This window comes from Quercus lobata, chromosome 5, assembly GCF_001633185.2.
Source record: "Quercus lobata isolate SW786 chromosome 5, ValleyOak3.0 Primary Assembly, whole genome shotgun sequence".
NCBI lineage: Eukaryota > Viridiplantae > Streptophyta > Magnoliopsida > Fagales > Fagaceae > Quercus > Quercus lobata.
This window is the reverse complement of record NC_044908.1, coordinates 12,563,383-12,635,471: the sequence shown is the minus strand read 5'-3', so window position 1 is coordinate 12,635,471 and position 72,089 is coordinate 12,563,383. Positions and strand designations below refer to the sequence as shown.

Genomic DNA, 72,089 nt, shown 5'->3' with positions numbered 1-72,089 from the left:
CATCTTGAAATTAAATCCATTAGTAAGATCCACGTCTCTTTCAAATATGCAAAAATATACACTGAATTATAATCTTTGAAAGAAAATAAACATATAATGAAGCAAATTTAAATCTATTATAGATAATAATCAGAATACAAAGTAGAATAATGGCATTGCACAATTAACATGTAGAGATACACAAAGATCATAAGGAGAATGGAAAGAAAAAAAAAGAGAAAATCATATTGTTGATAGCAAATATATATCTTTGTCTTTTCTTTGGTTTCTAGTGTGTTTTACAATGGATGTATGCATATGTATATATAGAGGGAAGGGGGAAGGGGCTTAGCAGCTAAAAGCTTATCACTTATGGGACAAAATCCTTTAAATCTAAAGCAAAGGATCCCTTAGGATATTGCTTTTAGATTTTTGTCTCCTAGTGCAGTGAGTGGATGGCCGACAAGCCATCTGCATGAACAATGAATAGGTTTCTAGGTATGTTAGAATAATTCTTGATATTTTTTGAATCATAGGGTCTTCCTCGACTAATTAATTAATGAGATCATATGTTAAATGTAAATTGAACTTTATTAATTTAAATACAAACATAATTTACATAGGATAATGTGATGATATAATGAGAGGAAATATTTAATTTGTGTGATCATTTTGATCATCGATAAGATTCTCAACCTTGCAATTTATATTCTCAAAGAAGTCAGAAGCTTTAAGATGAGTTACATTTACTCCATTTCTTTCAAATGAAGCTCCATTCACTTTAGGGAATGGTGTGGAGTTAGTCAGGCATGACTGGTGATTTCTCAATAGAAACTCATTAATGTTTACTCAACAAATTAAATTAGTTCAGAATACTTCTTGAACTTAAATTCTCGATATTGACATTGCAGGAACATATTTGAGGCATGATATGTGTATCTTTTATCACATAATTTTAATTGTGAGTTGATTATTGCAACTTCAGGTGCAATTTCAAATTGTTGCAACTTTATGTGCACTTTCAATGATTGTAACTTCATGTACGCATCATATTGTGTTTTTAAAATGATCAAGTTCTTTTGGAACTTGTCTCAATCTATTGTTTGAAAAGCTTTATTTTATGATTCAATATGGGGTCTGTCAATTGTTTAACAATTCTTTCATATGTTATTTCTGTTTTAAAAAATAATAAATGCTTGTTTTTCTCATATTGTGTTTTTAAAATGATCAAGTTCTTTTGGAACTTGTCTCAATCTATTGTTTGAAAAGCTTTATTTTATGATTCAATATGGGGTCTGTCAATTGTTTAACAATTCTTTCATATATTATTTCTGTTTTAAAAAATAATAAATGCTTGTTTTTCCTGTCAATTCTTTCCTTATCAATCTTTTTTATTATGGAAGTATTATTGAGTGAAAAAATCTCTTTCGGGATAGGTGGTAAAATGAATCTAAAAAAATATGTCTTTTCCTAACACATTAGTTTTAATTCCTTCGTCTATTGTTAAAAAGGGGTAAAGTAAGGCCATAAAGGGATTTCCTAAAATGACTTCGGAAAAAAGGTTTTTTATTAGAACAAAAATAGTTTCAAAACATATTCCGTCATTACAAATGTGAACATTAGGTAATTTATAATTAATTATCAACTTTTCTCCATTGGCCTGAGTTAATCTTTCAGATTATTTTTTCATAATATTTTAGAGGTATTAATCCTTCTTGTATACAATTCATGTCAACTCCAGAATCTATCAAAGCAACTTCTGTCAAAGAGAATTCTTTATTAATTACTAGAGTGACTTCTGTATGCCATTTTTGAAAAATAGCTCTGTCAATTAAACTCAGAATGTTATGTTTATTATGATCAATTTCTTTATCATGTGAAATTTCTTTTTCTAAAGGGGAGCGACCATTAGGTTAAAAGCCCAATGCTCTACCAACTGAGCTATACACCCAAAAAAAGATATAGTCTCTGTCATTATTATGTCTGTTATAGGAAAGCCTGTCAAGTTAACTATTTCAGCAATATTTTGTTCATTTACATGTGTGTGAAATAATCCTCTTTAATTTCTGTGGGGCCCAAATGATTTATGGGCCGGGCCCGTCTACCTGGGAAAAATCTGAAGGCCCAAGCCGAGGAGGGCTATGGCCCAAGCCCGACAAAATAGCCTGTGGATATCGCCGAGGACGGCTCAGTCCTCGGCAGACCCAAAGTTCCCCTCCCTGAAGGAAGGGTAAAAACGGTATAGGACCGAAATCAGGACGAAAGATCTAAAATATCCAGGGAAAGCTGCTCTCACTGCCATTCTATGCTCTGAACCTGACAGAGCCGCAGTCTTTGGCTTTTACAACCACCCTCAACGACTTTGAATATGGGCTGATGGGACAAGTATCAATTTTGGAAAGGTTGACCCTATACGTGGACGACGGACAATGAACGTAGGCGAATATAAAAAGGAAAAAGAAGTAACCTAAAGGGGGGTTGGGAAAAATGGCCAGAAACCAGAGCTTCCCAGCCCACCTCCAGGAGAAAGACTCCAGAGGTGTAGGAAAACTTAAACTTGTACGGACACCGCGAAAAACCCACCTCCTATCGATCAAGGCCTAGCCCTCCAAACCCACGCTCTACAAATGATATTGTTGGGGGCCTTTTCACGTGCGAACCCGACACTGTTACGGTTCGCCAAGAATCGCGTCCTTACAATAATAAAATTCGATATTATTAATGTTAAGTTTTATTTAAAAGACCAGGTAAAACTCGATTATGAGAATACGAAATTTTACACAAAACTCAATTTTGTTACGATAATTAATTAAAATAGGGACATTTTATTAAATAATTTGAAAAAAAAAAAAGACAGATTGCTAAATTATTTTCTAAACATTTTGGCCCTGAACGTATCTCTCTCTCAGTCGAATCTTTCTTCTTTCTATTGGTCTCTTGGCTATTTGCCACTATATACCTGGTTGTCAACTTACTCTCTTCTGCATGATTTGTGCTAGTGACGGTGGAGGCCAAGCTAATGAAGTTCTCAAATAAACAAATTTCATGACTAAAAAAAATACTTTATTTTACAAATTAATTTTTATATCAATGCATTAAACAAACCACCTAAGGTTAGAACTTAGAACATAACAACTTTAAATACAATTTTTATAGCATTATTTTTCGTTCTCTCTCTCTCTTCTTTTCCCCTCTGTTTCCTTTGTTGATGTTCTTCTTCTTCTTTGTTTGCACAGTAGCTTGGTAAACTCAGCAAGCTAGCTCCGATCCCTTGAGATCTGTTAGTTTTTCTCCATCATTTCGCGAAACCGACGCTGCAAATCTCTTCTTTGGATCTCCATCTTCGGAGACACCACGCGCCGTCACAGAGATCAAGTCGGCTTGTGGTTCACGAAGCCAACGCCACGGATCTCTTCGTCGGCCTCCGATGTGTAAAACCCATGAAGCCGGCGTCCGTCTTTAGCCTCACGTGCCTCCACGCGCGTCCTGAAGTTTCCCGTCGACCCACGCGCCGTCGAAGACCGCCGCTGACTGCGTTGCTCCGATTCCGAAGAATCCATGGCTTCTTCCTGCACTTTTATCTCAAAAAAGGTTTGCTTTTGCTTCTATTTTTGAAAACACAAATGGCTAATTTCCTAACCGTTGGATCATTGTTTTTACACGTCACTCATCTTTTAAAAAAAAAAAAAAAAAAATCACTCCTCTATTTTAAAATGGGAGGAAACTGGAGGTGAACCTTTCCCCTATATATTAACTATGCGATTTTTTCAGAGTTTAATTTTGTTTTGAGATTTAGAAAAGATTTGGGTTCTTATTTGTTCTAATATTACAAATTGTTAACACTATTTTTTTTTTTTTTTTTTAATGGAGTTTTTGGGTTGTTTTCTGAATGAACTTTAAGATTTGAGAACCGTAACATGTCTATATTTTTTGCCAAAATCCTAGGGTGCCAGTAAGTAAGTTGTTCTTAACTTTTGTGATTTTTTTTTTGGTTAGTTATTAATACTCTTAAGTCTTAAGGGAATTTTTGAAAAGCCATGCCAATCTCAATGACCCACATTCTAATATCTTTGGGTTTTTATCCTATCTCATTAGGATTGCTCTTTGATGTTGTGGGTTTTCTTTTGGGGGTTGTTTTATTGTGTTTGTTTTTAATTTAATGAGGTGAAATGGAAGTATTGTTTGGCAATCATGTGAGTTGGGTTTCTTCATAAATAATATGGGTCTTTGCTATAGGATGGTCTAGTTAGGCTCTAGGGCCCTGATCTCATCTTAGAGATCTTTTCAATTTATCAAGACAGTGTGACGGTAAACTTTGCGATGCGTCTTGTTATTGATAGACTTGATCCTTGTGTTTTTAGGATCCGGGATTCGTAGTGATGGATGACTGGATTGGATAATTTTTTGGTGTCCGGTTGAGGTTACATTGGTTGGCCTTTTGAGGTAAGTGGCTTCTTTAACATTGAGAAAGGGGGGGGGGGGGGGGGTGGCAAGTTTAGTGTAAAGCTCATAGAATTTTATTGTGTTCATTAACATCGTAATCTAATATTTGTTTGAAGATTTCTAGATATTAGGATATCAACACTAGAGGTTGTGAACAAATTAGTTTATTATTTTAATTTTTTTTCTTTTATAGAAATCAAACGTTGTAGTTGAATATTCCATGATCTACTAAACAAATAAAAGTCATTTTAATTATGGTTATTTTATGTTCCAACTTACTACTTACAACAACATAACAATTCAAATAATTTCTTGACTTATCCTATATAAAAATTAATTTTTCTTTCCATTAATTTTTATTGAGTTTTCATTCCATTATTTATTTCTTTTAAATTTAAGATACTTCATTATTTCTCCATCTTACAAATCTATTGTACCAAAAATTGGTCCCAAAAACTTCAGGTTAATAATTCATTACAAAACAGAAGTGTTACTCACCAGCTGGTAGGCAGGATCAGTAAACATACAATACCAATTTCAATTTTGGTATGTTCCCACTTTCCAATTACCCCCACTATGCAATATTCCATCCTTTGTAAGATCATTTACATCAGCTTGGGTAAAATTTTCTGTTTATTTTATTATAAGAACATACTTTTTCTATTTTACATACTTTTTAAAGCACCTCACATCAAATTATCTACCTTACACTACATTTTATTAAATATAATTTTTCTTGATTTTTAAAATTGTTTATCTTTCATTATATACAACAACCATTATTCACTTTTTTTATTTATCATTGGGATACATAAAAAAAAAAAAAAGAATAAAAAACTAAATGCAAAATGAATAGTATTAGTGTAAAATTTACATGGTTACGGTAGTAAATTTATAAATTTATATAATTATACACTGACTGATGTGAATTATTTTAAAGCAAAATTGTGTAAATTTTATACATTTTTCTATTATACACCCCTTGATAGAGTCCTCTAACCATAACAGATAACCACATGTTTACCTGACCTTTATCTGGTAGCACTACTGTACCAATATTTATCTTTGTCACAATTAACATTAGTATCATTTAGCCAAGAAGCATTTTTATCATAGATTCACAATTCAAGAGAGGGGCGAGAGATTAGGGAGTGCCAAGATCTGGCTTTCATAAATTTAGAAGAGAGAGAGAGAGAGGGGCCTCACTCAACACATTGCAAAGAGAGAGAGAGAGAGAGGGGATTGAGGAGAAATATTCTGAATTGAGAAGGGAGATCTATGAACATGTCAATTTGACTTGTGTGTGGGTGAATAGGAGATCTATGTAATAAGCATGTATTTTTACACAACTTTGCATGGTCTAATGTGGATTAATTTTGGGCGTGCATGATTGGCTAAAATATGGTATTTTTATTATTATTAAACAAGCACTAATGCAAGTGCTCTTTATGATGAAATCAATGTAAAATTGTTGGAGAGGGGGCCAAAACTTTTGGAAAAGGGAGCCAAATATAAAATTGTAGAGAATATATTTACTTATTTTTTGTTAGATATATATTAGTCCATTAACATAGGTCCAAGTCTAATTTTATTTTGTGTGCAAACCAAGTCTCCTACTTGTATTAGAAGTATATTAGTTTAGAGTTAAGTTTGTTATATATTTCCATGTTATGGTTCATTGTAACACAGGTTTTGTTTTACACTCTTATATAATAAAAATGTAGCCCTTATGGGTTTCTTCCTATTTTATACTTGTGTTCTTGTGTTTTTATTTTATACTTTCCTTTTCCATATCTATTCAAGCATGTTCAACATGTAATATATCATAATTAATATTTAAAAATTCTTAAGGCCAGGTTGGCACCTTTTGCTTATGTAATAAAATTTTGGATAGAGTTTCATTACTACTCTCACTAAAACAATTGACATAAGTACATATCTTAAAAATCTAAATTGTTGGATTGCATGATCTTTTATGTTCTTAACATCAATGTCAAATTTCGTTCCAATAAGATTTTTTTTACTATTTAATTCATAAACTTATTTTTTATGCATAATTTTAGACTACAAAAATTTAAAATTTAAACATTTGTTCGATGACAACCACATTTGAAAATTGTCCTGGATATCAAAGAGAAGCCCAAAAAAAAAAGAAAAATCAGCCATACTATTTATTATACAAGTTTCCTGTCTAACTTTTTATGTTATTTTATACTCTACGGATCATGGTAGTCCAAAAGAGAGTACGTCCTTCTTAATGACTGAAGTGCATCATTAGGCGGATAAAAGAAAACTAAAGTAGTTACGCACTGCTTGTATCCTTTCTTCAGCTACTTTACACACTGCATGCTTGAAATAAAAAATTCACATCAAATCATTTTTACTCATAATTTTTACTAACAGTTATAATTGAGTGTACTTTTTTTTTTTTTTTTAAATAATAAATTGATGTTCGAAGATTTACCAGGAGAGATTCAATGGCTTCCTCAAGAACCTCATCATCATCGCCATCTTCCTCATTTACACCTCAATGGACATATGATGTATTCATTAGTTTTAGAGGCCGGGACACCCGCAATGGTTTTACTGACCATTTATATACTGCTTTGAAACATAAAGGAATTTTCACTTTTAGAGATGATGAAAAAATTGAGAGAGGAAAATTAATTTCACCAGAAATATCGAAAGCAATTGAAGAATCGAGGTTTGCAATTGTCATTCTCTCAAAAAATTATGCATCTTCTACTTGGTGCCTAAATGAACTTGCAAAAATCATTAAATGTATAAAAGAGACGGGAATAACAGTTCTACCTGTTTTTTATTATGTGGATCCATCTGAGGTACGAAAACAAACAGGAACTTTTGCACAAGCTTTTGTCAAATACAAAAAAGATTTAAAGGAGCCTATAGAGAAGGTACAAACATGGAAAGATGCTCTAAGAGAAGTGGCCAATCTTTCGGGGTGGCATTTGCAAGATAGGTACTTTAATTTGATATACTATCTTTTTAAAATGTTTCAAAAAATTCTTCCTATATATGGCATGAACTATAACGGGAACAATAAAATAGAATTTTGACTGAATATATATATATATATATATATATATATATATATATATAACCAAAATATGATTTGATGGTTTCCTCTTTTGACTACCAAAAAAGTTATAAATAAAAATTTAAAAGTAAAATTACAAAATTTGAAGTATAGAATATGATGAGTTTAAATTTGTCAAAAGAAAAAAATATAGATTTTTTTTTAGAGAATTGATATAGGAAAATCTTAAATGTTGAACAGTGAGAAGAATAAAAAAGTTATATCCATAACATTTTCACAATACTGTACAATAAATCATCAGTAGTTTGTTGTTATTGGTTATAATTTAAATCTATCAATAAAATGATTTTTTTGCCTTACCAGTAACAACTCGTAACAACTTAGCACTTAGAATTTGTTGTAAAAGTATTGTAAAAATGTTGTGAACATAATATTTCTAAAAAAACAGAAGAGAAGGTGATTAACATATGGATATCTTTTAAAATTAAATTATCCTTAGCCCATACATATAAATTATAAAGTAGTGAAGTAGTTAATGATAATTATATAAATGAATTGAGAAAAATAAAATTTTATTGAAAAAAGAGCTTCAATTTAATTTGTTTACTAGCTTGTAAAGACACATTTAAGGATAAACTTAGATGCGTTTTAAATATCTCTACCTAATTTTAATAATACTATTGATGTTCATTCTAGAACTTTTGTCAATTCTTGAAAAAATCTTGTAAGGATCACATTTTTGCTAGAATATGTAAGTACTCATTATTATTTACTCTATTATAGTTTAAAAGAAAGTTTGCTGAATTATTTATATACTTAATTATTATGTCACAACGTAATTTTTGTTATTGTCATGTAAGTAATTTATTCAAAGATTTATATATTTTAAAAAATTATTAAAATTGGGTTATTACAAAGATATATTGAAAAGGAATATCAAAATTTTTGAATATATTAAAAATTTTCATTGAATTTTATACTTGAATTAATAATATTTTATGATATAGATAAGATAGGTTTTTTTTTTTAAAATTTTTTTTAATTAAAAAAAAAAAACTTGTAATAGTTAAAATGAATTAGAAGGTATAATTTTCAGTGTGCTTCAAGTAGAATGTGTAGAAGTGGTTTTGATTAGGCTTGATGTAGTTCTAAACAGACTAGAGTAGTTTTAATTTTAGGAAAATTGCACATAATTAGAGCATATGAAATCTAATTAAAATGACATTTTACTCAAGTTTAGAACGATATTAGAATCTAATTTGAATTATTGTTGAACTTCCACTATAATATATTGTATACATAACTACATATATAGCGAGGATGGCCATAATGATAGTTGTAATACTTTGGCAAATGGCAAATATATATATATATATATATATATATATATATTGAAAATATACAGATTTTACATTAAATTAAGGTGTAATGTTGTTAAGGAATGGAACGCTGAGAGCACTTGCATTAGTCAATGTATAATAGCATAATGATTAAATTTAGTATGTCTATCTCCAAAAATCACCCATATCAATAAGTTAAAATTGTGTAAATTTACATTATTGCTATAGTAATAGTGCAATTACTGTTTACATGTAAATCTATTTTTTTAATAATTATTAATATATATATATATATATATATATTAATGAATTGTAATGTAAAGTAGATAATTTGATGTAGATGTTTTTGAGAGGTGATTATGTAAAATAGATAAAATAGGTTTTTATGTTAAAATAGATAGAAACTTTTGCATGAGCTGATACAAAGTATGTAAAACCCAGGAACCTTCAAACACAATTATCTGTGAAAATTAAGAAGTGGGCCAAGGAACAATCCATAATTGTATTGTTAAAATTAACTAAAACGCAACACTTATGAGGGTCAACACTTACGAGGGTAGTTCTTTAAATTTTAGCTTTAAGCATTCAATTACATATATGCGTCCCAGTTTCAGTTTTTACCAACTAAACTGAATTCCATATACCTACTAAATTATAATTTTGGATCCTGTCATGGCCGATTTAGAATCGCAGCTTATAATTGTTCTCTTTCTCTCTCCATTACAGGTCTGAGGCAGAATGTGTCCAAAACATTGTGAAAGTGATATTAAATAAAATGAAAACATTCTTATGGAAGTCATGTGGAGATATTATACCATCGAAGAAGGCTCTGTTAAGAATGAAAACAATGGAAAACCCCAGCTCTAAGCCCTGCTGCAATACCAGTACTGAGGATGTTGTGCACGCTTGGTGGCCTTGTTTACAAGCGCAAGGCAGGGAGGTTTGGGAAAAGAGTAATATGCGAGATTCTCTTCTGGGGCGTCGTTTTGCAGATGAACCAGACCTGGTGTGGACTGGGCTTGAACAGAATCAAGATGAGGCTGAGTTTTTTGCTCGTCTACTGTGGCTGGTTTGGCTGAGGAGAAATAAAAAAATGGTTGGTGCTGAAGTGAGGTCAATTGAAGTAGAGTTAGTATGGTTAAAGGACATGATATGGTTAATGGATATGTGGTTAAAGGCTCTGTTCAGGCGGAAAAAACTGGGAAGCCTCAGCTGTGAGCCCTGCAAATGCAAAACCACTCCACAACCACCAGGCAGGGAAGTTTGGCAAAAGAGTAATACGCTAGATTCTCTTTTGGGACGTCATTTTGGAGATGAACAAGAACTGGTGTGGATTGGACTTGAAAAGAATCAAGATGAGGCAGGGTTTTTTGCTAAGCTACTGTGGCTGGTTTGGCTGAGTAGAAGAAACAAGACAAGGGTGGGTACGGAAGTGGGGTCAATCAAAGCAGAGTTAGTGTGGTTAAATGATGGAAAACATGGACAACCTCAACCACCAGTAGCAAGATGGACACCTCCGGAAACTGATGTCTTTAAAGTAAATTTTGAAGGAGCTGTATTTCCAGAATCTCAGAAAATAGGCATTGGTATTGTTATTCGAGACAGTGAAGGGCAAATCATGGCGGCTTTGAGTGAGAAATTGAGAGGTCCTCGAATACAAAAACCGGAGGTTGTGGAGGCTATCGCAGCAAGAAGAGCTATAATTTTTGCCAGAGAACATTGCCGCCTGCATCAGGTGGTATTAGAAGGAGATTGTCAGATGTTAATGCAAGCTCTTCAGATGGGGGATTCTAATTCAGTATTAATAGGGCATCTAGTTGCTGATGTGAAGCACCATACAGTAAGTTTCAAGAGGTGTAATTTCACGTTTGTAAGTAAAAGTTGTAATCGGGTGGCACATGCATTAGCTCAATATGCATGGAATGTTAAATCATTCCAAGTATGGATGGAGGATCTTCCTCCACCTGCTATACCACTAGCCCTAAAAGACGCACTAGTCCCTCTAATTGAGTTCTGAAGAAGATTTGCACTCCAGAACGATGTTCACATTATTGGAGTTGGGGAATGGGCGGAATGGGCAGACAACTCTTATTAGAGTTGTTTAGAATATGATGATATGACTCACCATATGCATGACCTCAAACATTTTCCTAACCGCTTAAGATTTCTTTATTAAAGTCAGTACACTTCAAAATATTTTCCATCAAGTTTCCAACCAAATGAAATGAGCTTGTTAAACTCTTGGAAGGACTTGAATTGTCAAAAGTTGGTGACTTGACATTAGCCAACAAGCCATTAAATGTTTGCATGCCCATGTAAGAAAGTGTGGCTTGATATTCAACCAAGCCCAAGATTGGCAATCCAACAAATAGCATGCGTGAAGAAATATCAAAAGCTTGCATTAAATGTTGTAGATTTGTTGCATGGATTCTTGGCTGAAGTTGTCGACTTTCTTAGCAGTGGAAGTCTTGCCATTATTTTCACTAGCTTAATTCCCGTGCTATGCACGGGGTACCATTCTATTCGAAGAAACCATCTCTATCTAGATGCTAAGATTTGAAATTTTTTTCCCAATACACTTAACATATTCCATAAAGTTTCAATTCCTATGAAAATCGAATGGCATTAAGGTTTATCAGTGTTGTTTTTTTTTTTTTTTTTTTTTTTTTTTTTTTTTTTTTTTTTTTTTTGAGATGAATGGTAGAAGGTTTATCAGTGTTAGACTGCTATAACATTAACACAATAACATCCATCTATCAGAAATGAATAATACCAAAAACTGGAACACATATATAGCACATTAAAACACACATACATAGTAGGAAAAAATAAAAAGGCTCATTTATTCAAAAACTGGATTTCAAAACCCTTGAAAATGTAAAATTCTCCAAAAGAAACATCACAAATTAATGCTTATATAAATTTTTGAATCATCCAAATGCACAATATTAGAAGCAATTTTTAGGCTTCTTCCTACTCTCAGTGGCCTCCAAACAATTTTTTTTTTCCCCTTATTCACAATCAACATGAATACATCTCATAAAGAACAAAGAACATATTTGTTAATAATCTGACTCTCAATCCAAAACAGTCCCAAGTTTACAACCAATATAGGCATCATAGCCATAACCGGAGACTGTAGCATCAAAAAATATAAAATCTATGCTTGTCTAAAATATGAAATTCCCCCAGAGAGAGAGAGAGAGAGATTATTGTATATTACTAAAAGTCCAATTCCGTACAAACAAAGGAAAGAAGACATATTGGACTTCAACCAAAATGTTCTCTCCATTTAGCATTGTAGTTAGCAGGGCTGCCATAATATAGAAAATAAAAGTTAAAAGGTGAACTTCAAGCAAGCTTTAGAGATGAAAACAATATTTTTGTTTTTGTTTTTGTTTTTTCCAAAAGTTTTAAAAATTCAATATAAAACAAACAATTAGAAAAAAGAGATTTCTTGAATTTTTTTTTTCTCTTATTATTGGCAAAAAAAAACATGACGCGAACAAAAGAATTAATAAATTATTATCGGCAAAAAAAAACATGACGTGAACAAAAGAATTAATAAATCATTTAGAGGAAAAAGAAAATCCAAAATGACATATAAAGACTAAAAGAAACTTCATCTAACTTTTGGCATGTAACAATAAAAAATTTATTCTAAAATTTTATGAAATCAGAAAATAATACATGATTATGATGTTTTTCAACCCACATGTTGATACTAATCGCATCAAGTTCACATGTAGAATGTTGGATGCTCCTTTCCTTCTTCCACCTTCAACCTTTGCATTATGGTCTCCATAGAAGCCCCAACATATAGTAGGGATAAGACAGTCAAAGGATTTTTAGAAAGTCAAAGGATTTTTAGAAAGTAAAAGCAAAAATACTAACATTGTATATTAATATTTGTAAAGTTGTGATTTACAACTATGTTTTATGTTGGCTTTATTCCATGACAAAAAATGTTATAATTGCAATAAATTATTTCCTTGTATTTTGTGGGATTTTATTGTATTGGGTTTAGTATTAAGTTAGTGAATAATCAAGTATGCAATGAAGATCAGTGCAGTTTCGCAACTAGCTTGCAAGAAGCTCGCATGTAAAGGTTCCCATGAAAAGGCCACATGAGAAGCACATGCTAGAAGTTGAAGAGTCAAGTGCAGGCTGTATTTCATGAGTACTTCGCCAAAAAGGCAATCTCACAAGGTACCTGTGAAACTCTTTGCCTGAAGGATTTTAAGTGTAACTTTCTTACCCTTCACCATACTATATATTCTCATTACCCACAAAAGTAAAAAGGAGGTTATTCAGAGAGAAAACCTTAGATAGGTTTCTATAACACAACACACCCACCTTTTAGAGAGTGAGCTACTCATCCTTTAGTGAGAAATCATTGTAGTCTCTTTTACTTCCCTTTCTCATTGTCATACCTTGAGAACAGATTTGTACCCAAACACAACCCACACCTATTCAGAGTGTAGAGAGTGTTTTGGAGCTTGGGAAGTTTTGGGGATTTGCCAAAAGGAGCCGGTGAGGTTTGGCGGATGCAATCAGGCGGTATTGCGGGATCTAGAAAGTTAGTGAAGACAAGACTTTGAGAAATTCGTTGGTAGCTGGAGCTTAGAGGGCTCGAATACATTGGGTAGAGTAGGCTTGGAGGGTCTTTTGTTATTCGTGTACTCCAACTTATTCACTAATGGATCGATTTCGACTTTGAGGGTCACAGAGAGGTTTTTCACTATATTCTTTAGTTTCTTCTTCGATAACACGTCTTGGTGTTATCTTGTGTTTGCATCTCTCTTTCCTTACTCTTTAAACTTTACATTTATTGTTGCTTGCTTGCTTATGGCTTAGAGAGTAGTGTTACCAGTTTATTGCGTTTTATTTACTCTTGTTCTACACTTAAATAAGTTAGAGTAAAAGCAATTAAGCCGTAATTTTAAAATTAAGGGTTTAAACAAACATTAGTGTTTCACACTAATTTGAGCTTTTAATTGGTACCGAAATATATCATTCCACTGGTTAAACCTGTACAACCTTTGGTACGAGATTGACTCCCTTATTATTTTCTGCTTTTTGACTTGGCTGTTTATTGTTGTTTCTTTCACTCCATTGCACCTAAAGAGCTAGTAATACTTTTCCACGTACAAAATGGGATTAAATAATATTCTTCTATTATCAAAGTGCGATCAAACTTGAATTACACTCTATTGAGGGTGGAGTATTCTCAAAAAGAAAAAAGAAAAAAAAAGAATTACACTCTAATTGGATATACAAATTAAATATCCAACATTGGCGTTATATTGTTAGCCCATGTAGAGTTAATCATTATAGGGTTCATTTCATCTATATATATATATATATATATATATATATAACCGAATCTTTTGAAGCTCCCACAAATTTCCACGTCAGCATAATATTAAAAAAAAATGTAATTATTTTTGAAAAAAACTTGACTCTACCTTTCCCTTTCACGAAGACTCTGCCTTTCCCTTTCACAATGCTATGGCAAAGCCCAAACCGACTCCCCAAATCCCCGATCTCCACCTTTGACTAACAAAATGCAGGCCCTTTCTCTTTCCTCCACCGTTTCCCTTCTCCTTCCTCATAATACACAAAAAACAAAATCCCAACTATTAGTGAACTGAAAACTTGCGTAAGAAACCTCCTTGTCTCCCATTCCGGTCTCTTATCTCCAATGATCCAAAAAACCCAATCATTGCTTTGAGGTATGCTTCTTTTCATCTTTTTTCATCTTCTTAATTGTTTCTCCTCAGCCTCAGGCCTTAAATCTCTCTCTCAATTGAAGTTTTCTATTTTCAACTTTTCCGGTCCCAACTCCACCAAACCCATTTCCCATTTTTCAACTTTCAAAGCATTTGATAGAAGAAGAAGAGAAGAAAGGCAGTGGATCTTATTGTCGGCAAAAGAAAATAAAAATAAAGAGAAGATGAAATAGATGATAGGGAGATATGGAGGGCACTGTGAGAGGAAAAAAAATTGATGGAGAATGTCAAAGAAGAGAAGGGAATGACGATAATGAAGAAAGGAAAACAAAAAAAGACCAGTACTATAAGAGAAGTTACAGTGAAGAATAGAAAGAGGAGAAAAAAGAAGTAGACAGAGATGAAAAAGAGTTACAGTGAGAGGAGATAATCATGTAGGGAGGGGTAGATTTTAGCAAAAGTGAAAAAGGAAGCTTCGTAGAAGGTGTGTGATATATAAACACCCTTCTATATTTACTGAATTATAAAAATACCAATTTGGTTTTTTTTTTATTTTATTTATTTATTTATTTTTTTATTCTTTAAAACTTCCAATTTACATCGCTTTTAAGATTTCCTTTTTACTGTGCATTAGATTAATAATAATAATAATCTAAAAATGATTTATTTTATTTTAGATAATTCCTCAAAATAATAATAATAAACCTTCTAAAGCGTCGTCTTCTTCTTCTGGTCATCATTCGTGAAAGAGCTTAGGATTTTTTATCTGGAAATTTCGATCAGCGACTTTTTTTTTTTTGGGTAGAGCTTAAGAACAAATTGTATTGATTAGCAGAATTAGACCCACAACCCCAATCAAAGGTGTATACAGTTAAACTTAAAATCTTTTGGGCCAACATTTCGGGTCATAACTGTGGGCCTGAGGTGCAGAGAAAACTGGCTCAAATCGTCCTTTAACTTGGAGTGGGGCCTTGATTTTTTTTTTTTTTTTTGAGAAGTGGGCTTGATAATATATATGATATTATCAAATAATATTTTACTTCAACGATATCATTGCATATTGCATGATAGTGGGCTTGATAGTATACCATTTTGGTTCTCATTAGATAAGTTTTCATACCATAATCTTTATTTTTTTTTTTTATTTTTTTTTATTATTATTTTTTTTTTCATATTGGGGAAGTTATCAATAGCTTTCCCGTGCATTGCACGGGTTAGCAACTAGTTGTAATTAATAAGTGTGCATGTAGTAAAAATATAGTCACTAGAGCTTTATCTCGAGGAAATAGTGTTGAGGTCTAAGAGGATCACAGTGAGAGAAGCCCAAAAGAGTGAGCCAAGCCCAAAAGAAAATAAGCCAAGTCCAAGGAAGCAGGTGCAAGGGGACCACAAAAGAAAAAGAAATGGCAGGCCCAGGAGGCTTGAAGCCCAAAAGAAGAAACATCAAGAAGGAAAAGAAACCCACAGCAAGAGATTAAAGAAAATAGCCAGGATCCTCAACAACCACCAAGAGGCGCGGATCCTTCCAGGCGCATAAGCACAGTCAAAGGAAGATTAAGACAGCTCGAAAGAAAAGGACAAGAAAAGAAAATAAGAAACAGAGTAGAAGCCACAAATGCCAAAAGACCTAGCAAAAAAAGAAGAAATAACTAGCGACCTCTCATGGCACAAGTGGGAAGCGTCTCGGGGAACCAGAATGGAGAAGTACGAAAAGAGGAATGGCAACAGGCGACTTTCAAGTCGGCATAATGGGATTCCGCCCAGATGGGAAAAAGGGAAAAAAGGAAGAACTGCCAAACGGTGAGATCGAGAAGGGCATATCTCAGCACATCCCGAAGTAGGTAACCAGCCATGGACTTTCAAAGGAATCAAAGCTGAAAGAAGGAAAGAATGAAAAAAACAGGAAATAGAACCTGCCGAGTGATGGGCACGGAACAGGCTCTGTTAACCATGAAACAGGGGAACCAATGGTTCCCCTGGGATGCCAGAATTTCACTATAAAAGGAGGGGTAGGTTACGAAGAAAAGGCAGAGATTTTGAGGGAGAAAAAAACTATCAGTAAAGTCTTGTAAAAGCTTGTAAAAGAAGGGAAAACTGAGAGAAAGTTAATAATATTGCCTCCCAATATCCTGTAAAAAGCCACTATTGCACATACTTGGATTCAAAGAGAATCAAACTTTGCAAGTTTTGAAGGCTGAAATAGTCATTCAAGACTGTAATTTTTGAGCTTGATTGAACCTTGTATCACGTCTTAGTGAGCATCCTGTAACCATAAGAAAGAACATATTAATGAAATATGTCCCACTGATTCAAAGATCCTTATAACATTATTTTGTGCTCCTTTGTTGATCCTGTTCTTTGCATTTACCTTGTTGTTTTGATATGTCTTTCAATATGAATATCCTTGCTTGTCATTTTACGTGTATTGTAGGAAGCATCCCTTGTGCATCACTTGATTCTTAAACAGCCTGTTAGCTGCGGTGAATCAAGGCCCAGTCCACCAAACCACTTATTAGGCCCGGGATCCTTAGGCCTGAGTGTCACAAAAAAAAGGCACTCTCACAAATAGTCTCTCTTGTTCTCTCACATTTCCGATTCTCTCTTCAACTTTCCTTTAATTTCAACAATATTTTCAATGGCATTGTTTTTGTATTAAGAATATCTGCGTATGATAACTTAATATCAATGTTAAAAATAGATCATAAAGCCATTTTGTTTTAGTCCTTAGATCCTTTCCACTGTATCCTCCAGTAACCAAGTAAAACATATAAGAATGACTTACTACAAACGCAATAGACATGGGTGTTAATTTTTAGGGGTTAGTCTCGAATTTACTTGAACACTTATAATTTCAATAGAGGATCCTCTATTTACAATTATATAGATGGAACACTAATTAAGTTCACAAAACCAAACCCATTTTTGATTTTCGTCAAAACATCAAACCAATGAAACTAAATAACAAACAGATGCAATTTCCTAAACCAATGAAACTAAATAACAAACAGATGCAATTTCCTAAACCAATGAAACTAAATAACAAACAGATGTAATTTCCTACACATATTCAATTCCCCACCCCAATTTTCTGGTTACTAACCCATGTAAAGCATGAGATGATATAGGGTAAACAATAATTAAATATATACTAGATTCATTACTAACGCTTTTGTGCATGCAATAATACTTTTTTTTTTTTTTTTGGTTTAGTATTATAATGTTTAAAAGTGATATATTGTATTTTTTTTTTTTAAAAAGAAAAGAAAAAGAAAGATAAGGTAACATAGAATAATGTTTAAAAATGAGATAGAAATAGTGTTCTAAATTTTAGGTAGAATGAAGAAGATAAAGCAAAAAACCTAAAACATAATTGAAGTATTTGAATTCAAAGTGATAACAAATATAGATAGGAATCAGACATTTGAATACAAAATAAAAATAAGTAGTTTTTCAGTGAGGTAGTGGGTTTGTTTTGGAAGAAGTAATTTTGTATTTTTTTATGATAAGCTTATTTGAATTCAAATAGATACAAATACAGATAGATATCAAACATTTGAATACAAATAAGAATAACTTTTTTTTTTTTTCCTTTTTGTACATGAGATAGTACATTTTTAACCTTTTTTGTTTTTTATAGGAAAAAAATAAATAAATTAAAGGGTATGTTATTTTAGAATTTGTACATGAGATAGTACTCTTTTAGCCCCCCCCCCCCCCCCTTTTTTTTTGGTAGAAAAAAAAAGGGAAAAAACTAAAGGGTATGTTATTTTAGAAGAATATTTTGGTATGTCAAAAATTGAAGACAAATAAGGAGAATCCTCTTATTAGTAGTATAGAAGATATATACAAGTCTTCATCGCATCTATAGATTAGTTCCTCTATTGGGTTGTGATAGTGGCGGAGCTAGGAATTTATATTTGGGGGGCCATATATAATTTTTTTTTTGTGTGCATATGAAATGTAAAATAGTAATGTACAATACTTCATAACCGAATATGTATAAACAAAAGTATATTTAATTAAAATTAAACAATCATTCAAATGTCAATATATAAAAAAATATAATAAATAACAACTAAACACATGTGTATATATTGTTTATAATATATTAATTATTATAATAATAAATAATATATTATAAGGAATTTAAAAAAGAAAGCAATGGAAAGAAAAATAAGAAAAATTAAAACAACGAAAATACAAATACCTGGAAAGTGTTAAAAACTTATGGGTCAGCTGGTCTTAAGGGCTTAGTGGAAGCTTCACAAATTAAGTCATAAATTGAGGGGCAAAACTTTTACTTTTAAAGAAACGGATCAAAAGCAAAGAACTAAAATCTAAAAAGATAAAAAAAGAAAGAAGAAGAAGGTAGAGGTAGTGGCGAGAAGAAGGCAAAGAGAAAGAATTGAAAGTCTGAAAGAAGAAAAAGAAGAAGAATGCAAAGGCCAAGTCCTCAACGGAGAGAGAGAGAGAGAGAGAGAGAGAGAGAGAGAGAGAGAGAGAGAGAGAGAGAGAGAGAGAGAGAGACCTGTGTGGGAAAGATTGTTTCCGCAAGACTGCAACTGTGTGGCCGTGTGGGAGAGATGAAGTTTCAAACTTTTCAATTTTTCTATTGTGTACAAGTAAGCTCTGGATTTGTTGGGATGAAAATTAGAAATTTTTACCTTTTATTTGTTGAGGTAATTGTTAAAATACCTATGTGTTTATTTTAAAGATGCTAAATGTGTAATTATTGTAATTTGTTGACATGTATTTGTGAATTGTATTTTATTTAAATAAAAATTGTTTTTATTTTTAGACTTTCTTAATTATATATATATATATATATATATATATATATATGTATGTATATTATTAGGTATGGGGGGCCAAAATGGTAAAGATATTTAAGAAATTTCAAATTATTTAGGATATTTCCAAATTTTTTAAAAAAAATTTTCAAAAATTTTGGGGGGACCACTCGATCCTCAAGTGGCTCCGCCACTAGATTGTGACAACTTTCATCTTGCTTACTCTATACATGAATTATATTTATGGGTTGCTCATCTATAGATCAATTTTTTGTAGTTTTTTGTTCCTCTTCTTCTAAGAAAAACTAACAAAACTATGCGTGTAATAGTTTCTCTGACCTAGGGTCTCTTGCAACCCTTGCCGTTTGTAGAATAAGTGCCTACTCCTTGAGTGAGGCTTTTATTTTTTCTGTTTCCTTGTCGCAAGCTTAAACAAGACCACGTCTTCGTCCATCGGAGTGATTTTGCTATGGAGAGTGTTAGGATTACTGTGATCATTGTACATGTACTTTCTATAATTACTTTGTGTACTCCAATAGTTGCTGCCATAGTGTGATAGTTGTTGCCATAGAATTTTGTTGGAGTTAGTTACATTGATAGGTGATAGGTGATAGGAGTTAGTTAAGTAGGTTAGTGACAGTTGGTGACAGCTATAAGTAGTTAGTTATAGAGGGCAGAATTGAGAGAGTGGTATATGAATAACAACAACTTGTACAAAGAATTCAATCAAACAGTTTGAGTAAAAAATTGTAGTCATGGTCTTCTGATAAATCTTTGGTGGCTTTGAAGCGAATTCGGAAACACACTAATGTGAAGGGAGTGGAATTTGATAAAGCGTGCTTCTAGGTTTAGGTCTATGACCTTCCGTTAGGCTGTTTGAACATGAGGGTGGCTAGTGATATTGCTTCGGCGGTAGGCGAAGTGATTAATAGTGGTGTGGGTAGTGATGATTATGAGGGCAACAATTTTATGTGGGTTAGGGTACAAGTTAATATTACAAAACCACTCACCGGGGGGAGGAAAATTGGTTTGAGTAATGGAGAGGAGAGTTGGGTTAGTTTTGAACACGAACGTTTGCCTAATTTGTGCTATTGGTGGGGCCGTATTACTCACCATGATAAAGATTGTTTTGTATGGCAGAAAAGGAAGGGGGCTTTGAATGAAGGTGATCAACAATTCAGGTCATGGCTACTGGCATCTACTCTGAATATCGTGAAGAAAACGCTGGTTCGTGTTGCTGGTTATGAGAAGGAAGTCATCAAGGAAACTGAGATGAACTCCAGTGGGGGAGGGGGGATGATGGTGTGGAGCGGATTGGGTTGAGCACTAAACTAGTGAGCGAGGGGAGAGAAGAGCAGCGAGCCCCAACTGTTAACGAACCATAGGAAGTTTAGGAAACTTTTCCAAAGGAGCAGGTAGGGGCTGGTATGAGTTCTGAGGTCTCTTGTTCTCCGAATGATGTGGAGTTTATGTAGCCTGCTATTTCCTCTTCTTAGGACTTTCAGGCACAATTGGATGATATTGATAACGAGTTGACTCGGTTTGATAATTTGGGGGAGGATCGAGAGGGTGAGTCTGCAGTTCAGCAAGGTGGGATAGGGTCTAGGGTTGTTGGTTGAGCCTTTTTTCTGAAAAGTCTGTTTACTTAGACAGAGCCATGCAAACAATCTCCATCAGTAACAAAGTTCACCAGGTTGTCGAGAACATCAAGTGTATCAAAAGAATTGAGGGAACCAATTTTATCTAAACATGAAAGGTAGGATTTTGCCGAGGAGATGGAGGAAGAAAGTGGTAGTAGGAATTAAGAAGCGGGTAGTTTCTTTTAATGATTTAACTGTGGAGGTTGATGATCAGCCCTGCTGACAGCCATGAAACTCTTATCTTGGAATTGCAGGGAGCTTGGGAATCGCTGCGCAGTGCAGGAGCTTGTCGATATAATACAAGCATAAGATCCCTTGATTGTGTTTTTGTTTGAAACATGGTCAAACAAGGAGCATATGAAGTGGGTTCATGATAGGATTATGTTTGATGGTTGTTTCACAGTACCATCTGAGGGTAAGGGAAAGGGTTTGGCCCTTCTTTGGAAAACAGGTCTTAATGTGTGGGTGGATAGTTTTTCAAAGTACCATATTGATGCTATTGTTCATGGTGGTTCAAAAAATGCATGGAGATTGACTTGGTTCTATGGTGAGCCCGATACAAGCCACCGAAGCAAGGGATGGAATATGTTAAGATTGTTGAGCTCAAAACCGAAACTCCCATGGTATTGTTTTGGTGATTTTAATGAGTTGCTTGAGGTGTAAGATAAGCAAGGAGGGGTTCCTAGGGCTTATAATTTAATGCAAGATTTTTGTGAGGTTCTAAATCATTGTGGTTTTGTGGGTTTAGGGTACTCAAGGCCAGATTATACTTGGTATGGTTGGTGAAAGGGGGAGTTGATTTGGGAGAGACTGGATAGGGGGTTGCAAACTATGAGTATAGGTAGGGTTAAACATTTGAATTGCTTCACCTGAGATCATCGACCAATTCTGTTGTCTCTGAATGGAAATGGGGAGCACCAAAAATGGCATCGAAAACCTGTTGACTAAGTTTCCTATAGGTAGGGTAAAACATTTGAATTGCTTCACCTAAGATCATCGACCAATTCTGTTGTCTCCGAATGGAAATGGGGAGCATCAAAAATGGCATTGAAAACCTTTTCTCTTTGAGGCATCGAAAACCTGATAGGTAGGGTAAAACATTTGAATTGCTTCACTTGAGATCATCGACCAATTCTGTTGTCTTTGAATGGAAATGGGGAGCACCAAAAATGGCATTGAAAACCTTTTCGCTTTGAGGCTATGTGGGTATCTGAATCTGGGTGCAGGGAGGCTATCACTAAAGCTTGGGATTGTTCTTTGGAGGAAACAGCAATGTTTGTTGCTACAAAGAAGTTGAATAAGTGTAAGTAAAGTTTGGAGGTTTAGAGCCGAGTAAATTTTGGTAACGTGAAAAAGAATATTAAGTATGTAAAGGATTGTTTATGGAAGGTAGAGGTGGCTTCAGTCAGTACTAGGTGATCATGATGAAATGGTTTGGCTGAAGAAGGACTTGAATGACCTTTTGGATAAAGAAGAAAAGATGTGGCAGCAACGGTCTCGTATTCAGTGGTTAAAGAGTGGGAATTAGAATATGAGATTTTTCCATGGAATGGAAACTCAAAGGAAGAGGAAGAATTTCATTAAGGGACTACGTGATGGGGATGGGGTGTGGCAGAAGGATGAAGATGTTTTTTCGGCCATGTTGACTGACTTCTATTCCCGACTTTTTACTTCTTCAAACCCTTATGATCTTAACCGTATCTTGAAGGGGGTTTTGATAATGGTCATTGTAGAGGTGAGAGCTGAACTTGGTAAACCCTATACTAGTGAGGAGGTAAATACAGTAATCAGGGAGATGGCCCCTCTCAAAGCTCCAGGTCCGGATGGTATGCCTCCCTTATTTTTTCAGACTTACTGGATTGATGTTATTATGGATATTACTCAGGCTGTTCTCTTTAGTTTAAATTCTAGTTCCATTTTGAAATCTATTAATCATACCTTCATTACTTTAATTCCTAAAGTTAATAATCCAGAAAAGGTATATGATTTTAGACCTATAGGCCTCTGTAATGTGATCTATAAGATTATTAGTAAGGTGATTGATAACCGCCTCAAGCCTATGCTTAATTCTATTATCTCAGAAACCCAAAGTGCTTTTACTGCAGATAAATTGATAACTGATAACATCTTAATTGCTTTTGAGTCTGTGCATCATATGAAGACTAGTTGCACAGGGAAGAAAGGGTTCATGGCTATGAAGTTGGATATGAGCAAAGCTTATGATAGAGTAGAATGGTGTTTTCTTGAAAGAATTCTTCTCAAATTAGACTTTTAGGATTCATGGGTGGATTTGATTATGGAGTGTATTACCATAGTGTCCTATTCTATCCTTGTTAATGGTGAACTGAAGGGTATGATCACACCTTCAAGAGGCCTAAGACAAGGGGATCCGCTCTCCCCTTATTTGTTCCTATTTTGTGCAGGATGGTTAAATGCTTTGCTATGCAATGCTGCTGCAGGAGGTGAACTATAGGGGTTTTCTTTATGTCGAAATGGACCTAAACTAACCCATTTATTTTTTGCGGATGATCATTTAATCCTGTGTAGATCTACTTTGGATGAGCGTAATAAAATCAAGGAGTTGCTTATTATGAAGTTGCTTCGGGTTAGATGATAAATAAGGAAAAAACAACTCTATTTTTTAGCAGAAATATAGATGAGGCTTCGTAGCAGTGGCGGAGCCACTTGATGACCAAGGGGGGCCTGGGCCCCCCCCAAAATTTTTGAAAAAGTTAATTAATTTTTTTGAAAATATCTTAAATAATTTGATAATTTTCAAATAACCTTATTATTTTGGCCCCCCATACCTAATAATATACATACATATTTAAGAAAGTCTAAAAGTAAATATAATTTTCATTTAAATAAAATACAATCTATAAATACATGTGTAAACAAATTACAATAATTAAACATTCATTATCTTTAAAATGAACATATAGGTATTTTAACAATTATCTCAACAAATAAAAGGGAAAAAATTGAGTTATGAAGTATTGTATATTACTATTTTACATTTCATACACACACACACACACACACACACACAAATTTATATATGGCCTCCCCAAAGATAAATTCTTGGCTTCGCCACTGCTTCGTAGGAAGCTATCAAAGTGACACTTAATGTTCCGGCCATTAGGCATTATGAGAAATATTTGGGGCTTCCTTTATTTGTTGGCAAAAATAAGACTACATGTTTTATTCAAGTTAAAGTGAGGATTTGGGCTAGGATGCAGGGGTGGAAGGAAAAGTTCTTATCTCAGGCGGGCAAAGGAAAAATTCTTATATCAGGCGGGCAAATAGGTTATGATTAAGGCAATGGTTCAATCTATCCCTATTTATTCTATGAGTGTTTTTAAGCTCCTGGTTGGTCTTTGTAAAGATATTGAGGCAATGATCCGAAAGTTTTGGTGGGGTAATGGTGATTCAAAGAAAATTCATTAGGTTAATTGGAGTTCTCTCTGTTCTTCTAAATCTATTGGGGGTATGGGTTTTAGGGATTTCCAAAAGTTCAATAATGCTATGTTGGCTAAATAGGTGTGGCGTCTTATTCATCACAAAGACACTTTACTTTATAGAGTGTTTAGTGCCAAGTTTTTTCCTAATGGTTGCATTTTGGAGGCTCCTGTTCATCCAAAGTGCTCTTATGCGTGGCGGAATATCTTGCTGGCTTGTGAAGTCATCCATAAAGGTGCAATTTGGAGGGTAGGGAATGGTGAAAAAATTGATGTTTGGCATCATCGTTGGCTGCCTGATCCCGCAAATAGTAGAGTTGTATCTCTGAAAATTGGTCCATCTGTTTCCCGAGTCAGTGATTTATTCTTCCCTAACTCTAGGATTTGGGATCCTAGAAAATTGGCTAGCTGATTTCTCCCTTGGGAAACCGAGATGATTGGAAGGATTTATGTGAGTGAGGGCTGGGTTGAAGGCATTTTGATATGGCCTTTAACTCCAGACGGTGTGTATAGTGTGAAGAGTGCCTATTGTATGCTAGTTGAAGTTGAAAACCTCTCTTTGCCGAGTTCTTCTTCACCAAGTAATGCGCAGATGGTGTGGAAGAAAATTTGGAAGCTTAGAGTCCCAAATAAAATTTGACATTTTTTGTGGTGTGCTGCGAAAGATTCTCTCCCTATCAAGTTGAATTTGAAAACTTGGCATATTCCTATCAATGATCTTTGTGATGGTTGCGGTGATTACCAGGAATCCTTCATGCATTGCCTTTGGCTTTGTGATCAAGCCCGTTCAGTTTGGCTATTTGACTCGGGGTTTCTGTTCTTGGTTAAGAAGGATTGCAGGTCATTCTTTGAGCTCTTGGAGGTTTTTTTTAGCGAAGGGTCTAGTTTTAGGTGTGCTCTGTTTGCTACGGTAGCATGGTGCTTATGGCAGAGGTGGAACAAACTAAGGGAGCAACAGCAAACCTGGCAGCTGCACGAGATTGGGGACAGAGCTAAGGTGCTTCTTCAGGAGTTCTGGGATGCTAATCATAGGGAGCAGCAGCTGCCTGCCCGTCGTCCTCCTCTTCACTGGTCCCCTCCACTTGAAGCTAGCTATAAAGCTAATTTTGACGCTACCATTTTTGACGGAACGAGCTCTGTTGGGATAGGTGTGGTGTTTAGGGATCATTCAGGTAGCATTATTGCTACCTTAAGTCAGAGGATTGAGTCCTTTCATTTGGTTGAGTTGGCTGAAGCTTTGACTGCGAGGCGAGCTGTGATGCTGGCTAGGGAGCTTAGTTTGTTTGATGTCATTTTTGAAGGTGACTGTCTCCGAGTGGTTCAAGCTCTAAGGTGTTTTGGTCATTGCAATACATTGTTTGGGCAGGTTATTGAGGAGTCTAATTAAGAGGCTTGGTTGTTCCTTACAACAGTGTCAATTTCAGCATGTTCGTCGGGAAGGGAATAAGTTGGCTCATGGTTTAGCTAGAAGAGCAGTTTCTACTATAGATACTATTGTATGGGTAGAAGAACTACCTTGTGATTTGGAGTCTGTCTTCCAATCTGATTTAGTTTAATCTTTTTAATAAAATTTCGCTTACTTTCTTCTCAAATAACAAAACTATGCGTCTTGCCTGTGATATCTATTAATGATTGAATGTAAAGCCAAAACAAGTATATATCTAAGTTTACAAAATCACCATAAGACTAAATTACGAAATAATTGATTATTAATATAACAAATACGAAACAGTAACCTTTAGTAAACAAGTATATATCTAATTTTTTCAAAGACATTGCTTTTGTACTAAGAATATCTGCCTATGATAACTTAATAACCGATGTTAAAAATAGATTATAAAGCCCTTTTGTTTTAGTCCTTAGATCCTTTCCACTGTACCCTTTAGTAACCAAGTACTGTAAAAGTTAAAACTGATAAGAATGGCTTACTACAAACGCAATAGACGTGGGGTTAATTTTTATGGGTTAGTCTCGAATTTCTTGAACACTAATTTCAATAGAGGATCCTCTATTTACAATAATATAGATGGAACACTAATTTAAGATCACAAAACCAAACCCATTTTTGATTTTCATCAAAACATAAAACCAATGAAACTAAATAACAAACAGATGCAATTTCCTAAACATATTCAATTTCCTCTATTGGGTTGTGACGAAAAGCCTTCTCGAAAGTCCTTCATCTTGATTACTCCAGACCTGAATTATATTTATGGATAGTGTTTGTGCTTTAGTTTCTCCTTCTAAGAAAAACTAACAAAACTTCGCGTCTTGCCTGTGATATCTATTAGTGGTTGAATGTAAAGCCAGAACAAGTCTATATCAAAGTTTACAAAATCACCACAAGACTAAATTACGAAATAATTGATTATTAATATAACAAATACGAAACAGTAATTAAAAAAAAAAAAAAAAACAGAAAATACAATAGCATAGCATAATGTAAGCAAATCATAGCCTAAGATCGAAGTGTCAGAATAATTGGGCAGCCTTCTCATTCTTTCAAGGGAGAAGAAGGAATGGGAGTTGGCCAACAAGGAAGAACAAAGTCGAAGACGTTTACAGCCTTGTAAAACGGGGAAGGCCTCTGAAAATCACAGACCATTTCCACTGTTTTTCTCCTCAAGTTGAGTGATACAACCATAGTTGCAAGAATCAAATACACAACATCCCTGTCATACGGATGATAGCCTAGCAGTGACTCTATAGATATATGTTTTAGGCATTCTGTTAGCCCAGGATTTTCCGCACCCATTTGGTTGAAATACACCTTGTGTTCTAAAGACCATTTACATTCTGTATCATGGTCCTTCAACTCCCAAACAAGTAATTCATCATCAGCAAAAGGAGGACCTGCAAGTTGGCATATTCTCAAGGCACCATTACAAACACCAAGGCGCTGAATTCTACGGTTCGGTGCAAAATCTTCGGGTTTGTAGATGACTCGACAGCATTTGCTGGTGTACGGATCAAACCCAACAAGGTGCCCATCCAAACTCCACCAGAAAAGCAAACCTTGATAGGGAACACCAGCGCAGGAATGCGCAGAGTCAGTGAAGTGAAACCCTGGCGGACACGACACTATTGACTCACTCCATTTGCCCGTGTCGGACGAGAATATATCTACCTTGAATTCTGTTGATTCACACTCAAATTTAGGAATGCACATCACCCTATAACTGAATTGCTGCTGATCATGGTAGCAGCGGAAGATGAATCCAATCTTAGCATTGCTAGGACGACGTAGGGGAGGAAGCGTTATCGACTGCCTTGTAATTGGATTTAACACATAGTACACAGCATCGCAGACCACCGCACTGAACATTTTCAATTCCTTTCGGGTGCATAAAAGCAAGTCATGACACGAAGCGTGAACAATGTCAAGCGAAACTGAGCGGTTATTAATGTAATATTGGTTTATTAAAGAGGCTAGAGATTTGAATTCGGGTTCCTCCGATGTCATGAGGACCTTCCTCACACCATCGGTGTAGTGGCTGATGAGCAAGGTAGAGGGTCGTTGCAATATTGAAGAAGAGCGGAGCCTGTGAACAATGTAAGCGAAAGAAGGAGCAGAGATTAGAGAGCACCATCGGCGTGAGACGCACTTGCATTGAAATATAGATTTCAGAGGCAGCTGGGACAGAATTTCAATCAACAAACAGTCGGGAAGATCATCTATTGACAGGCGTTGAAGAAGAGAGGAAGAGCATCGCACAACATCCATGACTAATCACTCAGGAAGAGATAGAACCGTAGAGCAAGAGCAACAGTGTTTGCGTATATACTCAAAATTAAGCCCAAAGCAGATAATTATAGACCCAGTCGAAATTGTGTTTTTCCAAGAATATAAACATTAGCTATTATTTAATTTTTTTTTTGGGGATAAATGGTGGTTTATTATTATTATTATTATTATTATGGTATTAAGTTTTTTGGAAAGGTTGGGTTCAATGCACTTGTGTATTAGACCTAATGATATGTTGATCGAAACTTCACAATTATTTGATGTGTTTCCAAATTCTAATGGACTCAAGTTGGCTCCTCTTATCCTTATACTATCACATCATATCATATATTATAATTAGGCTTAGAAGCGGTGGTTGAGTAGTTGTACCAAATTTGAATAATTTTTAGATAAAAACAATATTTTATTTGTTCTTATCAATTTCTTTAGATAAATTAACAATAAATGTTTTAACAAAACATACAACATATAATAAATGTTTTCTAAAATTTTTAGAAAAAGATTAAATTTATTTGTTTGGTGCGATATAACTATAACCTACAATTGTGTCTATCTAAAATATTATTAACAAAGCTTAAAATCAATAAGATAAATTTACCTATAAAAAGAATAGAATTTAAATATAAAAAAAATAAAAGCAAATAATTATTTGCTTTTAATAAAAGATACGTGTGTAGAGTATGGGTATACATTTTTTTTTAAAAATTTTTAAATTTGTAACAAAAATACGGAAACATTTACCATAAAATTTATTGATATTAATTAATACTATAATCTTCTTTGTGTTATGACCTTTAACTTTTGCCAAGTGATATTTAATCCTTAGAACATCCTAATAAAATTAATTCTTTTAGACTAATGCTAAGGTTGTTACAAATTTCACTACATAGGTATTGATGTATCAATAATCAAAAGAAAAAAAATTTCAAACACTCATTTAGTATTGTGTTATAGTCGCACAAATCTCATTTATTGGAACATCAATTTGTAAATTTTTAGTAGTAAATTAGTGATAGTTTTAACATTTTTTAAAGTGACTAACAATGATAATCACGGCATTAGGAACCATAAGGCACATACTTACAGCAAGTTTCTTTTTTTGAAGCATACAACAACATTGCAAATTTGGGATTTTTGTTTGGCAGCATTGGTTTTTAATTTTGGGTTTAAGATTTTAATTAATTAATAAATAAATATTCTTTAGCAATACGTTTCAGTGTTTCACTATAATTTTTTTTAGAATGCACCATAAACTTTTCAGTTTGTGTTATAAAGCAATACGTTTTTTTTTTTTGAAAACATAAAGCAATACGTTTTAGTTAGTGTTTTACTTTATTTATTTTTTTATAACAGTGTTTTACTTTATTGTTATAACTTATAAGATATGAGATATGTTCAAATATATGTGATAAGGCTTGACTTTAGATTGGTTTTATATTTTTGTTATCTTATATCCATATTTGAGCATTCGAATGTTACGGTTTGTGATTATTATGGAATTTTAACTTTCAGATTGTGATTATTATAGAATTTTAACTTTTAGGTTGAAAATAATGCGTTTATTACTATGTCTTTGGAAATAGAAGGATAAAGTTAAACGAGTTATTTTAATTGTTATGTATGTATTAGCATAGTTAGTAATATATGGTACGTGTAAGATACGGTAATCATACGAATGGGTAAGGCATCTTTCATAAAAAGTATGTTTCAAAAATTTGGTAGAAATATACGGAAACAGAAAAAGAACAATACGTATATAGTACGAGTATAATACTTCTAGTTTTTTTTTTTTTTTAAATTTTTTTTTAAAGTAACAAAAATATGGAAACATTTTTCATATGATTTTTTTGAGATAACTATAAATATTAAATCATATCTAGGTATTTCTATCTCACATTAAAAAAAAAAAAAATCAAGTCTAGGTAGGTATAATTAAGAGAGAGAGAGATGCAAATATAATAATAGGTCAAAGAGATTTTTAAATAAAGGGTAATAGAGAGTAAAATGAGATGGAATGGAACCCGCAGCCTAGCTCACTCCATCACTTTAGATAACACAACTAGTTAGTGAGTGATAATCTTCAAAAAAAAGAAAAAAAAAAGAAAAAAGAAAAAGAAAAAAAAAAGAGATTTGCCTTACCTCCGTTCTTGTTTATTGGAAATGACACGTGCAAGACGTGTTTAAAAATAGTCATGTGTCGACCTTATACCCTATCCAATGCACAAGCATATTGAATGGAAGCCTTATCCCACCGAATAAGAAACTCAATTTTAGATTTGTGAGACAAATTATTTCTATATATTGATTGAGTATACTTTCTTAATTCAATAGCAACATGGGGGTATAGATCATTGGTGCGGAATTAAGTACTTTCTAAAGATAAAAGATGAAGATTTATTCAATGTTAGCATTCATGTGGTACAAAATTGCTAAATAGAATTCAATTTACTACTTAACTGGATGGAGAAGGAGCATGTCAAATATGCTGTGCAACCAAAGCACACTTATGCCATATTTGATTACCCTTGGGAATCGCCTTGGATGCCCTTGATGAGTAATCTGGTAAGTGAACAATTGCCTTATCCAAATCATCATGACAAGTTTTTCCCATTTTCTTAATAAGCTGCAGGCAGCATTTTTTAGATACAGGTAATTTCTCAAACATTCCAAGAAATATTTCTTTCGCACACTCATCTTCTACTCTCCTGGCGCAATGCAACAAGTGCAAGGGGTACCCTGGTACGTGCTTTGAAGGGCTTATCATTTTTTGAGCAAGTGAGGCCATGACTCCGCTTGCTAAGATCAAAGCTACCATGATGAAGATGTTGTTGAACTTTGCCATGGTGAAAAACTAGTACTAGCTAGCTAGAGATTCCTTAATTTCTTGGTTGATTAGATTGAGATTTTTGGGATGGTTTTCAAGAGTGAGTGATGGGTATTTTTATATGGGTGAGAAGAGGTAGTGAGATGATCTTGGATTTAAAAAACGGTTTTTGAACTTTAATTTTGCATGAGATTCTTTCATTCAACGTGTCCAAAATTTGATGGGGGGTTTCTATTTGCAATAAATAAATAAAAACGTTTCTTTCATTTATTTTGTTCTAGAGTTATAAAAAAGCTAATAGTATTGTATTTTCAAGTATTTTTCCACAAATTCTGAAATAAAAATTTGTTTTATATTGAAAAGTTAATTTTTTTTTTCTATTTGATTTCAAATACTCTCAATTATATTCGGTTTCTTTAAAAAAAAGAAAAAAAAATGGGGAAAAAAGAAAGAAAAACTATTCTATCAACATCGAGCATGATCTTTTACAATTTATATATATATATATATATATATTTTATTCTTTTTAAATCTAAAAAAAAGAAGTGAATTTAAAAACAACGTTATAAACTTCAATTTTTTTTTAAACCACGGAAAAAATAGAGAAGAAAAACTATTCTATTAACATGAAGCACGTTGTTGTTGTTGTTTTTTTTTTTAATCTCAAAAAATAAATTAAAATAAAGTGATAAAATTCAAAACCCTTGGTCATACGATTTTTTTTTTTTTTAAAAATCTCAAACAAAAATAATCTAATTTTAAAAAAATGATAAACTTTAAAATCTTTGGTTATAGATAAACTTCTCTCCTACTTCACGAATTCAAATTCAAATTCAAACCAAACAGTTTCAAATAGTTTCCTCCATGCAGGCCTCTCGATAACTCACGTTCAAATGACTAATACAACCTTAACCACAACATTCTAATGGACTCTTAAAAAAAATAACTAAACTCTTCTATAAAATATCCATTTCAAGAAATTGATAAAGAAAGAGAAAAGCGACAAAAAACCTTTTTTCTTACTTAAATTTTCTAGCTAACCAAAAACAAACAAATTTGTCTATATGTAGCCAGTGTTTGAGTCTCTATGATTATTTGCTTCAAATTTTATTACTTACTGATTTTTTGGCCTCACTTGTTCATGCTATATTGCTAATTTTTCACAATTGGAGATTCTTTGATGGCTAACCGAATCATTGCAAACTCTGATGTGGTCCATGATAGAGTAGCTTCTATTTGCATTAATACAACCTAACTCTCCGGTTTTGTAATTCATTTGACGATCTCCAGTTGCTTTTTTACCTTTTATTTTTCCTAAATTTACTAGTCAGTGACTACGTTTTTTTTTTTTTCACCCAAATATAGCATTGTAATCAGTTTTATTCTTTTTCTTTACCTCTCTCTCTTAGAGTAGCACTTTTTTCCATTGAAAAAAAAAATTGTAGTCTCCTTTTTCACTTTCAGATTCCTAGTAAATTCTCACCCAAACATTGAGCAAATGGAACAAAGAGACAATAAAGAAAGCTTTGGTTTCTATGGCCCATGAAGTGGAGAAGCTACGTGTGTCAGTTTAGGGTTTTATTTTATATTAACTATCATTAGTGTATAGCGCCCCATGCATATGCACAGGTATAATTAAAAAGAATCACAATTATATGGTTCAAATTATATATATATATATATATATATATAAGATTTATAATTTAATTGGTTTTAGATTCTTCGGTTTTTGCATCTAATAATTTACTTGTCATAAAAATTAAAATTTAGATGGACACATAACAGAAAATTAGACTTCAATTGAAATCCAATTTAGAATCTAATTGGATTTGAGTTTAAATTAATTCATGTAGGACACTAGAATCGTAAGATAGACCTTATATCATTTCCACTGTATTGGCAGTAACCAACTAAAAGAGATAAGAATGGTTTACTACAAATGCAATAGACATGAAGGTTAATTTTTTAAAACTTCAATTGAAATCTAATTTAGAATCTAATTGGATTTGAGTTTAACTTAATTCATGTAGGACACTAGAATCATAAGATAGACCTTATATCATTTCCACTGTACCGGTAGTAACCAACTAAAAGAGATAAGAATGGCTTACTACAAATGCAATTAGGGGCAGAGCTAGGAATTTTTGTTTGGGGGGGCCAAGTTGCAGTGCTAATATATTTATGAAGACAACCCCCCCCCCCCCCCCCACACACACACACATATATACACATGCTTTTTTATTATTATTATATACACATACTTTTTTATTTGATAAAGTAAGGTTGAATTTATTCAATCATTTTGTTGGCTTTATTCCGTGTCAAATTTGCTTGTAATTCAGTATTTAGAAACCCTGTATTTAGGTGGGAATCATGTAAGGATAGTGTGCGAGAGAGTGTGAAGAAAAGCACAAGAGTATGCACTCAAGAAGAGCCTTGTGACTGGATCTTGTGACTGGCGAGTTGCCAGAATGGTACACGTGTGAAGCATGTAGGGGGAGCTGAAGGGTCACGCCAGTTGTTGCACTACAGGACAAAACTTCCAGTCTGGCCAGACAGTTAGCTCGCAACTCAAACTTGCGAACTCGAGTCGCCAAAATGCCCTGTTTGGTTGTAACTGACTCTTCGTATTCCTCATATACTCTACTATAAATACCCTTATATCCATGAAATGTTGAGAGCTTCCAGAGAGAATTTTGAGAGAAAAACCCTAGAGAAAAACAAGATTGACTCATCCACAATCTTTATCATTTGATTCTCCAAATTCCTCTACTCTCACCCTTTCCATTGACATATCCTTAAGAGGTACATTAGCTAAATCCTTATCTTACCATACTCATATTTGTGAGAAAGTTTTTTGGTGCTTGGGAAGCAGTTCAGAAGGGACCAATTCATTTTGGTTCATGCAATGGGTGATTGTGGGATCCAGTAAGCTAGAGAAGACAAGGTTTGGCGTAACCTTGTTGGAACAAGAAGCTTGGAGGGTTTAGGCGCACTGAGTAGATTAGGCTTGGAGGGTCTTCTCCTATTCATGTATCCCAATTTTATTCTCTAGTGGATTATTGATTTAAAATGATCAAATGTTATGATGTACTTGGAGACAAATGAAAAGCTTCAAAATATTGTTATCAAGTTTTGTGGGAGGTCATATACGCATATTTCTATAATTGAGATATGTCACTTTTCCCAGTGCTAATTGGGTATGTCTTGGTTCAATTGATCACTGAAGTTTCACATTAAACTAAGGACTATCTCATCTTTGGTACCCACACACATCACACATGTCTATGTTCAATGAATGCCTTATTCATTGTGTGATTGTACTTGATTAAATATGTTGCACATGCTCAATTATATGTTGATCAAACACAAAAAGATTTTTGAGTGTTTTAATTATTTTTGGAAAGTGTTTTTATTTTGAAAAATGTCAAAAATTTCAAAAACTGTGCAACCCTGTTTTGGCGACTTGCCTCGCGGGTCAATCCAATTGCATGCCCCAGTCGCGAGCTTACATAGTAGGTATTTGCGACTCTCTGGCGGGTCAAAGTCCCAATCGTGAAAAGGACTTAGAATATTTTGAAAAAATCTAGGTTTTTAGATATCTCGCGACTCAGTTTGGCGACTTGTTCGCGAGTGGAAGCTTCAGTTGCAAGAGTTACTCAGAAAGTTTGGCGACTCCCGTCGTGACTTAATCACGAGTGGAACTTTTAGTCACGAAAAATACTTAGACAAATTTTTCAAAATTTTGTCTTATGGGTTTTTGGCGACTTGTTTTGGTGACTTGTTCATAACTCAATTCAGTCGCAAAAAATGCGTGTTTTGTGCTTTGAGGATTTTTTTCAAGGTTGTTTTCAAAAACTTTTCAGTTTTCCCTCGCACATTATAACTGTTCATTGTCTTCCTCTCACAAACTTATCATGGTTCACTCAAAAATTTACCATTTAAATCATCTTCTCTCATTCAAACTTCAAGAAAAGGTATGGGTCTTCTATTTTTCTCAAAGTATTTCATGTTTATAGCCCTTGATTTCTTGGTTTTTGTGTTATTGTTGAGATTTGAAAAGCATGTTCGTATATGGTTTGGGTTTATTTTGTTGAGTTTGATTGAATGGGTTTTGTTGATATTGAAAATATGATGCTTGATACACATGTTTTCATGTTTGCTTCTCATTTTTGAGTAGCTTACCTTGTTTGTGTTGTGCTGTGCATTTCATGCTTATAACAAAATGTCTTATAGACATTTTTTTTTTTTGTGTTTTTGAGAACTTCATGGATTAGAATGCACCACATTTGCACATCATATGCACTAGTGTTGCTCATGCTTACATAAATGCCATGTTTTTACATATCTTTCAAGTGAGCTTCACATTTCTACTTAATTGGCTCACTTAACATGCTTATGAGAAATTTCTTCCTAACTATCATTGTGTGCTTATTTCATAGGCAAACCTGGATCTAATCAAGTTTGTGTCTTGGTGTTTTGCATTTAGTTCTCTGCTGTGTGATTGTTCTTTTGTAGATGTCTCGTCTTTCATCTCGAGGAAAAGAGCCTGTGATTGATGTTCCATGATCCTCTGTTTCAAAACGGACTCGACGTTTGTCTCAAGATTCAAACAGTAAGAGATTCAGGACTCTACTCTATTCATAGACCTTCGAAAGCATTTTTGAAGATACTCCTACTGTGGTGGAGAGAGTTATAAAATTTGATACCTTGAGAACAACATTTATTCCTAGGATCTTTGAAGCAAAAGATTGAGCTGATTTGTTTGGGAACTTCGAGGACCCGATTGATGAATTGGTTAAGGAGTTTTATTCAAATGCTAGATACATCGGAGTTGAGTTGAAGTGTTAGGTACGAGGAAAATTAGCTACGCTTGTGCATACCGAGTCTGCATCTCCTCACACTCTTGAGTTACAGACAACTAGCACTCAGCCTGTACCAGCTCTCAAGCTAATAGGATGACCACTTTGATTAAGGGTTTGTATTAGCGTATTTTCGGATTTGAAAAAGTTCTATACTCCACCAACAACCAATTTCAATTCGTATCACAACCATTGAGACACAGTTAGATGCCATTTAACAAAAACTAGAGGACAACCTTTAGCTATTCGTGCCAAAAAGGGGGAGAGCAAACTCATTGTTAGTTTGGATGATAACATATAGCAAGGGGGAGAGCAACACAAGAATGGGAAGTGTGCATATTGAAAGGGGGAGTTGTGTGAGCTTAAAAGAAGAATACTGATACATACACATATACTTTACTTTTGACTTGTTTTGTTTTCAGCTTATGTGTTTATAGTTTTTATAACTCTTTGCTCATTTTGTATTAACATTGTGCTACTGTTTAACTCTTTTGGTCTAAAATATTTCAGTTGTTATTTAGTACTTGTTTTTGTACCCATGCTTTGTAACTTAGTACTTGTTGTTAATGTTATGCATTTCTTTAAGTACATCACTCTTGTGCCCTTGTTGGATTTTTATCCTTGAAGCAATTACTTTGAGTTTTTGTATCAGTTGAATGTTGGACATGCAAATGATACTTTGCATTGAGCTTGTTAGTTTGCATGTTCGGATGTTCATTCCTTGTGTGAATGATCATTGTGGTTACTATTTATAGTGATTGTTCATTTTTGATCAAGCCATGCTTTATTGTTTCATTCCTTTTTGCTTGATCGCATTGTGCTTGCTCCATATGCATTTCAAGTTTTCTGCTTATAATGATTGTATTATGTTGTTGTTTTCAGGAGATATTTGTTTGTATGGTTCAAGAGCTTCATAGATTCTAGAGTTAGGTGTGAGTGAGTTTTGTTCAATAGTTTCCAACTCACATGTTAAGTTTAGAATTTGTTTTAGGGTTTTTTCACGGAATAGCTGAAGGGGGAGATTGTAAGGTTGAATTTATTCAATCATTTTGTTGGTTTTATTCCGTACCAAATTTGCTTGTAATTCAGCATTTAGAAACTCTGTATTTAGGTGGGAATCATGTAGGGTTAGTGTGTAAGAGAGTGTGAAGAAAAGTTCAAGAGTGTGCACTTAAGAAGAGCCTCGTGACTGGATCTTGCGACTGACTTGTGACTAGTGAGTCGCCAGAATGGCACACGTGTGAAGCATGCAAGGAGAGCTGAAGGGTCATGCCAGCTGTTACACAACAAGACAAAACTTCCAGTCTGGCCAGGCAGTTAGCTCGCGACTCGTTCCAATCGAGAGCTCGAGTTGCCAGAATGCCTTATTTGGTTGTAACTGACTCTTCGTATTCCTCATACACCCTACTATAGATACCCTTATATCCACGAAATGTTGAGAGCTTTCAGAGAGAATTTTGAAAGAAAAACCCTAGAGAAAAACAAGATTGACTTATCCACAATCTTCATCATTTGATTCTCCAAATTCTTCTATTCTCACTCTCTCCATTGACATATCCTTGAGAGGTACATTAGCTAAATCCTTATCTTACCATACCCATATCTGTGAGAAAGTTTTTTAGTGCTTGGGAAGCAGTTCAGAAGGGACCAATTCATTTTGGTTGATGCAATGGGCGATTGCGGGATCCGGCAAGCTAGAGAAGACAAGGTTCGGCGTAACCCTATTGGAGCAAGAAGTTTGGAGAGTTTAGGTGCACTGGGTAGATTAGGCTTAGAGGGTCTTCTGCTATTCATTATCCTAACTCTATTCTCTAGTAGATTATTGATCGCTTGGAGGGCGGTGGAGAGGTTTTTCGCTGAAGACTTCGGTTTCCTTTTCGATAACACATCGCTGTGTTGTCTTTGTGTTTGCATCTCTTTTCCCTTAATCTTTGCCTTTTAATTACTACTATGGTTGTGATTAATTTCGGTTTAGATTGTTTTACCAATTCTGTTTTAGCTTATTTTCATATTCCGCACAAACATTGTTTGATTATAAGCTTGTGTTTGTAATTTGTGAATTAGGAGTCTAAACGTTCATAGGTGTTTTACACATTATTTGAACATTCAAATAAGTTATATATATACACACACTAAAAAAAAAAAAAAAAGCTTAGTATTTTCAATTAAAATTATGTTTGATGGTAATCTTTTATAAAATTAATAAAATTCATTTTTACCATTTTCATAGTGAAATTCTTAAAAAGTTTAATTTTCTATATGAATGATCCAAAACTTAGAGGAACAAGTTAAGCTCCAAACATATTTGAAATTGTCTTGCTTTAACCCATTACATGGCAACTAAAGAGATATTTCATGTGTAGTTTTAGTGACAAGATTTTTTTAATGAGTCAATTGTAGGGAATTAACACGAAATTTCCAAACCTGTGAGAAACAAAATAGAAAAAACACATGCCAAAGAAAAATAATCACACGCACAAGACATTATTTACGTGGTTCGGCAATTTTGCCTACGTCTACGGAGTTGTAGGAATTTCACTATTATCAGGAAAAAAATACCAAGTGCGGTAGTACAGATTTTTTTTTTCTCTCAAAAACTACTTTAAGAAAACCTTAATCACCGAAAAAACGGTTTCTATATCCTGCGCACAGGATTCACCAAGCCTCCACTTCATGGACTAAGTCTCAAAAAATCTCCCATTAAAAACCACGCAACATTATTTCGGGTCAGGGTCGTCATCCGGATCAAATACAACTAGACTCCATAAAGCCCAACATCAATGACTTGTTAATCGTCACATAACGGGTTAAAAAAGATATATTCAAACATGTTTGGTGCCAAACTTTATCGAATATTTAACAAATATAAGAGCACATTTTATAATGAAAAATAAAATTGTGAAAAATAAAGTTATGTCTCTATAACTATTAGACCAATTATTTTTTTTAAGAGCATCATTAGATTAATTCAAATACTTGGGGGGCTAACTCTTATTTTTGTAAACTAAATTTTCAAACATTAAAATAATTATATATATATTTTTAAAAATTTCAAAATTTTGGGGGCCATGGCCCCCCACCCATCAACATAGCTCCGCCCCTAAATGCAATAGACGTGAAGGTTAATTTTTTAAGGGTTAGACTCGAATTTCCTGGGGTAAAGTTTAGCTTAAATCAGATGATCGAAATCTACATGCCAAATAAATAATGATCTAACACTTTTGTTAAGGTAAGATTTTAATTCAACTGATAAATTCCCTGCCACTTCCAAATTAAGCTGAACTTAATCAGACACCCATACAGTTTTACTTGACTCTAAATCAATATTTCTAAATACCAAAGCAGTATGCAATTCGATTCCCTCCCCCAAATAAAGCACCAAAATCTCTTCCCTTGGAAAAACTCTATCTTATCTTGCACTTACACGAAAAATCCACAGCCAATTTACAATTATGGAGATGGAACACTAATTTCAGTAAATAAATTCAAAGATTTTAGTCAAAACATCAAACCAATGAAACTAAATAACAAACAGATGGAATTTCATAAACATATTCAATTCCCTACCCTAATTTTCTGGTTACTAGCCCATGTAAAGCACGAGACAATATAAAAAGTTAAATATATATTGATACTATTCAAATATAAAAAGCTAAATATTAATGCTAATGACACCCTCTAAGTTTAATTGAAATTCATTTTTGTCTTCCAACTTTACTTTTGTTCAATTGAGCCTTTTAAGTTTGAAATTTATTCAATTTCGGTTTTTAGTCAAATTCCATCAAAACGTTACTGTTAAGTATTCAGTTAATTGATGAAAATATATTTTTTGAAAAAAAAAAAATCTCACATAAAATATTTATAAAATATTTTTCTTAATTTGATATTTATTTCATTTAAGAAAAATGCTATTTTTAATGAAAAATTTCAACTAAATTGAATGGAATGCCTAAAGTGAACAAATTTAAAACTTAAAAAATTTAATTGAATAAACATAAAGTTAAATAACTGAAATGAATTTCAGTCAAACTTAGATGACATGATTTACATTTTACTTTCAAACTTATAACTTACCAAAATCACATGGGAGAGGTGGATAAAACAAAAATGGTGAAACCAACTGAAGGTGGTATGTCTTGGATACTTTTATAAACTTATAATTTAGGTGTAAATGCACTTTTGGTCCCTATATTTTGGCCTCATTTCTATTTTGGTCCCTACATTTCTATTTTACCACTTTTAGTCACTAAACCAATTAACACGTGTTTTTTCGTCTTTTCTGTCAATCAACAGATGAAGATATCTGAGGTGTTTGACGGAAGAATTAAAATATTATAAAAAATCCACCGTGGCACTCATCACCCATGCCACATGGGTTTCCCGCCCCTTTAGAAATTTATTAATCAATTTTAACCAAAAAAAAAGAAGAAAAAACATAATTAAAAAAAATAAAATACATAAATTTAGATTTAATTCATTTTGAACAAGAACACATGAGAACACGATCACAGATTAAAACATTAACACAAGAATATAAAAGCACAAACCTAGAACCAAACACAAACTCAAATTTAAACATTAACACAAGATCACAAACACAAAGAACACAATAATAAACATAAACTATTTACACAAAGAAAAAAATAGATTTAAATCCAAAAATTAAATCAATATAATCATTAACAAAATACCCACAAAATTGAACAAACCCAGCTCAATCCCTCAACCATATCGACACAAACCCAGCTCAACCATACCAACACAAAACAAAACATCTCAGCCTCTCTCTAAACCCACCAATGGACCCAGCCGTTCTAGACCCAAAAAACCCAGATCTACCCACCACCTGTGACCCAAAAAAATAGAACCAACACCACTAATTTGACCCAGCCACCAGGATCTCCACCTCGACCAATCTAGCGTAGCCATCAAACCTAACCAACCTAACCCTTTCTCTCCACCTCCACTGATCTGGCATAGCCATCAAACCTAACTAACCCGATCTGGGTGTGTGTTATTACACATGTTACATGCTCACAAAGCCTCACAACACTGTGCACACAAACACATAAACCTAGCACTTACCCTTTGTTTTGCATAAACTTGTTCATGTGCCACTACGTGTAGGTCCACGCACCACCATGACCATGATTCTTGGCAGATCCGTGAGGCCTTTAACTCCACATCTCATTTTTGTGGATCATTCTTTGTTCAAGATGCTCTTAGCTTGTAGATCGGAGAGTAGCTTCTAGGTTTGGGAGTAAAGAGATTCGGGTTTAGAGAGAGTGTTTGTTGGTTTTGGGCTTAGGTTGAGTGTCTTGTGAGCTCATAAAAGGAAGCCATCCTCGTGGTGGTGTTGGCTGAGTTCTGTGGTGGAATAGGGAGGCTGTGCCTCGTTTTGGATCAAAGAGAGAGAAGTCAAGGTCTAGAGAGAGATGGACTCAGATCAGGTTTTGGGTCTCAAGTGTTTTAAGTGTGTGAGATTTAGTTTAAGTGGTAGAGAGATTAGAGGTGGAGGAAGCTCCGGCCATGGTGGCCATGAAGCTTCAGCATAGAGGAGAGGAAAGAAAATGAAAATTAGATAGCATTTTGTATTCATCTTATATTCAAATCTGGGTTTGTGTTCTTGTTGAAGATGAAACCAGATATAGATTTATGTATTTTAAAAATTTTAATTCTATTGTTTTTTTTTATTTAGTTAAAATTGATAAATTATTTAAAAAAAATTAGATGCTGACGTTGCATTTTTAATATTATTTAATTTGTCATGTGGCATTTTTTAATATTATTTTCATGGACACATCAGCATTTTTAGTGTAAATAGTGCCCTCCATTTGCCACGTAGAATATTTCCTTTAAGTGAGTGACAATAAGGACCAAAATGGAACATGTTTTTTATTTAGAGACTAAAAGTGGTAAAATAGAAATGTAGGGATCAAAATAGAAATGAGGCCAAAATATAGGGATCAAAAGTGCATTTACGCCTATAATTTATTGTAAAAATATTGTAAATGTAGGATTACTTTACAGTAATTGAACCCAAATTCTTGAGATTCTCAAATTAAGGCGTTCGATAATTTTGAATAGGTTAAACAAAACAAGTTAGTTTATATATATATATATATATATACACACACATATAGAGAGAGAGAGAGAGAGAGAGAGAGAGAGAGAGAGAGAGAGAGAGAGGTTCAAGTTATACCTGGTCCTAATGTAACTCTTTAATATACGTAACTGTAGGGACACGATTCCTTTGCGGCCCATTAACATTTTTGGGCTCACACACGAAAGATCCCTCACAATATGATTTGTAGAGAGTGGGCTTGAAAAGCTAGCCGCTGGTCAAGGGGCGATGCCCGGTCATAGTTTTTAGAGGAGTCCATTGTAGAAAAAAGGAGTTGGGCTTGAACATTTAAGCCCTAAGGCGTCGCACCCTATGGGATGGGACTCCTCGGAGTTGATCCGAGGACCATTGAGGCTTTATCCCGGTTACCCAACGACGGACTTTCTTCAGTCAGGTCCGGTGTTGTTGAGAGGTTCTCCCCTATGTCGTCTTTCTTTTTCGGAGGTGGGATGGGACTCCCCTTCAGATTTACTTACTTTCTTCTTTTATACTAGCTTGCATTTGCTGTCCTTCGTCCACGTGTAGGGTCAATCTTTACAAAAACTGACATTTGTCCCATCAGTCCAATCCCGGAATTGTTGGGGATGGTTCGATAAAGCTAAAGAGTACGGCTCTGTCAGGGGCAGCTCATTGAATGGCAGTGAGAGCAGCTTTCCCGGATATTCTTTGATTCTCTTTTAAGCTTGGCCCTATACCGGTTTTATCCTTCTTCTTTTGGTGAGGTTTTGGATCTGCCGAGGACTGAGTTGTCCTCGGCTGCACCACAAAAATGTTTGGTGCTCTGCATTGTAGAGCTTGGGCCATAGTTCTCCTCGGCTCGGGCCTTTGGACTCTCTAAGGACAAATGGGCTTGGTCCGTGAATTATTGGGCCCCACAGTAACTCTAAAGAGTTACACGTTTTCTAAACTATTGGATTTAAGTAGATTCAACGGTCAAAAAAAGATACTCATTAATGCTAATATTTTGATTAGTATTTCATTAATTATCCCTTATTTATGACATTTTATACATATTTCTAAACCCAAAAAAAGGGTGTACATTTCTCTCTCTCTCTCTCCACCACACGTTTTTCTCTGCTCTCTCTTTCTCCTCCATCACTCTTCGATCTCCATTGCCATAGGGTTCCACCTCCACAACCAGGTTGCCGACAGCCAAAAAAAGAAGAAGAGAACTCAACGCATATTCATTTCATTCCTTACATTTGTTTGTCCTGACAACTGCATGTTATCCTATGCTTAGCCACTATTCGTGTGATTTTTGTATGAAAATCATTAATTAATCTTATTGAGAAAATGCAGTGGCTATATGCTATGAAATTATTTGCTCAATTAATTAACAAAGGATTGTACTGTAAATCAGAAGTCAGTGTCTTTTTTTTTTTTTTTTTTTTTGATAAATAAGAAAAACTTTATTAAAAGAAAGTACTACTTCATTTGAAAAAGATGAAGTAGTCTGAAAAACATATGTACAGGAAAACAACAAAAATGAAATTATGTTCGAGAGAATAGAGAGTCTATGAACAAAGGCACAAAGTCATTAGAAGTGAATCCCCAAGCAAGATGTATGGTGTGGAGATCAACAAAAATTGTATCTTGAATTATATGTCATTACAGCTAATAAGGATGCGTCTGTTAGATCTTTTGCTTGAAGGCTTCCCCTTGATAGGACTTAGGAGGGCATGGCCATTGAATATAAGATTTTCTCTTGATGTTAGTGATTGGGAACTAGAGTCAGTTGACTCTCTGTTTGATGATTATGTTCTAAATTTCCAAATCAATGAGGGCTCAATCGAATGAAGCAGACATCAACTAGTTATAGTTAGTTTGATGTTTGCTCATTCTTCATTTGTTTGGAATTAAGCTTCTTTATGCCGTTTGTGAACTTCGCTAGGACTGAGTATATTATATTTATAATATTAATATGTACATGATTTAGTTCCTTTCCTTCCCAAAAAAAAAAAAAAAAAAAAAAAAAAAAAAAAAACAAGATAGAAATGAAGGCAAGCCGACCTTTCATAGATCCTTGAAGGATTAAGTACAGGAAAGCGTTTGGTTTTTTTCTTGGTTTTGTGGATGTTCTTAGAGTCATCTTTTGGTCTGGATTTTTTATGTGTTTTATTATGTAGATGCTGATTTTGCTTTTGTCCTCTCCTCCTAACAACTTGTCTTGTCTCAAGAATGGGATAGAAAAATTTCAGTATGAAGATAGATGGGCGGGACACCTTTCAAGATCTTAGATCGTCCTATTTTTGGACAAAAGAAGACCTGATAATTGTTAGAAATTAATTTGTAATTTTAACAGAGAAATTTCTAAATGATGGCTGTTAGTATTCCAGGATGATAAACTGTTAGTGTTCCTAAGTCAGTTATTTGTATTTAGAAGTCTAGAAGGCTCTTTCAAGTATAAATAAGTGCTATTGTGAAGCTATTTGGCTAAGGAGATTACTTTCAAATTTGTAACGAAAAATTGAAGAACCTATTGTTATTTGCTGTGACAATATGTCAGCCATTGCAATGACTAAGAATCCTATTTTTCATGCAAGGACAAAGCACATTGAGCTTAAGCACCACTTTATTCGAGACTTGGTTAGTGAAGGAGAAATCGAAATGAAATTCATCAGTCCCTATGATCATCGAGCAGATATTATCACCAAAGCAGCTACAGTTGACAAAATGGAGCGGTTCAAGAAGCAATTAAAGATTACAAATTAAGAGGGGGTGTTAGAAATTAATTTGTAATTTTAATAAAGAAATTTCTAGATGATGGCTATTAGTATTCCAGGGTGATAAATTGTTGGTGTTCTTAAGTCAGTTATTTGTATTTAGAAGTCCAGAAGGCTCTTTCAAGTATAAATAAGTGTTATTGTAATGCTTTATGAAGATATAAAATTAAAAAAAAAAAAAAAAAAAAAAAAAAAAACAGACAAACAAACCTATCTAGCATTGTGTAGGAGCAGTAGCTCTGCATCATAAAAAAACACCTTATAATCCATTGCACCTAATTAGTAAAACTTCCGCATATGCCAACAATAATGTCCTGGTAATGGAAATTTATCAGGTCTTCTTTTTTTGTGTCGGCGATCTAGCCGTGGAGGTGGAACCCTATGGTAGTGGAGGTGGAAGAGTGATGGAGAAAGAGAGAGAAGAGAGAAACATATTTTTGGGTTTAAAGATATGTATGGAATGTCATAAATAAGGGGATAATAAATAAGATATTAATCAGAATATCAGTATTAATAAGTATCTTTTTTTGACCGTTTGATTTAGGTTTAGAAAAAGTGTAACTTAAACCTATTATATATATATATATATATATACATATATTTGCAAGTCTTCTCATTGCATGTGGCGTGGACACTGAGCAGGTCCTCTATTGAGTTGTGATGCAAAGCCTTATCTGAAGTCTTTTTTACTTTCCTTTTTAAGAGAGTTCATAAATATATCTTGCTTACTCCAGACCATATATGAAGTATATTTATGGACAATGTTTGTGCTTTTGTTTCTCTTCTTCTAAGAAAAACTAAGAAAGCTATGGTCTTGCCTTTGTTAATTGTTGAATTAATGCAAAGCCAGAACAAGCGATAACCAAGTTTACAAAATCACCAGACTAAAAATTACGAAATAATTGATTGTTGATATAGCAAATACAAAACAGTAATTAAAAAAAAAAAAAAAAAAAAAAAAAAAAAACAGAAAATAGTAAGCAAATCATTGCCTAATATCCAAGGTAGCAAGCCGCAGAGTAATTAGGCAGCCTTCTCTTTCTATAAGGGATTCTGGATAAGAAGGAATGTGTGTTGGCCAACAAGGAAAAACAAAGTTGAAGACGTTGAAGCCATTGTAAAACGTGCAATTCCTCGGAAAATCACAGACAATTTCCACTCTTTTTCTCCTCATGTTGAGTGAAAAAACTCTAGGTGGAAGCATCACATACACAATATCCCTGTCATACAGATAATAGGCTAGCACCGACGGAATTCTATTGAGCCGAGGATAACCAGAAACTATATCGTTGAAATTAACCTTGTGCTCTAAAGACCATTTGCCTTCTGTATCATAGTCCTTGAGCTCCCAAACAAGTAACTTTCTATTATTTTCTTCTACAATTTGGCATATTCTCAAGGCACCATTACACACACCAAGGCGCTGAATTCCATGCTTCAGTGCCAATTCCACGGGTTTGTCAATCACTCGACAGCATTTGCTGGTGTACGGATCAAACCCAACAAGGTGTCCATTCGAACTCCACCAGAAAAGCAAACCATGATAGGGAACACCAGCGTAGGCGTAGTTAGCCAACTGAAATCCCCGCGGACACGACACTACCGACTCACTCCATTTGCCTGTGTCAGAGGAGAATATATCTACCTTGAATTCTGTTGATTCACCCTCAAATTTAGGAATGCGCATCACCCTATAACTGGATTGCTGCTCTAGATGAATCCAATCCGAGCACTTCTACTACGACATAGGGGAGGAAGCGCCACCGATTGCCTTGTAATTGGATTTAGCACGTAGTAGACAGTCATAGAACGAGACCCCACATCATCATCGGCCACGAACACATTTTTGTAGCATAAAAGCAAGTCATGACACGAGGCTTGAGCAATGTCATCCGAAACAAAGCTGTTAGTATTATAATATTGATGTATTGAAGAGGCTAGAGATTTGAATTTGGGTTCCTCTGATGTCACAACGACCATCTTATTCTTATTACCATGATTGTTGTAGCTGAAGAGCAAGGTAGAGGGTCGTTCCAAAATTGTAGAGGCGTGGAACCTGTTGTTAACAAAGTAAGCGAAAGAAGGAGAAGAGATTAGAGAGCACCATCGCTGTGAGACACACTTGCACTGAATTATTGATTTCTGAGGCAGCAGCATCAAGATTTCACTCAACAAACAGTCGGGAAGATTTTCAATCGACGGACGTTGAAGAAGAGAGCGAGAGCATCGCACAACATCCATGACTAATCACTCAGAAAGAGAACCGTAGAGCAACAGTGTTTCCGTGTCTGCTAGGAGTTCGCAACTCACTGTATGTGGCAAAGGGTACCAAAAACACTCTCACAAATGCCAAAGTCCAAATACACCAAAGAGCTCTCACGCGGCTAGAGAAACCTGAAAATCTCTAGAACCCTGTTCTAATAACAAAAGTTGCGGCTGTCTTTGATCACATGTTTACAAAGCCGCATAACATATATATATATATATATATTAGCATAAGTCGGTTGGGTTTGTACCTTGAGAATTTTACAGAGTCCTAGTAGGACTAGTAGTCTTAACTCTTAAGTTGGCAAAGTAAACCAACAAGGACTAGTTGGACTTTTTCATGTTCTAATCTCATTTTAATTTTTTTTATTTGTTTGATTAAACATGAAATTAATTCTCTATTTATTTCAATGTAAAATGTTCATCTAAAAAAAAAAACTTCCAACCTCTATGCATCACTATCAAGTATAACCTACTGCAACACATTCATCCATTGTAGATTCAACTCCAACTTCGTGCATGCTAGCTCTTCAATCCTACTACACCAAATGAAGGAAAATATTTTTAAACTCATTTTTATGGACGTAACCAAACTTAGAAAGAAAATATTGTGCTTTAAAATATTTTACAGTAAAAGTATTTTCTTCTGAAATTTTTATTTTTATATTAAAACAGACACAGCATAAATAAATAAAAAAATTACAATTTTCTATTTTACTCAAAATATTTTTTTTAACTGTTTTTTTGCAAATAATTCCACACCAATACAATCCTATTTCTATAGTTATAAGTAGCTTATTACCTCTTAATGTTTTACCAGAAAACTGAAAAAATAAAAAAATTAATTGTAAAAATACAATAATTTTCAAATTATTTAGGAGTCCACCGCATTTTCGAAAATTTTTAAATAATTAGCATATATATAATTCATTACTAATTGAATTTCTTATAAAAATTATCAATTTAAAAAATAATTTTAGTATAAATTGTATTAGGGATATAAGGGCCATGAGCCCAATTATTTTCACCCTTCATAAAATTATTAATCTTTTTTGGGAGCTGGGTCCTAATGTGGTATAATTAAATTAACTAAGAGTAGAATGTATACACCCAGGCGTCAAATTTTAATTAACTTCAATTTGGATTATACCCTATTGAAAGAGAAATTCTAAGAATTTATAATAAGCCCATCCCACCTCTAATTTTATATTTATTATATTAGTATTAATTAGATTATTGTGTTGACACATCAAAGTCATTGTTGACATATACATGGCCGCTGGACATTTGCCTCAGATATGGACATTTGTATTCTCCTGCTCTCAAACAGGTATTGAAACCGAGTGGACCTAGAAAACTATAAATCTCGATATTTCCGTTAAAAATACCAAAATGTGTCAATTGAGCTACAAACTATTAACAAATAGGTTCTAGGTTAAAGCATCATAGAATATTAGACTATATATTATGGCCTTCAATTAGAGGGAGTTATCTCAAATGAAGTGAAAGAAATTGAATGTGGCCTATCTAAGCAAGTTCCTCATTATGTTCGTGATCCCATTCAAATTATTGGGTCCCTGAACTAGCCAGTTTGATTAGGTGAGTGTGGCCTAGTCCATTTATCCTTTTGGGTTAGGACTTGGGCCATTGAGATTCATGAATGGGATTGGAGAGAAAAAAATTGTGGGTCCAAAATAGAGTTATCAGTGATATATTCCAGTGCAGCGTTTCACATCCATCCAAGATTAACTCAAGTTTAGCTTTGAAAGTTGAGGCACTGGCCATAATAGAAATAGGTATCTTCTTCAATCCCTGAACCTGAAATATGGTTAATTAGATGATGAGGAAATTATAAAGGCTTTAATATCTATGTTCATCCATGGAATATCAGAACAATTTTTCAATATGGTTGACATAAAGGAGGTGTTACCATCTCTAGCTAGCCCCACACTGCAAATGTAGGTTGTAATAGTTGTATGTAATCTTACTTTAAAAAGGTAGAAGAATGAAGAGAACTGTTAAAATAAAAAAATATATAATTTAGACAAAAATAGATTTGTAATTTTTTATGTAAAATTTTACATAAAAATAAACTGAATAAACTTAAAAAAAATACAAAACAAAACAAAACAAACAGCATATGAGTTCACTGCACTGAGCACCGGTTGTTTTGTTCAGATCAGTGGCCCATTCTCATCAATTCTATGAGTTGGAGTTGGAGTTGGAAAACTGGGCCATATATTCCTAGTTTCTAGTCATTTCACATTGTCCAAATACACAAGCATCTCACCTCTACATTCTGACCAAAATAACAGGGCAACAATGATTTTCCAGTTTTCCTAAAAAAATGAGACTGAATTTTGTACCCGGTAATTTCCATTTTTGGAAAAAAATTTCTCGAGAATTGAAAAAATAATGACAACTTTTTCAATTCTCGAAAAAATATTTCCAAAAATAGAAAGCTTAATGTACATTAACCGGACCCAAAAAAGAAAAAGAAAAAAAAGAGTGTTTTTCCATAAGAGAGAGAGAGAGAGAGAGAGAGAGAGAGAGAGAGAGAGAGAGAGAGAGAGAGAGAGAGAGAGAGAGTGTGTTTAATTAAATAAAAATATAACGTTAAAAGAACCTGGATTTGATAAACCTAATAAGGGTGAACTAAATATGTTTTGCATTTAACATTTGAGGGGGGTAGTTGCCCCTACCAAACTAGAATATTAAAGAATGTGGTAGAATAGCTTCCTAGCTGACAGGAATGACGATTCTACATCCCACGGACGAAGATAACATTAATGACGAAGGAAGCATCCTTGACGAAGTCATCAGGAACAACGAAGAAAGCTATCATCACTGACGAAGGCAGGGAATCATTCAATGCAGTCAATCAATGACCTGAGCAGTTACGAAATCAACCAGGCAGACCGTTGGGAGCCTCTTAAAAGTCTCATTACTGGACCAGGGGCGTTACTTAAGAAAGCATTAACAACCCCAACGGCTAGCCCCTAAGGCCTCAGGTATAAAGCTCTCACACAATCAACAGAAGGTAAGAGATACACTGATATTTTGAGAGTACATTCTGATTCTTTACTTTGTTTTGATCATTATCCTAACTTTGGCATCGGAGACGTTGTGGCAGGCACCACACCGGTGACCCTCATCGAGCAAACCTTCGCATACCACAAGGGATTCCATCTGCCCACTCTTACTGACGAATTTGTGTTCCATCAGTTTGGCACCGTCTGTGGGGACGAGTTTTCAGATTCATACTCGAAAACGTAGTTTCCATCAATTCTTTATATCCAGATGGAGTCCAGCCCAGATTCAGCAGCCTTGGCCCAGCAAGTTCAAGCCCTTGCAGCCACCATTGAAGAACTCACCAAACAAAACCAGGAAATGAAGCTGCGGCTCCAGCAGGTTCAACAAGCTCAACAGGAAGAAAACCGGTCCAAGGGTAACATGGAGGAAGAAGGGGATAGTCAACGGAGGGAAACCCCCCGAAGACCAACTACTCCGGACGAACAGAACTCAGATCTTCTTCGAGAAATGAGGAAAGAGATGGACGAACTAAGGAGCGCTATCAAAGAGAAGACGGACCAGAGCGTAGACAAAATGATAAGGGCTACGGATTCGCCTTTCACTGCAGCGGTACTTGAATGCCCCGTGCCGTCAAAGTTTCGCTTGCCTCAATTAGAGTCATTCGACGGACTCAAGGACCCTCAGGATCATCTTAATACCTTTAAGACGACTCTGGGTCTTCAGCAACCACCTGACGAGATATTGTGTCATTCCTTCCCTACGACTCTCAAAGGAGCTGCAAGAGAATGGTTTACTAAGTTGCCAAACTCGTCCATAGACAACTTCGATCAGCTGAGTAGTGCCTTCTTGCGTCACTTCATAGGAGGACAACGCCCAAGGAGGCTAGTGGATTACTTACTCACCATAAAACAAGGAGAGAAGGAGACTCTGAGGTCATATGTCAAGCGATTCACCCGGGAAACTCTGGAAGTAGACGAAGCTGATGACAAGGTACAGCTGACGACCTTCAAAGCAGGGCTGAGATTCAGAGACCTCGTGGCCTCTCTTGCAAAGAACCCCCCGAAGATGATGGCGGAGATGCTCCTGAAGGCACAAAAGTACATGAATGCGGAAGATGCCCTAGCTGCCATAAAAGATACCGAGAAGCCAGGAGACAAGGCCAAGAGGGAAGACGACCGTAGGGGGCAAAAGAGAGACAGACCAGATCGTCGGAACAATGACGGGAATAGGAGGAGGGACGATAAAAATCCTCGGACGGTAAAATTTACTCCCTTGGTTATGCTTGTTGACAAGATTTTCACGCAGATCAAGGACGAGCACTATCTCAAATGGCCCAGGCCATTACACTCATCCCCCAACGTACGTGACAAGAACAAGTATTGCCGGTTCCATAGAGACCACGGCCACAACACAGAAGATTGCAGAGACCTGAAGGAGCAAATAGAAGAATTAATACGGAAAGGGAAGTTACAGAAGTATGTAAAGAAAGGAGAATATAGCAAGTTCAGAGACGACAACAGGACCCAGCATGAATCCTTCACTCGGGATGACGACCATCCGTCCCAGCCTCCGCGCAAGGTGATCGGTGAGATAAAAACGATCACAGGAGGGCCATTCTCAGGAGGATCATTTAGATCACTCAAAAAAGTATACCATAGACAAGTGAACAGCGTCCACACCATGCCTCCGTCCAAGCACCGATGAACATGCCAGGACGTGTCCTTCAGTGAAGGAGATGCCAGGGGAGTAAAGCAGCCCCACAACGATCCCCTGGTCATAATGCTGAATATAGAAGGGTTCAATACCAAAAGGGTCCTCGTTGATAACGGGAGCTCAGCGGACATCGTCTACTTCCCAGCCTTCCAGCAGCTGAGATTAGATCCAAAAAGGTTTCGCCCTTTTGACTCTCCACTCGTCAGCTTCAGTGGAGACAGGGTCTACCCCAGGGGTATAGTGACACTGACGGTGACGGCAGAGACCTACCCATTGCAGTTGACCAAACAGGTAGACTTCCTGGTGGTAGATTGCCTTCATCCTACAATGTCATCATTGGGAGGCCCACCCTCAACAAGTGGAAGACAGCGACGTCAACCTACTGTTTGAAGGTGAAATTCCCGACAGATAACGGCGTGGGTGAAGTGAAAGGCGATCAAGTCCTGGTAAGGGAATGCTATCAGGCCGTACTGGCAGGAAAGGAGAACCACACTTGGACGATTGAAGAGAAAGAGGAAGACGGAATGGAGACCTTGGAAACAGTGGAATTGGTAGAAGGAAATACGGACAAGACGACCAAGATAGGGACGACGCTAAGCCCCGAGATGAGAACAAGACTCGTAAAGTTCCTTAAAGAGAATCTAGATGTCTTTGCATGGAGTCACAAGGACATGCCGGGCATATCTCCAGGAGTCATCCAGCATAGGCTAAATGTGGACCCCAGCAGGAAGCTCGTTCAGCAGCGACGAAGAACCTTCGCCCCCGAGTGAGATCATGCAGTTGCAGAGGAAGTAACCAAACTCTTGACGGCTGGATTTATCCGGGAAGTATATTATCCAGAATGGCTCGCCAACGTCGTCCTGGTAAAGAAAGCGAACGGAAAATGGAGAATGTGTGTAGACTTCACCGATCTGAACAAAACCAACCCAAAGGACAGCTTCCCTCTACCAAGAATAGACCAATTCATGGACTCCACCGCCGGACACAAGTTACTGACGTTTATGGACGTCTTCTCAGGGTACAACCAGATCAAGATGGCTGAAGAAGACCAGGAGAAGATAGCCTTCATCACAAGCCAAGAACTTTACTGTTACAAGGTGATGTCTTTTGGGCTGAAAAATGCTGGAGCTACGTATCAGGGAATGGTAAACAAAATGTTCAGCCAACAGATTGACAGGAACATGGAGGTGTACGTGGACGATATGCTCGTCAAGAGTAAGGAAGAGCTCACGCATCTGGACGACCTGGAGGAGACTTTTGCAACCCTCAAAAAACACCAGATGAAGTTGAATCCAAGCAAGTGTGTTTTTGGGGTAGCCTCGGGGAAGTTCTTAGAATTCATGGTGTCCCAGAGAGGAATAGAAGCAAATCCAGAGAAAGTACGAGCTATCATTGACATGGCCTCACCCAAAACCGTCAAGGATGTACAAAAACTCACAGGAAGGATAGCAGCTTTAAACAGGTTCGTCTCTAGGGCCACAGACAAATGCCTGCCCTTCTTTAAAACTCTGAAGCAGGCTTTTGCTTGGACCGACGAGTACGAAGTAGCGTTCCAAGAGCTGAAGCAATACCTGAGCAGTCCACCTCTCCTAAGCCCGTCCAAAGAAGGAGAAAACCTATACCTGTACCTGGCAGTGTCAGCCTCGGCAGTAAGTGCAGCTTTGATTAGAGAAGAAGGCAAGAAGCAACTCCCGGTTTACTACATCAGCCAAGCCTTTCAAGGAGCTGAGTTCAGATACCCAAGGATCGAAAAGATTGCGTTCGCACTAATAGTAGCCTCGCGCAAGCTCAGGCAATATTTCCAGTCGAATCCTATCCTTGTGATGACGGATCAACCAATCAAGAAATCAATGAACAAACCAGAAGCAGCAGGGAGAATGGTCCAGTGGGCGATTGAACTTAGCCAATTTGACATCGAGTACCATCCAAGAACAGCTATCAAGGCGCAAGCTCTGGCTGACTTCATCGCTGAATTCACTCTTCCAGATGAAGATGGAATTACTGATGGAGTTGATAAACGGACAATACAAACAAATGGCTCGTCAGCCCAAAAGAAGGGGGGAGTAGGGGTCGTCATAACCACCCCCGACGGAGAAATGATGAAATATGGGGTTCAACTAAAGTTCCCAGCCACCAATAACGAAGCCGAGTATGAAGGAATAGTGACGGGCTTGAGGCTTGGAAAAGCTCTTGGTGCCAGAAATATTGGGGCCAACGAAGTATCAAAGCTAGCGTCATCAGAAGAAGGGAGGACGAGCATGGACTTGGCAATAGAGGTCCAAAAACACCCGAGTATTGAAGAGGTTGCGGTGTTCACCATCCAGAGAATAGATACCTGGATGACACCCATAATATCCTTCCTCCAGGACGGGCACCTACCTCAGAACACTGACGAAGCCAGAAAGATCAAGAAGAGAGCAGCCAGGTTCACGATCCTGAATGACGTCTTGTACAAGAGAGGCTTCTCTATGCCTTACTTAAAGTGCGTCGACGAGGAAGAGGCCAAATACATCTTGGAAGAAGTACATGGAGGAATCTGTGGCGACCATACCGGCTCCAGATCCCTGGTCAACAAGGTGATAAGAGCAGGGTATTTTTGGCAAACCATGCAGGTGGACGCTGCTGATATCGTCAGAAGGTGCGACAAATGCCAGCGGTACAGGAATGTGCAACGGCTTCCAGCGGAGAAAATGACGACCATAGCTTCCCCATGGCCATTCGCACAATGGAGAATCGATATCGTCGGTCCTCTGCCCCAAGGTAAAGGTCAGGTAAAATTCCTTCTTGTTGCTATTGACTATTTCACAAAATGGGTTGAAGCAGAGGCCCTAGCAACGATCACTGAGGCTCGGATCCAGAACTTTGTGTGGAAGAACATAATCTGCAGGTTCGGGATTCCCTCGACGATCATATCAGACAATGGAAGGCAGTTAGACAGTCAAGGCTTCAGGGAATTCTGCTCAAACCTTGGGATCAAGAATTAGTTCTCATCCCTAGGGCATCCTCAGGCAAATGGACAGACGGAAGTGACGAACAGGACGCTGCTCAAAATTATCAAAACCAAGCTGGACGAAGCAAAAGGTGCCTGGCCAGAAGAACTGCCCAATGTCCTGTGGGCTTACAGAACCACAGCTAGAACCCCGACAGGAGAGACACCCTTCAAGCTTACCTATGGCACAGAAGCAGTAATCCCAGTAGAAGTTGGGGTAATGAGCATCAGACGAGGAACTTTCACAGAAGGACTCAATGACGACGAATTGCGACTCAACCTGGACTGCCTAGACGAAGTAAGAGACAATGTATCCAGTAGGATGATAAAGTATCAAAAAAAGATGGCTGAGTATTACAACAAAAGGGTCAAACTCAGGCGACTGGAAATAGGGGACCTCGTCCTGCGCAAGATCACTGCAGCAACTAAAGACCCTACTCAAGGAAAACTGGGCCCTACCGCGTCACTCACTACTCAAGACAAGGAAGTTACCATCTGGAAACCTTGGACGAAAAAAAGCTCCCTCGGTCGTGGAACATTGAGCATTTAAAGAAGTACCATGAGTAAATGTAATAGACGAATGCATTCGTTCTTGAAATTAATAAAAGAATTATTCCTTTGATGTCTTTGTGCAGGCAGTACTGGTCGATCATAAGGCCTATAAATCACTGAGTAACAAGATTCTGCCTTGACGGATGTAAGTTACTAACGACCATCCTAGAAGGTTTAAATCACTAAGTAACAAGATTCCGCCTTGACGGATGTAAGTTACTGAAGACCATCCTAGAAGGTTTAAATCACTAAGTAACAAGATTTCGCCTTGACGGATGTAAGTTATTGAAGACCATCCTAGAAGGTTTAAATCACTAAGTAACAAGATTCCGCATTGAAGGATGTAAGTTACTGATGATCATCCTAGAAGGTTTAAATCATTAAGTAACAAGATTCCGCCTTGACGGATGTAAGTTACTAACGACCATACTTAGAAGATTAAAAGACTAAGTAACAAGATTCCGCCTTGACGGATGTAAGTTACTAACGACCATACTTGGAAGATTAAAAGACTAAGTAACAAGATTCCGCCTTGACGGATGTAAGTTACTGACGATAGTCCGAAAAAAAAAAAAAAAAAAAAAAAAAAAAAAAAAAAAAAAAAAAAAAAAAAAAAAAAAAAGACTTAGTGACAAGATTCTGCCTAGATGGACATAAGCCACCCAGGCAGAACCCCCTGGCAGGTGCAAATGGCAGGAGTCTATTTGACGGAGAAAAGAGAGCTGTACATCAAATCAAAACGGAATGCAACAACTGATTAACAAGGTACAAAAGTGCAGACGAATGTAAATCAACCAAAACATCTAAAGGAAAAGTAAGTATGCTTCATTCAAGCCCATAACCACTGGGCCACTATCATTGTTTTCAAAATAAAATTGACTGTTTTGAAATTAGATTTACAAAAAGAAAAGGCCCAAAACAAGACGGGCACCCACCACAAAACAAAAGGAAAATTTTCTAAGTAGTTAAATCAGGCATTAGCAGTGTCTTCACTGGCCGGTACGTCAGCAACAGGCTCAGGCGCGTCATCACCCGAGGCAGAAGACTGAGCCACTTCATCCAGAGCCATCTCCCTGTCCACCTCTTCCAGATCCAGGCTCTCCATGTTGACTCCAGAAGGATGCTTGATCATATACCTCCGGAGAAGCTCAAAACCTTTGAAATACCAACTGAAGAGCATAGTATTGTACTCGTCAGTGGTCTGGAAAGCCTCCACGGATCGAGCGGCGATGGTTACAAGTTTCTCCTTGGCTGCAAGAAGCTGCTCGTCCTTCTCATGAGTCAACCCGCGCTCAACCCTGAGGTCGTCCTCCAGCACTTTGACCTTCTCCTTCAATGAAGTTGCCTCGTCCATGGAGGTGATCAAGTTCGTCTTCAGATCGGAGTTCTCTTTCTCTAAGGCCTCTATCCGGGTTGTCAAAGACGCCACCTTGGCCTCTTGAGTGAGATATTCAGTGGTAATATGGAGGCTCTCTCCCAACACCTGGAGGAAATTATGAAGTCGTTTGTAAAAAAAAAAAAAAAAGGTAGAAGGAAGAACTCTGTACCTGGACGAGTTTGTGAACATGACGAGAGGCGACATTGTTTAAGGACATGTCAGAAAGAGCTCTCAAGTCCGCTGGAGTGACAACCTCGTGAGCCCTGTCTACGGCCAACGTCTCGTCATCCCATATTGTGGACGAACGAGTATCAACCTTCCCCTTCTCCTTCTCCTTCCCTTTGCCAGCCACACGTGGCTTTTTGGAGCCGGGAGTAGGAATCTCCTCTATTGAAGAGATCGGGGAGGCAGTCCTCGTCGTTTCAGAAGCTATGGAAGGAACGATATTAAGGGGAATGGGAGCAGGACCCTTCCCAGTCACACGCACAGTCTTCTTCCCCAGATTGGACAGCGGTTCATCCTTCTTTGATCTCATCTTTGCGTACAGATCCTTGTTAAATTTTGTCGTCATCTCTGCAAGAAGAAAACGCCTATCAAGAATGCTTGAGTGCACATAAGAAGAATCAGCACTGACGAAGATAATACTTACTTTTTTTGCCTTCAATACCAAGTTGACGAAGAACGTAAGGAGACGGGTCAGGACCGAGGTTGTAAAATGCAAGAGACCGGGGGTCAATCAGTTCGTCCCAGCTCTTAATCGTCTCAGCGTACCCGATCGCAGTCTCGATGCGTCCCTTATACCGGCTCTTAAGTTCAGGCCGTCTCTTAACTATACCAAACAAAGAAACAAAGAAGTTAGCAAGACCAGAGTCTCAAAGGTGACAAAATTAAACGACGGGGAGAAATAATGACGCACCTAAGGTCGGGGTTCCCCACCGACGGAGCAACCTCGGGATATCACCCCAATCACTGCTGGATTGAGTCTTGAAGTCGTCCCCAGACACAAAGAAAAAGCGCGACTTCCAATACCTGAAGGACGAGGGCAAGCCCTTGACGATCCTAGTCTTTCTCTCCCAAGGGATTAACTCATAATACCCCCACTCCTTGGACTCTTTCAAACGGTACAAGTAGGTGAGCTCACCTATCCTGATCATATCCTCGTTGGAGGCCAACCATATTTGCATACAGTTGATCACGATCCTCCACGAGTTAGGCATGAGCTGCCCGGGAGCAATACCAAAGTGAGCTAGAAGTTCCATTAGGAACGGGTGGACGGGGAGCCTAAGCCCGCAGGTGAAAGTTGACTCGTAAAAACATACTTCACCTGGAAAAAAGTGGCAGGCCCTGTCTTCTTCCTTAGGTAGACGAACACGAACCCTAGACGGGAACTGAAACCTATCCTTGAACCTATTTACGGTTTCGGTGTCCAGACCACAAACCTCCCTGAGGGCGTAAAAAGCCCTAACCTCCCGAGGGCCAGAGACGGCTGTATCTCCTTCAGCCGGATCACCACTAGATGACAACCCAGTCTCAAGGTCACTAGACCTAACCTCAGACATTAACCCTCTCCTTCCTAAACCCTCGAACCAATTGAGCGATTGACGAAGCAAGGGCAACAAGTCGCCCAAAACCACGCTCAGACAATTGCCCTCAAACACAAAATTTTCTAAAAACGGATAAGTACCCAAAGACCCCCCTAGACGCGCAAAAAGGAAGGAGATCGACGAGCAAGCTATCCTAACCTCCAAGCTATCAACCATGGAAATGCAGAAATCGGAGGGCAGAGCAATACGGTACAAACTAAAACCCCAAAAGAAAAACAAAGACCAACAACAGAAGAGAAATAAAAGGAAATAGAGAATCAGAAATTATGCTACAGTAAAAGAAAAAAGAAGGAAGTAAAAGGAAAGAGAAACGCACCTCCAATGGCGGAACTGCAAAAGCACAGCGCAAGGTGATTTGGAGAAGAAAGGAGGTCTCAAGAAAATGCTCAAAGTATCAATGGGAAATTTTTATGTCTTTGCTCTCTGAAAAGTAAAAGAAAAATTAAAGAGGAGAAGTTTTAAACTTAGGCCAAAAAACGATTGAAAAACCAGCGGGAAACCCAAGGGTCATACCATTAATTCCACAGATCATCACGTGCCACGTGGCCATGATTGTGTGTAGCGCCGCCACTAAGCATTAAAAGCGGAATAGAACCCCAAGAGTCATAAGAAAAACTTTTCATCTTCTGTGATCGTCATGACACGTCACCGACGACCCCACAACCTGGGGGGCAACTGACAGGAATGACGATTCTACATCCCACGGACGAAGATAACATTAATGACGAAGTCATCAGGAACAATGAAGAAAGCTATCATCACTGACGAAGGCAGGGAATCATTCAATGCAGTCAATCAATGACCTGAGCAGTTACGAAATCAACCATGCAGACCGTTGGGAGCCTCTTAAAAGTCTCATTACTGGACCAGGGGCGTTACTTAAGAAAGCATTAACAACCCCAACGGCTAGCCCTTAAGGCCTCAGGTATAAAGCTCTCACACAGTCAACAGAAGGTAAGAGATACACTGATATTTTGAGAGTACATTCTGATTCTTTACTTTGTTTTGATCATTATCCTAACTTTGGCATCGGAGACGTTGTGGCAGGCATCACACCGGTGACCCTCATCGAGCAAACCTTCGCATACCACAAGGGATTCCATCTGCCCACTCTTACTGACGAAATTGTGTTCCATCACTAGCAATTACTCTTTCTTTATTATTTGAGTAAGAAGCACTTACTGTAACCCCAACCGTAAGGTGTTATTGACTTTTTTGTACGGTGGTTTTTTAATCTTGAATTTTGTTAACCAATGTGCTATGCTGTGGTTAAAATACACTTATTGCTTTATGTAAAGTCAAACTATATACCTAAATCCAAAAAATGGCACACACATAACCGCAATGAATTTGTGCATGCAGGTAAGACAATGAATAATTAACTCGTTAACGGGAGGCCATAGCGTATTTGTTGATGGACCATTTTGAAAAAGTTTTGATATAGCTTCCATGAGAAATATAAAAAATTGAAAAAAAAAAAAAATCAATTGCTTTAAGAGTATTTTCTAAATTAATACCCATAAGACATCCATTAGCTTTTACAATTTTAATTTATCCCTTCTTTTTGTAGATTCTTTCGTCTTTAAGAAAACATGGCAGGGTGCTGTTTAACTTTAATGAGGTTTTAAATAAGTAATATATAATTCTTCTATATATATATATATATATATATATAAATATAAAAGGAGAAATAAATAAAAGTGCTATTAATTAGGTGAAAGAGGGGTAAAGCAGTTAGCAATTAATGCCTTTTTATAATCATTAGATTTATTAGAAATATATTGTTTGAAAAGGGTGAGGTTTGGGTTCAATATCCAGTTGCATTAGGCTTGATGAGATTATAACATGTGTCTACTTTTAAACACATATTATCATCTTAACGGGTCCAATGCATATATTTTTGAATCATTAGATTTATTAGAAATATATTGTTTGAAAAGGGTGAGGTTTGGGTTTAATATCCAGTTGCACTGGGCTCGTTGAGATTATAATATGTGCCCACTTTTAAACACATATTATCATTTTAACGGGTCTATTGCACTACATGCATTGGATCTAAGCCTCACCAGTCTAAAAAATGTGTAACTCTTGTCAAGTTACATCAGGTGTAACTCGAACCCATATCTCTCTCTCTCTCTCTCTCTCTCTCTATATATATATATATATATATATATATATGCACACACACTAAACTCATTACATGCGCTTTGCCATGCAAAAATGCTTTTTCTTATTTATTTGTTTTTTTGGTTTAGTGTAATAAAGTTTAAAAGTGATATATAAATAACCTTCTTCTTTTTTTTTAAAAAGAAAATGGTAAGATAATGTGGAATAATGTTTATAAATGAAATAGAAATAGTGTGCTAAGTTTTAAGCTGAATGGAGAAGATAAAGAAAAAAGTTTAAAATTTAGGAACAATAAATTATTCTTTTAACCAGTTTATGTTTTTTAATTTTAAAATTATTTAAATAAAAGATAGGTGTATTTTAGAGAGTTTAAGAATTTGTGTAAGGGTATTTTGGTACGCAAAATGTTGAAATTCAAACAGAAAATCATGTTATTAATAGTGTGTGTATATATATACATACAAGTAAAAAAAAATTGAGATTTAAACAAAAATAAAGATGATAGACGTTAGTGTGGATGGATGAAGATTTGTGATAATTTTATAGAATTTGAATAACAAAAATTTTGGAATATTTTAAAGAATAAAAAAAAAAAAAAAACCATAGAAATTTCGGGATAAGAATGAGTAGTTTTACGTGAAGTAATGAGTTTTTTTTTTTTTTTTTTGAAGTAATTTTGTAAAGATAATTAAAATATTTCAATAAATAGATAACAAATATAGATAGGAATCAGACATTTGAATACAAATGGGTATTGAGAAAAACGGTTTTTTTTTTTTTTTTTGAGATAGTTTTACTCTTTTAACTTTTTTTTTGGAAGAAGTAATTTTGTTTTTGTTTTTTTTGACAAAGATAATTGAAGTATTTGAATTCAAATAGATAACAAATATAGATATGATTAAGACATTTGAATACAAATTGGTGGTGAGAATAACGAGTTTTTTTCTTTTGTATGTGAGATAATATTACTTCAACTTTTTTGTAGTAAAAAAAATTAAACTAAAGGGTATGTTATTTTATAATTTTTATGAGGATATTTTGGTATGACAAAATTAAAGATGAAACAGAGAAATCCTCTTATTAATAAAAAAAATATATATATTTATATATATATATATATATATATATATATATATCTATCCAATCCTTTCAAACATGTAATGCTATCCATTATCAACTGCAAAAAATCAAGGGTGAATAAATGGCAATACAATTTTATGTAAATTTTGTTTCCTATGAAGATCACTAAGTACCAGTCAGTCCAGCAAAGAGTTAGTTCCCAACAATTTACTATTAGAGGAGATGCAATGTGGATACCAGAGGGAAAAGGTGAACAGGAAACAAGAAATGACTTGAATCCTATTGTGTGTTATATTGTTCTTCAGAATTTTAAAAAAAGTAAAAAGAAAAGAGATTTGCCTTACCTTCAATGTTCTTGTGTATTGGAATTGACACGTGCACTACATGTGTTCAAAAATAGTCATGTGTCGACCTTATACCCTATCCAATGCACAAGAATATTGGACGTATGGAAGCCTCATCCCACCGAATAAGAAACACAATTGTAGATTTGTGAGACAAATTATTTCTATATATAATTGAGTATACTTACTTAATTCAATAGCAACATAGGGGTTATAGATCATTGGTGCAAAATTAAGTACTTTCCAAAGATAAAAGATGAAGATTTATTCAATGTTAACATTCATGTGGTACAAAATTGCTGAATAGAAAATTTACTATTTAACTAGATGGAGAAAGAGCATGTCAAATATGCCGAGCAACCAAAGCACACTTATGCCATATTCGATTACCCTTGGGAATCGCCTTGGATGCCCTTGATGAGTAATCTGGTAAGTGAACAATTGCCTTATCCAAATCATCGTGACAAGTTTTTCCCATTTTCTTAATAAGCTGTAGGCAGCATTTCCTAGATACAGGTAATTTCTCAAACATTCCAAGGAATATTTCTTTCCCACACTCATCTTCTACTCTCCTAGCGCAATGCAACAAGTGCAAGGGGTACCCCGGTACATGCTTTGGTGGGCTTATCTTTTTTTGAGTAGGTGAGGCCATGACTCCACTTGCTAAGATCAAAGCTACCAGAATGAAGATGTTGTTGAACTTTGCCATGGTGCAAAACTAGTACCAACTAGCTAGAGGTTCCTTATTTTCCTGATTAGATTGAGGTTTTTGAGATGGTTTTCAAGAGTGAGTGAGGGGTATTTTTATATGGGTGAGGAGAGGTGGTGAGATGATCTTGTATTTAAAAAGCGGTTTTTAAACTTTAATTTTGCATGAGATTCTTGCATTTAACTTGTCCAAAGTTTGATGGGGGGTTTCTACATTGCAATAAATAAATAAAAAACGTTTCTATCATTTATTTTGTTCTAGAGTTATTAAAAAGCTAATAATATTGTATTTTCAAGTATTTTTACGCAAATTCTAAAATAACAATTTGTTTTATATTGAAAAGTTATTTGTATTCTATTTAATTTCAAATACTCTCAATTACTTATTAAAATAATCTCAATTATATTTGGTTTCTTTAAAGAAAAGAAAAAAAAAATCCGGGAAAAAAAGAAGAAAAACTATTCCATCAACAATTCAACATCGAGCACCGTTTTTTTTTTAATTCTTTTCAAATCTAAAAAAAAAAAAGAATTGAATTTAAAACAAGGTTATAAACTTCAAAATCCTTTTAAAAAAATGGGAGGAAAAAAATAAAGAAAAAAACTATTCTATCAACATGAAGCACTTTTTTTTTAATCTCCAAAAAATATATATATATATATATATATATTAAAAAAGTGATAAACTTCAAAATTCTTGGTTATAAGTTTTGTTTTGTTTTTATTTTTTAAATCTCAAATAAAAATAATTAAATTAAAAAAAATGGTAGAATTCAAAATCGTTGGTTATTGATAAACTTTTCTAGCTCCTACTATACGAATTCAAATTCAAACCAAAAAGTTTCAAACAGTTTCCTCCATGCATGACTCTCAATAAATCACGTTCAAATGACTAACACAACCTTCACCACAACATTCTAATAGACTCTTAAAAAATAACTAAACTCTTCTACAAAATATCCATTCCAAGAAATTGATAAAGAAAGAGAAAAGCAACAAGAGACCTTTTTTATTACTTAAATTTTCTAGCTAACCAAATACAAACAAATTTATGGACAAAATTGGCCTTTACCCTTTTTAAAAAAACAATCCAACATTTTGTCCACTTTTCCAAACTAATTAGAGAAATGTCCCTCTTTTGAAACTCGACTTTCTCAAAATCAAGTTTTTAAAAAAAAAAAAAAAAATTCAGGAGGCTTATAGTGGCATTTTAAGGAGTTTATAGTAATGTTTTAAGGACCTATAGTGACATTTTGTAACTCGATCTTCATGAACTCGAGTTCAATGCAAGTTTTTCCTTCTTTTTTTTACCTATAACTCGAGTTCATGGAGCTTGAGTTACAAAACACCACTATAGGCTCATTAAAACGTCACTATAGGCTCTTTAAAACACCACTGTAGGGCTTAATTCGATTTTGAGAAAGTTGAGTTTTAAAAGAAGGGCATTTTCCTAATTAGTTTGGAAAATGAGGCAAAATGCTAGATTGTTTTTTTAAAAAGGGCAAAGGCCAGTTTTTTTCCCAAATTTGTTTATATATAGCCAGTGTTTGAGTCTCTATGATTACTTGCTTCAAATTTTATTTACTTACTAATTTTTTGGCCTCACATGTCCATGCTAAATTGCTAATTTTTTACCATTGGAGATTCTTTGATGGCTAACCAAATCATTGTAAACTCTAACATTATCCATAAGACCAGAAGATGATTTTGGGCCTACACTTAATCTTCACCATTGCGTCAAATTAATTGAGAATGAAGGGTACGGTGATGTGTAGGCTTAGAGTTTAGTTCATTTCTAATTGGATTGTGACTCTGTTTAAATGAAATAACCAACTATTGACTTTCTTATAAAAATTATCAACTTAAAAAATAATTTATCCTCTTGGGTTAGGACCTGGGCCTTTGAGAGAAAAACTGGGGTCCAGAATAGAGTTATTAATGATATATTCCAGTGCAGTGTTTCACTTCCATCCAAGATTAACTCAAGTTTGGCTTTGAAAGTTTAGGCACTGGCCATAAGAGAAATAGTACTTATCTTCTGCAATCCCTGAAATATGGATAGATGATGATGAGGAAATTATAAAGGCCTGAATATCTATGTTCATCCATGAAATATCAGAACAATTTGTCAATATGGTTGGCATAAAGGAGGTGTTACCATCTCTAGCTAGCTCCACACTGCAAATGTAGGTTGTAATAGTTGTATGTAATTTTACTTTAAAATAGTAAAAAAATGAAGAGAATTGTTAAAATAAAAAATATATAATTTAGATAAAAATAGATTTGTAAATTTTTATGTAAAATTATACATAAAAATAAACTGAATAAACTTTAAAATAAAAAGTAAAAACAAAACAAACAGCATATGAGTTCACTGCACTGAGCACCAGTTGTTTTGTTCAGATCAGTGGCCCATTCTCTTCAATTCTATGAGTTGGAGTTGGACAACTGGGCCATAATAACAGAACGACAATGATTTTCCAGTTTTCCTAAAAAATTGAGTCTGAATTTTGTACTCGGTAAATTAAATATGAACAGTACGTTCCCTTAAAAATTGGGAATGGTACGAATGGAGTATTCATTGGTGATTTGATGAGGGAATTAAATGAGAAAGTGTGTTTCTTCTCAAATAAAAAGAAAAAGAAAGTGTTTCCATAAATAAAAAAAAAATAGAGAGAAGTTGTTTAATTATATTAAAATATAACGTTAAGTAGATAAAAAGAACCTGGATTTGATCAACCTAATAATGGTGAAGTAAATATGTTTTGCATTTAACATTTGAGGGGGGTAGTTGCCCCTACCAAACTAGAATATTAAAGAATGTGGTAGAATAGCTTCCTAGCAATTATTACCTTATTATTTGAGTAAGAACCACTTTTTGTTACCCTAACCGTAAGGTATTATTGACTTTTTTTTTTTTTTTTTGTACGGTGGTATTTTAATTTTGGATTTTGTTAACCAATGTGCTAGGCTGTGGTTAAAATGCATGTATTGCTTTATTTTCTAAAAATAAAGTCTAACTGTATACATATATTCAAAGAGTGACACATTCAATCACAACTAATTTGTGCATTTATGTATGATAATGAATAATTAACTCGTCAATAGGTGTCTTTAAATTATTTGTTGATGGTTCATTTTGAAAAAGTTTTGATACAATTTTCATAAGAAATAGAAAAAATTTTAAAAAAAATTAATTTTTTTTTCTAAATTAATGCACTTAGGTCATTTATTATTTTTTTTTTCCAGTAGTTCTTTTGTCTTTTTGAAAAGAATATATATTATTTAATTTTCAAAATGACCACATTAGTTTCAAGTTCAACTTTCTATTTGATTTGTGTTGCGTGCAGTCCTCATCTTCTAATCTCATAATAACTAGCTTACTTATATATATGATTGTTTTTAGTGTAAGTAGGAATTAAATCTTAGATCTTTTATTTAACTATTAAAGGTTTTACCGGTTCAACTAATTAGATTTTACTTATATGTTTTAGACATGAACTTTTTTTTTTTTTTTTGGGGAGAATCATTTTAAACATGGAATTAAGTAGAGGTAAAGAACACCCCAATTTTAGTCTCGCAGGCAGCATGACTGGACCCTCAAAATGATATAGACCACATATGATGAAGCCTAGCTAATATTGAACTAACCATTGCTCTTCTTTTTTTTCTTTGGATTTAGCTATTTAAATAGGTTTTTTATTTATTTTTTATTTTTTTAAATGAGAGCCATTTAAATAGCTGTATTTAGATGATTTTTAGTGACTAAAACCTAGTCCTACTGAATAGATATTGCTCGAGGAGCCTGGGAAGGATTTTTCACCGTTGAAAACTTTATCAATATTTAGATGTTTTTTAGTGACTAAAACCTAGTCCTACTGAATAGATATTGCTCTTTGTTTTAAAAAGGAAAGCATTGACTGCGAACTTACAAGTACTCAACTAATTTGATTTTACTCACACCACCATGTAAGATATAGCAAGGTTGCGCTTATGAGTTCCCTTACATACACGTTCCAATGTTATAAAGCACACAAAAATATGAAAGGATATGCTGTCTCTCGTGACAGAAACAGAATGGTACGATGAACATAAATTTCCTTACTCATAGGTCATATTCCAACTCATAAATTGGCGAAACAGGGTAAGTATGAATCTAATGTTATGGTACGGTCTTATGCCGGGTAGGTGATAAAAGCTGCGGTGTACAAAAATTTTCTGCAAGAAATTGAAAGGACATCATGTAATTTCCCTTTGATTAAACCTCCATTATGATTTATCATTTCAATTAATTGAAGTTTCATAATAATAGACTGAGCAATTAAAAATGTTTAATGGGTAATGTTTCAACTTGTGCCATTGCATAATTTTCTGATTATCAGCTAATTACCACAATGATCAGTTCAAATGTGAGTGTCAAAAGAGAGATCAGGCACGGTTGTCAAATTCTTAATGTAGTTTTTTTAGTGAAATATACTAAAATACAATAAAAACTAAAATGAATTCAAAATTAGAACAAATCAATTAGATTAGAGGAGTGTGGATTTCAATTAGCTCAACTAGTAAGGTATTTTGTCGTCCGATTGGTATTTTAGCTTGATAATAAAGAGTAATTATCATAGACCAAACACTATAAGTTTTATGAGAGATATCGGAGTGAATAAAAGTGAGATAGATCATAAATGAGACTACCAACAAGCTTGCCATATATAGTGGTTCACATAGAAGTCTGCCATCATTTGGAGTAAGTCAAGCATTAGGGTCTACCATCGTATCAATGATCTTGTGTTTTGTAAGTCTAGCTCAAGAGAGGAGCTTATGAACTCAGTCTATGTTAGGTAGGGGTGGAGCCAGGGAGTTGAGACTTGAGAGGGGGCAATTGCCCCCTTGACGACTCCTAAAAAAGTTCATAAAAACTAGTATAAGTCTAGCATATATATAAATCTCTTAAATGCTTTGCTCCCTCTGTATTGTCCCACGATAAAACAAAAGGCAGCCCATACTTAATACAAGAAGACAACTCTAACACTGAAGAAAGGGAAAAAAGTCATACAATTGAGGGATTCAGCACTTTTTAAGCAAAAACCAACGTCACTTAAAAAAAAAAAAAAAAAAAAACTTTTATCTTGTACCTGGATTTCAACATGTTACTATTCACGGTATTTTGAAAGTTTGTCTCAAAAATTTTTTTTTTTCATGGAATTTCAATTGTTCATGGGTCTTATATTGCATACACAACAATAAAGCTACGATCTCAACATTTTTAAAACAAATTCATCACAAAGCTAGGTGACAAACTGTTATTGCTAGATAAAATGAAATATCAATGGTAGATCGAGATGACAAATGGTTTAAATTCTGACTTTTTATTATGAACCCAAATTTAAATAATTTAAAGAATAAAAACCAAAAACGTTAAATTCTACATATGTTTTGAAAGCAATTAAGGTAGTGTATGTTATATATTTAGACTCTTGTATACTCAGATTGTTAAACCTAATTTAGTACCAACTTGTTACTTAATTCAATTGATTAGATCTAGGTTAAACAGATAACAATCATATCACAATAGCAGAAAAATAAAGAACACAAGTAATATGATGACCTAGGAAAACCAATAAAACCGTCTAATTTCAAGGTAAAAAACTTGGGGAGGATTTAATTTAAACAATCCATAAGACAACAATTCACTAATAAGAATGGAAGTTTTACAATAGATTCAATCCTAAATCTAATGCTACCTCCTGTAGTACTTACTCACATGATCACACGTAGTTCCGAATCCACGGACTCTTCTATTATGAATCTGTTGCACACAAACACTCTACTTTGTGACTTTGAGATCTCCACTCAAAGGTTTAGATCTTCAGTAGTAGATGATCTTGTTGCAACATCTTATCTCCACTGGTATTTGTGTTTGGATCTTCTTTTCAGTAGATGCTTGTTGAGTTAGAAGGTTATAGAACCTTACAGATCTCAAAAGAGTAACCCATAAAACTTGAAAACTTGTATTAGGGTTTTGCTTTTATACCTAGTAGTGTTGGACTCAAACCATAAATGTTTTGTAGGCTTTCAAGTTTGATTTAAAATTTGCAGAAATTGCAGTTCGATCAGTTGAACCTGTCTCTCTCTCTCTCTCTCTCGATCGAGCTTAGCAATTTTTAAATTCTTTTTTCTACAGCTTGTATGTTCTTAAATCTTGACTTGTATCAACTTCAGCAATGTCTAAAACTCTTCAAAGACACTAACTAAGATCATATACTAGACTAATTTTTGTACTCAATTTGCCAACGTACACAAATTTAGTTCTTAAATATCTAATACTACACATTTAGAATCTAACAATGTATATACAAGTTTACAAGTTTATTGCTACAATTTTAACACTTTTACATTTATTTATTTTCTTAATTTAATTTAAGGAATCAAATTAGATGTACAAATTTTATGTATCTAGATTATTCTCTTGTTTTTATCGTTAGTAACTATAAATTGATTATTTTTGTTTCTTTATTTCAATGAGATAGAAATGTATATTTGTAGTTAATTGAAAATATGAAGAATCTTGAACGTAATACTGATTTCGTATCGAATTCTAAGCAAACTCGTATTAAGGTAGATTTTGGAAATCTTCTTGTGAATCCCTCTTTAAGTAAAAAAATTTTGGATTATCAATTTTGTTTTTAAATTTTGCCCCCTTTGAAATGAAATCTTAGTTCTGCCATTGAATTGTCAAGTGCTGTCCATCAGAGGAGGAAAATATCTCAATGCCAAGAACAAAGCTGAGAGTACAAATGTCTTTCATCTCAGCGTAGCTAGCTAAGAAAGTCCTTGAGTTCTTGGATTACAATGAGATCATCTCCGGTGATGATCATATCATTGACTCGGAAAGAGGCTTAAAAGGTAGAGATCCAAAAGGTATTGTGAATAGAAGAAGGTTGTGGAAGGATAGGAGAGGAGCGTTGTTGGAGGAAAACTAGAAAGAGAAAAGAGGTGATTGATGGTAGGTGTCAAAACCTTAAAAGAAAAAAAAAATTGTTACATTTTCTTTTTCTTTTTCTGAGTATATTGCATAATTAGTAGTACTAAGTACCATACATAGGTATTTAATCTAGAAGTACCATACCTAGATTAACTATGTCTATGTATAATATCATAGGAAGTCTATATATAAAGAGGCCAATTTACAGTAGTTCTAGTAATACAATACAAATACAATGATAGAGCATTTATATCAATATAATGTCAGTTTTAATTAGTTTAATAAAATCTTTTGTCGACAAATAAGAGATCTAGAGTTTGAACATTATTTGTTGATATTAATGTCTTGACCTAATGATAAAGAGCAATTATCACTAAGCAAATACTATTGAATTTCGGCTTGATTCAATAAACCAATAGTTGTATTATATTGAGAGATGTTGCAAATGAGTATTTATAAATTTATAGAGTTTTAGGGTAAATTAATGAAAATTATAACCGTTTTATTCACAATAAAAATTAAGCTCATTATTGTTTCGGTATGAGTTTCTTAAAAGAAAAGGTCACGATAAGAATGCAGTCTAAATGATTGATACAAAAGTCAAAGTTTTCTTCCTCATGATGTTTCCTTTTCAAGTGAAAGCACAAAAACACCATCACTAATTCGCGAATATAACATATCAGTGCATCCTACTGGTTTTCATGGGTTAACAATTTCCTCTTTTTACTTTCTACCAAAACAAATACATAGGTAAAATCACTAAAATCCAAATGTTCTTTATATTTACCAAAGTTTCATGTATTTAACCATTTTTCCCATCAAAAGAAGTGTCATGTCTATGTGCACAATATGCTTAGACATATATGTAACATTCTCTGTGCGTTGTCCCCACAAAAGAGTGTGATCGCTGGATAATTTAATACTATCTTTATCAACATTTAATTTTTTTTTTAAATCATAGAATTTATAACTTTTCAAATATCTGACTTTGTATGCCCTATTACAAGAAATAATTTCTTGAAAATGATTGTAGGCTAAAGGTTTTAAATCTAAGACCTAGTAACTATAAAAAAGCCAAACTTGTAAGCCAAATTGCTTGATTTACTAATTAGGTAAAAAGAAAGGCCAATGCCAGTAAGCCAAATTGTTCCTTTGTTTTCAATTCTTGGTGTGAAATAGGCAAGAGACATGGAGTCCAATACTCATGTTATAGGAAATAAATATTAGCGAAGTTTACTGATATGGCTTTGTGCCACCGACCTTTCGGAATACCAGAAACTTCTTTGGAGGAATGGGATAGACATGTATAGGGTCCAAGTTGAAGCAGACATAACAATAGTAGACAAGTTATAACCTTAAATCACATGGAGTCACCTCAAATTAAATGAAAAAAAATTGAAACATGCATGCCAAATTGTGGGTTTTTTTTTTTTTTTGGTGAGTAAACAGTAATACTTATGAGAACATACACGAAAATAGTAATATTAGTGTTTTAAACCGGGTTTATAATATATTGATAACCAGAATATAACTACAAAAAGGCCTAACCTTTGTAGTTGTAAACTGGAGTTATAAACAGCGGACACTAGACACACACAATCAATGTGGGATAAACATCCTTTTTTTTTTTTTTGAGTAAACAATAATACTTATTAGAATACACACGAAAATAGTAATATTAGTATTTTAAATCAGGTTTATAATACATTACATAACCAGAGTACAACTACAAAAGTCAATTTGTAGTTGTAGTCTGGGTTATAAAGGCCAGTTTTTTCGTCAACTTTGTGTGGTCCTCCTATCCCAGGTTTTTCAAATTCTCCTCCTCCCCCAATTTTATTAAAAACATTTAAATTATTTTCAAATTTAGAAAAAAAAATTATAGAAAGACTATTTGAAAGAAATAATTTTTGTATTTTTATCTTATAATATTCAATTTTTTCTCATATATAACTCATTTACTTTATGAGCATTTAAGCCATATATTCATAAAAATATATAAGCAAATAAATTAAGTAAACTATAAAAGTGCCTTTTCTTTTTCAAAACCAAACTCTTCTTCATTTTGTGTTTAGAGAGTTAGGGATATAGGGATATATGGGTTTTTTTTTTTAATTAGAATAATTTAGTTTATCATCCATAATAAAAAAAAAAAAAACATTTAATTTTTGTTATTACTATATTTCTCTTGTTTTAGATTGTGTATGTTAAGCAATATGGAAGTGACATTTATCACGATAAAAAACGTAAAATATATTATTTAATGTATCTAAAATGAATTGATTTTGTATAAATTTTATTAATTAAAAGATAATTATACACGACTTGATAAAATAACATATATGTTTCGAATTATATAAATTTTTATTTCATATGAATGTGTGTTTGTTATTTTGTAGATTTAGGAAAATTATTGATATATTTAGCTTTGCCTCCTAAAGAAATTTTTTGGCTCCCCCAATTACACACCTAGTATCTACAATTTACAAGGGTCAAGAAGACTTGAACCCAGAAACTGATATGATGAGGCCTGGATTGCAAAATGGTGCACTTAGAATCCCGATAAGGCAACCATTTTTCATTTAATGGTTTCTAT

At 34.8% G+C, this 72,089-nt stretch overlaps 4 protein-coding genes across 6 annotated transcripts; 2 read left to right on the top strand and 2 right to left on the bottom strand.

The window, feature by feature from the left end:
- The first annotated feature begins 3,155 nt into the window (after positions 1–3,155).
- LOC115988828 lies at positions 3,156–11,016 on the top strand. 3 transcript variants are annotated; one of them, XM_031112450.1, is made up of 5 exons: positions 3,156–3,570; positions 4,341–4,422; positions 4,885–4,968; positions 6,890–7,402; positions 9,547–11,016. In XM_031112450.1, exons 4-5 carry the CDS (start codon positions 6,900–6,902, stop codon positions 10,835–10,837), a joined length of 1,794 nt encoding a protein of 597 aa, XP_030968310.1. In that variant the 5' UTR covers positions 3,156–3,570; positions 4,341–4,422; positions 4,885–4,968; positions 6,890–6,899; the 3' UTR covers positions 10,838–11,016. The 3 variants fall into 3 exon arrangements, with proteins under 3 accessions (XP_030968310.1, XP_030968311.1, XP_030968309.1); XM_031112451.1 differs by lacking the exons at positions 4,341–4,422; positions 4,885–4,968; XM_031112449.1 differs by lacking the exons at positions 3,156–3,570; positions 4,341–4,422 and having other exon boundaries at positions 4,459–4,968.
- A 15,918-nt stretch (positions 11,017–26,934) lies between these two features.
- On the bottom strand, positions 26,935–28,164 carry LOC115989971 (putative F-box protein At1g46840). Its single transcript, XM_031113833.1, has one exon. It carries the CDS (start codon positions 28,162–28,164, stop codon positions 26,935–26,937), a length of 1,230 nt encoding a protein of 409 aa, XP_030969693.1.
- Positions 28,165–45,703: 17,539 nt separating this feature from the next.
- On the bottom strand, positions 45,704–46,405 carry LOC115989969 (F-box protein At5g03970-like). Its single transcript, XM_031113832.1, has one exon. It carries the CDS (start codon positions 46,403–46,405, stop codon positions 45,704–45,706), a length of 702 nt encoding a protein of 233 aa, XP_030969692.1.
- Positions 46,406–50,283: 3,878 nt separating this feature from the next.
- On the top strand, positions 50,284–51,720 carry LOC115989968. The gene has a single exon (XM_031113831.1). The coding sequence runs from the start codon at positions 50,284–50,286 to the stop codon at positions 51,718–51,720; it is 1,437 nt and encodes a 478-aa protein (XP_030969691.1).
- Positions 51,721–72,089: the final 20,369 nt, after the last annotated feature.

Bases quoted from the DNA above. Each gene is read 5' to 3' on its own strand.
- LOC115989969 (XM_031113832.1), bottom strand. From the start codon at position 46,405: ATGCGCATTCCTAAATTTGAGGGTGAATCAACAGAATTCAAGGTAGAT.
- LOC115989971 (XM_031113833.1), bottom strand. From the start codon at position 28,164: ATGGATGTTGTGCGATGCTCTTCCTCTCTTCTTCAACGCCTGTCAATA.
- LOC115989968 (XM_031113831.1), top strand. From the start codon at position 50,284: ATGGAGTCCAGCCCAGATTCAGCAGCCTTGGCCCAGCAAGTTCAAGCC.
- LOC115988828 (XM_031112451.1), top strand. From the start codon at position 6,900: ATGGCTTCCTCAAGAACCTCATCATCATCGCCATCTTCCTCATTTACA. The intron at 7,403-9,546 runs GTACTTTAATTT...TCTCCATTACAG, and splicing joins GGGTGGCATTTGCAAGATAG to GTCTGAGGCAGAATGTGTCC.